This window comes from Lissotriton vulgaris, unplaced genomic scaffold (genome assembly GCF_964263255.1).
Source record: "Lissotriton vulgaris unplaced genomic scaffold, aLisVul1.2 SCAFFOLD_1035, whole genome shotgun sequence".
In the NCBI taxonomy this organism is placed as follows: Eukaryota; Metazoa; Chordata; class Amphibia; order Caudata; family Salamandridae; genus Lissotriton; species Lissotriton vulgaris.
The window spans coordinates 270,216-342,304 of NW_028254186.1; the positions used below are offsets into that span (position 1 = coordinate 270,216).

At 48.4% G+C, this 72,089-nt stretch overlaps 1 protein-coding gene across 2 annotated transcripts; it reads right to left on the bottom strand.

Moving 5' to 3' along the window:
* Positions 1–4,133: 4,133 nt before the first annotated feature.
* On the bottom strand, positions 4,134–49,583 carry LOC147659650 (uncharacterized). Of its 2 annotated transcripts, XM_086951576.1 has the most exons (5): positions 49,486–49,570; positions 45,161–45,422; positions 40,285–40,398; positions 36,399–36,431; positions 4,326–5,339 (listed from the first exon to the last, which is right to left on the bottom strand). In XM_086951576.1, exons 2-5 carry the CDS (start codon positions 45,210–45,212, stop codon positions 5,227–5,229), a joined length of 312 nt encoding a protein of 103 aa, XP_086807702.1. In that variant the 5' UTR covers positions 45,213–45,422; positions 49,486–49,570; the 3' UTR covers positions 4,326–5,226. The 2 variants fall into 2 exon arrangements, 1 of the variants encoding a protein (XP_086807702.1); XR_015307193.1 differs by lacking the exon at positions 40,285–40,398 and having other exon boundaries at positions 4,134–5,339; positions 49,486–49,583.
* Positions 49,584–72,089: the final 22,506 nt, after the last annotated feature.

The following is a 72,089-nucleotide window of genomic DNA, read 5'->3' on the forward strand; positions in this document are numbered from 1 at the left end:
TAGCCCCGCCGCTTCGAACTTACCCTTTTCTAAATATCGAGTGCTGGACATCTAGAATCCCTGTACCACAAATGGCAAATCCATTATCGTGTGTAACTGAAGGAATTTAAATACAAAGCACTAACTATCGTGATGACGCCAAAGGTGATTAGAACGTAGTTACAAGTTTGTTATAATAAGCATCAAGGACGGACTACACGTACGCGCCAACGCAATCCAGAACTGGTAGTACAAGTGCGATATATAAGTGTCAAAAATAGAGAACGGACTCAAAATGGGGGTCATATTTGAGTGGTACTGGAATATCTCAGCTACGTAGTCAATAACCACCTAATATGAAGTCGGGGAAAAACATATCAAAAAGATCATTATAAAAGGATAAGTGTGAAGGCCAACAGACTATAAATGAGCTGGGAATATCAAATAAAATAAAGAAAATGGAAAAAAAACTTGGCATATAGTATCAATATCTATATGGAAAATTCAAAGATAGGAGATGTGGTGTAAGGGGGGATAGCAAAGAATCACTTGGTCTAATCCCATCCCACTTAGAAAAAATGCACATACAGGAAATCCTCCAACAAGACATTCAGAAATGATGAAAGGAGGTAGATGTGGGTGGAAAAGATAGAAATTTCTAAGTGAGTTACCCCTTTGTAACATATCAGGCTATTTCTTCATTCAGGCCTTTTCGTACGCTGTCAAATTGAAATATCCAAAAGGTTTCACGTTTCTTGAGCATGACTTCCATGTATTGTCCCATCCTATGCTGTATCTTCTTTATAATGCACCATTTGAGATCCATATCAGTGTGATTGGACTCAAGAAAGAGTTGGACTAGTGGAGCAGTAATTTTCTTCGTCCTAATGGCAGATTTATGCTCACTAAACCGAAGGTGGAATTCCCGCCCTTTCTCACCCACATAGGCAAGACCACAGGGGAAAAATAGGATGTATATGATATTATTGCTTCTGCAGTTGGTGAGATACCTTAACTTGACTTCCACATCATTGTGGCACAGGTGATCCGTGACCAGGCCAGAGTCACAGGCATGACAGGAGCCACACCTGTGATTCCCATGGACACAGGGTAAAACAGTGATAAATCTCGGTGCATCCACTTTACTCGGTATACTGCGTGTATGAACCAACAGGTCCCTGAGGTTCCGGTTTCTCCTATAAGCAACTAGAGGGAGAGGTAACAGAATCATTCTCATCTGAATTCAAAATCCTCCAGTTCTTATTAAACACATTCTTTATCTTGTAATTCAACTTAGAATGATTGATTACACATGTGATTTGATCACATGCTTTGCGTGTGGTCCCTTGTAGCAAAGCCTCCCTGTCATAGTACTTAGCTCGTTTATAGGCGTGGCATACCAATCGATGTGGGTATCCACGAAGAATATGTCTTTCTTTTAGGGCATCACCATGTATGTGAAAAGATTTCAAATCTGTACAATTGCGCCTAATGCGGAGAAATTGCTCAAAGGGGATTGAGTCTTTTTGGCAACTAGCGTGGAAGCTTCCAAATTGTAAGATAGTATTTTTGGCGGTTGGTTTTCTATAGAGACTTACTTGTAAATATCCAAGTGTCCCATCAATGGTGATGTCCAAAAATTCAAACTTGCTTACACTCCAGTTGGCTGTGAACTTGAGATTCTCATTGATAGCATTAAGCCAAAGGATAAATTCCTGTAAGTACTCTGACTCACCCCTCCAAATAAAGAATATATTGTCGATAAAGTGCTTCCATGAGAACACATTATCGAAAAAAGGGACCGCTTCATTAAATATATTCTTAAGTTCCCATTCTCCCATGAAAGCATTGGCCACACCAGGGGCACAAGAAGCTCCCATTGATGTCCCTTTGATTTGTTTATATAAAGAGCCATCAAAGTCAAAAAAGTTATTGAGGAGTACCACTTCTAAACATCGAAGTATGAAGTTATCTGGTCTATTTGAAGGGAATCTATATAGAAATGCCGCCACTGAAAGTAACGCTTGACATTGAGGGATATTGGTGTATAACGCCTCAATGTCAAGCATTACCAAAATGTCTCTCCCAGAAACGAAAGGGACTCCCTCGACTTTGTTATTGATATCACCCGTATCACGTATATATGACTCATATTTCTGTGTCAAGGGGCAAATGACAGAGTCCACGTATTTAGATAGGAGTTCTGTACATGATCCTATAGTAGAAATAATGGGACGCATGGGGGGGTTTGTCTCACTTTTGTGTGTTTTAGGGAGGCCATAGAGTGCTGAGATGACAGGGCATGATTTGTTTAGGAACTTACATTCCTCATTACAAATGTATCCATCATGCAGAGCTTCATATGTCATTTCCTGTATAAGTGTATTCAATCTCAACTCCCTGGATTGTGCAGGTCTATAATGTTCCTTAACCGCTAACATCTCTAATATTTTGAGATTGTATTGACCTTTATTCAGGTTGGCAATCCCTCCTCCCTTATCACAGGGTTAATTGATCAAGCTGTGATCATTTCTCATTGTTTCCAATGCTGTACTCTCTGTTTTTGAAAGTTTAAAGAAAGATTTAGTAGGATGTTTTATGATACGAGCAATATCTTTCAAAACATTTTGTTTGAACATATGACCTCAGCTCCTACCATATCCAGCGTGGGGGTGAAGGTGGAAGGCAGTTTACAATGGGACATATTATTGTCCTCTTCAGTGGCAGCTCTATTCATGAAGAATTCTTTTAGTCTAACCTTTCTGAAGAAGGCAAATAAGTCTTCATGTAGTTTGAATTTGTTCAATTTAGTACAAGGAACAAAAGAAAGTCCCCGACCAAGTAGGGATGTTTCTTAAGATCTGAGAACTTTCGTAGAGAAATTATATATTGGCAAAGTATCTTCTGTCTTTTCAATATTGGTAGTATCACTTACCACCAATATTGCTGGTTGCGTGTTCCCACATACTGTTGAGGCTGAGGTTGAGGGCTCATGTGATGTTGCCCACCTCTGTCCTGTTGCCACCGGACATTCCTTCCCCTGTACTGGCCCTGTGGTAATAAACCACGACCAAGGAAGGGTTGTTGTCCACCTCTCCCCCTATGTGGTCTAGAGTTGTATTTACCCCATCCTGCTTCAAATTGATTATCATTATCAGAGTCAGAAGACCCTGTATCTGAAAAATTAGTGAAGCGTCTATTGTAGTTGTTAGTATAATTCGGGGCAAAACTATTTTGATGTCCATCCTGATAATAGTTGGGATTCAAATAGGGGTATGCTTTTTCTTTAGTGAACCATCTCATATCTTTCCTCAGTTTCTCAGATTTTTTACTGGTCAAGTAAGTTTCAAAATCTTTCATCTTAGCCACAGTCTTATCTAGTTTGATCTCCGCTTCTTCAACTGCATTAGATGATACAAGTTTCTCCTCCAAGTCAGAAATTTCCTGACTAAGCTTTGACATAATTTCTTTGGCAGTTTCAATTATTAACATCATCCAGTCCCTGGAGCAGCGATTAGATATTAATGACCACCACTCTAGGAACTTGCGAATCTCAATAAAAAGAGCCAGGGCATTCCGTACTCTCAGGCCTGAGGGGATAACTCCCACTTTCAAATATTCCAACATGTAGAAGGCATGTGATTCTATTTGTTTTAACTTCTTCTTAAGATTCAACATATTTTGCCATTCACTATTGTCTCCCTGCTGAGCAGCAGTGAGACTGCCATTATGTACTACTTGACCTAATAATGAGGAGAATTCCTCATCGGAAAACCCAAAGGTTTGTAAACCTGCCATCTCAAACAAGGTAAGGTGATAGGAGCTACGAATACGCGTCTACTCAGTGCAAAGTCAGGATCAAAATTGAACATAAATACATGGAAGCGGCAAAATATGCTCACAATAACATGCGTGAATACACACCAAGACAAACAAAACCACCAATACAAAAATTCATATGTAAACCTCTAAAGGTAAACTAATCCCACAGTTAAATAACCGTGAATGCAACAGCCATTGACAGATGTTGGATGCTTTTTGGGGGTATGAGTATGATTGATTTTGTATGTTGTAGTGTATCAGGAGGACTCTAATATTTATGTGTTATTTATTTTTATATGTGTATATCTTTTTTCATAATAATCATGGCTATAAAAGATGTATTTGGATTTATTATTGATGTAATCACCCTTTTGACTTTGAAAAATGATAGGAGTATAAATATAATAAAAAGAGGAAATTAAATGTTTTGGTAAAAAATTAAAAAAATGTTTAGTTAATTATTTCTGTCACTGGTTTACTTTTAAATGAGATTTGTTGGTCAGTGAAGGAAATTTTGATATCTATATATGTGTTGCTTTCCCCTCTTTCCCTGACCTATAAATTATCATAGAGGGGGTCCCTTTATTGCTGCTGGTGCCAGCTCAGACATCTCACGACTATAAAGGCCATATTATACATCCAAGAGTAGTTACTGCAACTGCACAAAACCCAGGGCTATTACGAAGTGTACACATAGTCTGTTGTCTTAAAAAATTGCTGAATTCTCAAATCATTGTCCCTGCCCTATCATTATCTGTCAACAACAAAAGCTGCACTTGGAATAGACATATCTGAAACTAATATTTATGGTTCCCTCACTGCTTATCAACTATTAGTATTTGTATGATAGCCGTGGAAATTCAAAACAAAGGTAAGCCCGCTTGCACGCACCAACTAAAATGCGTGCCTACTAAAATGGAAAAAACTATATGTGACGTTATCCATCACAAAACATTTACATATGACCCTAAGTTCAGGTAATAGGTTGAACAAGCCTGTGAAACGGCTGCAGCATTGATTTAAATGCTCGAATTTAACAACTGAATTTCCTGCGAAGCCTTAAGGTAGAAGTAAGGGAGCAGGAGGCATGGAAACTGGAAAGAAGATCCAGCGTCTGCGCATTGCTGAAATACACAACCTGATTCTCACAGTCTAAAAACACCCCAATAACTCAATCTCAATCACCCCTAGATACTGCTCTTTGGCGGAGACTGCGTAGTACTGCACGTTAGTGTCTTATAGCCCAGAATTTGTTTTGGGCAGAATTTACACCTATGCCTTCCCTTGCATAGGGCTCTGTTGCGATGCCCACTTTCCACTCTCCTAAGAAGGTTCCCTGTGGTCCACCACCAGGCACTTTCACTTCCCAGTACCAACGCCCGATGTGAATCCCTGGGATGCAAGGACGCATACATTGCAGTAAAATCATTTCCAGGGCTTGCTGTGGTTCTCCAAGGTGCTGATGTATCGAATGCTTTTCAGGTTGGCGGAGATGATGAGGTGAGGATTTGCTGTCTTTGGATCCAGGGTCAGTGACACTGAGGGAGAGAACAGAAAGTTGGGATGAGATGTTGTTCTGGCAGCAGCAATTGTCTCCAACTACGGATTCATGCTGTCTATTGTAGACGTGACTAGAGAGTCACCACACTGCATGTTGGTAGTGCAATCATGCACCATAGATCACCAGACATTGCAAACAAGAAGGTTATTGGGGCCAGATGTATCAAGGTACCAATTTGCGATTCTGTAATAGCGATTTTTAACATCTTGCATGCTGATGACGGTCCCCGTCCGTCATCCACCACGGTGCTTATGTGCTGATGACGGCTGGGGGCCGTCATGAACCCGCCCACTTGCGATTTTGCCGCACAGGCGCAGAATCGCGGCCGCATGCAAGGGGTTAAGAAATCGCTATTTCAGAATCGGAAAGTGGTATGTACCAAGAAAATCGCACTTTTTAGCGATTTCTTGATATCCCTTAATTGCGAATTTGCAAATTGCGAATTCGCAATTAAGGAATATTTTCCCATTCATTTCTATGGGCCAGGAGGCCCATAGGAAGGAATGGAAATGTATTCTCAATTTGCGATTCGGAATTTGCTAATCGCAAATTGAGAATAATTTCAAGGGTGCAGGGGTGTCCAAAGGACACCCTGTTGCACCCCTGAAATAAGCATGGGTGCACATGTGGTGCACATACATGCCCTAAGGGCATGTATGTGTGCCACATGGCACTTTAAAAAATGATAAAATGGGCATTTTTCCAAAAATTCGCAAATTACCACTAACTTGAAGTTGGTGGTAATTTGCGCTTCCTTAGGGACAATTAGCAATTTTTTTTAGCTTCATACATTGCATTCAAGGAATCGCAAATTTTGCAATTCCTTTAATGCAATTGCAAAATAAGGAATCGCAAATTTAGCGATTCCTTATTTTGCACCGGATTTTCCTTCATACATCCCATTTAGCAAATTTGCATTCGCAAAGGCCGAAATTCGCAGAATTTCAGCCTTTGCGAATGCGAATTTGCATGATACATATGGCCGTTAGTCCTTAAATACCAGAAATGAAGTCATATTTTGATGTCAATTTAGGCAGAAATTATAACACAAGCAAAGGATGGATGAGGAAATGAGCAGAGACATGGAGCGACCAAATGGAGAACTGTGACTAAACTTCAAGAGAGATGAGGACATAGGGTGGGACAGTGGTGAAGCAGTGAAAAGGTGATGGGTGGAAAAGCAGATGGTATGAGATTAAGAACAGAGAGAAGAGTATCAGAGCGGGCAGAGAAGGCATGGACCCAGTGTGGAGAGGCAGACTGCAACAGGAATTGGGATGAGATGAATTGAGAGAAGAAGTAAAGTGATCAATAGTGAGCGGAAGGAGAAAAGATGACAGAGTGTCAGTTTTGGGAGGGGAACAGATAAGAATTGTATCAGAGAGTTGACAGAGAAGGCATGGAGCCAGTGTAGGGAAGCAGAGTTGCAAACAGAGCTGGACTGGGGATGAGACAAACAGCCAGTGAGGAGAGACATTGTGGACAGAAGGAGAAAAGAAGATTACAGTGTCACTATGGGTGGGGAACAGATAAGAAGAGTGACTGCTGGTGCAGGTAAGTTCAGGGATAAGCAATGTGAGGACACTGGACAAAGGGAATGGAAAAAGGTAGAGAGAGAGAGAGAAGACAGAAATGAGGGACGCACTCTTAACAGGAAATTTAAAAAGGGCCTTGTGGACATAAAGGTAAAAAAACAGCACAATGGGCACCCGATGAAAGAATTGATCAAGTTGAAATGAAGAACACAAAATATCATAGAGGAAATGACGAGCAGGATCTAAGACAGATCTGCTTTCTCCAAGTTTTGTGTATTTGCATACAGTGTTGCTATCACCATCAGAAAGTAACTTGTTTTGTAAGCAAAACAACTACTCTCATGAAGCATCCTTGCTGAAAGATAGGGTGCTTAAAAATGTTGCTTACACTTTTAACAAGGTTTGAAAAGCCAGTGAGCCTGGAGATGGCAAGCTAGTGTTTTGGTTATTTTTTTGTTATTTTCAAGCATATGGCAAACAATAAATTAAACATTGCATGTAAATTTAATAAAAGAATATGGGTGCTTCATAGCAGATAGGTTTACTTTGAACCTAAATAGAAATCCTTGTATTTCATTCAATCAATCAATCAATCAAAATACTTTATTCGGCATATATACAATACCATAAAAGTACAATTTAAAAAGAACATCATGAAATGAGATTAAAACCAGGCTAAAATACATGTGCAATCAATTCACAAATAGAGCCACTTCTCCAATATCGTTCTTCATTATGGTCATATGTAAATTGTGCTGGGTTAGGGTGAGTCGGAGTAAGTTTGTAGGGGGTTACGTATAAAATCAGTCATATAAGGTGCAAAAATAATTAATTCTGTTATGCTAAAAACTGCCCTCCCCCACACAGTACAATATTAAAATTTTTGAGAAAGAAGTACTACAACCTTGTATATTCACCCCTCGCCTCTTGTGTTTCTGAGTCTCACAGCCGACCTTAAAAAGTTTACGGTGCAAAGAAGTGTTAAAACCTCTGTAGACAATTTCAGAACCAATAGGGCCATCTTTGCCTGCTTGAAGCTGGCGTTCTTTAAAACTCGTTTTAAAAATAGCTTCCTCGGGCGCGCATAATAGGGGCACAATAAAACAAAGTGAAGGGTGTCCTGCGGAGACCGGTGGTCGCATCTGCACTGGCCCTTCAACTCTGTAGATGTTGTATATCCCGCCGGAACCGCTAAGATATGATGTAATAGGTTCAGCCTAAAACGAGTCATTATAAGTCTGTCCTGGGCGTTGTGAATAAAAGACAGATAAGGTTCGATGCCGAGACAGGATTTGATCAGAAGGTATGCTCTCACAGATGGTTTGATCAGCTCTCTATCTTTCCTAAGAGATACTACATGCTTTAGAAATTCAGCCTTGACATACACCTTATCGCTGGGTAACAATTTTGTCGGATGATTAAAATAATCCGCACATCCCATACCTGTTAGGGATTCCCTCACATACTTGAGCCATGGGATGTTCCGGCCCCGGTCACGGGCAATGCAATCCATTATGATCTGCTTGCTTAGTAAGGCCTCAGAGTTTGTCCAAATTTTTATCCAACATGTTAGGGGTTTGAGTTGCGACCTATCTCTAATATAAGTAACACCCAATTCCTCATGGATAATGTGGGAAGGTGTACTCTGAGGCACTCTCAACAACCGCCGTAAGTATTTATTCTCCTCAGATTGTAGGTGTTGTAAATCAATGAAACCCCAGACCTCACTTTGGCACAGCACATGGAGCTATACAATCTCAAGATTTGCTCCGGGGACCAACGATCCAGCCTTCGTGCAAATTCATAATTGCCCCGGAACTACTAGCTAGTGTGCGGCATTTCTCTTCTGCCAGGGCTTTAAAACTAAGGCGGGTGTCAAATAGGATCCCCAAATATGAGAACGCATGCACCTTTTCCAAACAGTGAGCACCGATCCTATAATAAAATTTTCTTTTCGGTGTTTTCCCACTTCCATAATATATAATTTTGAAAGATTGGGGGACAGATCTAAACTCTCCATAAAGCGGACAAAACCATCTATCAGACACCGTAGCCCACGCGAGGTGCGCCTACAGCAGAACAGGGCTCCCTCTCGTTCCTATCCTTGGAGAGTCCACCCCTAGAGCACCAAGTGCCTGATCAAGGCCATTTATATACAAGGAGAATAAGAAAGGCGCCAAGATGCAACCCTGTCTCACCACTCTAGAACATGGAAAAGGGTCAGTGGTGCTCCCCTCCTCCTCATATCTAACTTGGGCAAAAGTGTTCCAGTGCAATGCTCTTAAAACGTTTACCAATCCCGGATCTACACCAAGGGCCCCCATTAGTTCCCACAATTTCCTGCGGTTTACCCGGTCGAAAGCTGCCTTCAAGTTCATGAAAGCCAAGTACACTATTTCCTGGCTGGCGATAGTGTACTTGGCTACCAATAGATAAAGATTAAGGTATTGATCGGCAGTTGACCGTGCAGGCCTGAATCCATACTGAGTGTCAGTGATTATGTCGAGTTCATCCGTCCAATCCATTAACCGATTGAAGATGACCCTACCTGGTACTTTCACTGTCACATCAATAAGGGAAATAGGCCGATAGCATAATGGTCTATCCTTATTTCCCTTTTTAAAAATGGGGAGAATTGTAACTGTGGACCAGGATGCTGGCATACCAGAGTTCACTGCTGCATTAATAACTCTGTTAATATGGGGGCCCAAAGTTCTACCTGACTCGTGAAAAGGTCTGATGGGATCCCATCGGGACCCGGGGTCTTATTCCGTGTCAGACCCTCGATGCCCACCTTTATCTCTCCCAAGGAGAATATTATCAGAGTGGTACTCTCGCTCCCCTCCTCTACTTCTGGAGAATCGTTGGTGCTGCCGTGATTGTAAAGGCCCTGGAAGTGCTCAAACCAAGACTCTGGTAGAATGTGGCTTACTACCTTTGGTTTATTTGCGTCTTGGAAACAAGGGTCATTTATAACTATCCAAAAGGCAAACGAGTGTGCTGGTTTCGTTCATTTCTAGCCGACCGCCGACAAACGGTCTGGGCCTCCCCTGGCTCCGCCGAGATGTCGCCACTGGGAATCGGAGTCCCTCAGGGCTCCGTGTTGAGCCCGACTCTATTTAACATCTTTATGACCCCATTGGCGACACTGGTGGAATCTTTCGGGGCCCAGATCGTATCCTATGCCGATGATACCCAGCTTCTCTTCACCTGCCGGAAGGGAGAAGATTTCGATGGAGAGAGTATCCGTGAGTGCCATGGGGCTGTTTTTAAATGGTTCCAGCTAAACAGCCTCAAGTGCAACTCAGATAAATCTGAGATACTCTTCTTCGGCTGTCCATCTGATCCGGACTGGCATGGGTGGTGGCCCGCCGATATGTTCCCCCCAGCTCATTCGTCCCAGTCAGCCAAGATTGGCTCAAGATGGGATTACTCGAACATCCTATATCTTGACCTGCCGGAGTACCTCTTGCAACGCCTGCAGGTGGCCCAGAATACGGCTGCACGAGCCATCTTCGGCCTCCACAGGCAGGCCAGTGCCTCTAGCCTATTACAATCGCTCCATTGGCTACCTATCCGGAAGCGGATAGCATTCAAGGCCATGACATTGGCCCACAAGGCTTTGCATGCCTCGGGAGCTCAATATTTGCAAAGGAGGCTCGCCTTTTACAATCCGACACGATCCTTGAGATCGGAGTCCCTCTTCCTGGCTGTGGTGCCCAGAGTAAAAAAAAGCCTGCATTGGAGGGCGCTTGTTCAGGCTGCTAGCTCCGCAGCTGTGGAACTCCCTACCTTTGACCCTGCGCTCTACATCTAATCTGCTGGCGTTCAGTAAGGGCCTAAAGACATGGCTCTTTGCCCGCTAGGGATTTCCTGTTTTAGTTTCTGAACTTCGTGAGCCTTCCTTCTTAACTTATATTGTTATGTTTGTCGGTTTCCTTTCAGGTCATGAAATATAAAGCACCGGGACACACCTTTGGAGTAGCCGTGCGCTATAAAAGACCTATTTAACATAACATAACATAACTCAGCCGCTTCCCACGCCTGCTGATGCAATGTAGTTTTACGTTATTTTGTTGCCTGTTTATACAAAGCCCTACATGAGGACACCTTTTTTTTTATCTTTAGGGACAGTTTTTAAAGCGGACTTCAGTTCCCAAAGGGCAATGGAGCATTGACGGTCAAACCACCTTGGATCATCAATTCCCCTTTTCTGCGTTCTGCTCCTAAGTAGGCCATCAATATGTTGGGCAACACCCTCCAAGGCTTTGACCAAATCTGCCCCATCCACTGTTAAATCTAAACACTTCCAAACCTGCTTTTCTTTGTCTGAAATTAACGCTCTATAAAAGGCTTCACCATTAATATGGAACCATCTGAGCCTCCATCCTTGATCAGTGGCACTTATCGTGCCACTGGCTCCCATTCACAAAGAATACTTGTTTGGGTTTAGGTCCCTGAGCGACATGACCAGAGGATTATGATCACTAAAAATGCTAACCTGTATTTTAAAACTTGAAATCCAACGCTTTTACGTGTTGGTAACAACAATAAAATCAATAAAGGCATCCCTTCCTCTACTTTTAAAAGTTGGAAGGACCATTTTATCCTCCCCCACTCTAATCAAATCCATAGTGTATGTGAGGGCATGTATGCCCAACACCTTACTTAACTCTCTTCCCTCCCTTGTATGCTCCAAGTGCAGGCCCTCTTCCAGTGGGCATGAGGACCAACCCCCCTGCTATTTTTCAAATGATGGCACAGATGGCAATTAAAATCACCAAGTAACACCAACTGGGTCATCACCGCCCATTTCTTCTGTACAATGGCATTATAAAAGTTAATAAGAATTTACTTTTGACCCTTATTATAAAATCTGATCCCTTGCATAAAATCCCAATCCCAGCCCAAGTCATCCCACCTCCCCTGTAACCTCAAGTCCACATATGTAATTAAACCTCCCCTTGCTCTACCAGAGGCTGCCTTGCAAGCTGGTACAAAGTACATTTTATATCCTTCTAAAGGTATATAAGGTAACCAGTCATAGTTTTGTGTTCCAGGAGATTATCTCAATGTCACCCCGTCTGGGGAAGACTGGGTTCTCTAACATGGGGCAGATCGTAGGACTGTGGGATACATTGGGTACTCGGGTATTCCCATCGGACCCGGACCCAATATACTCTACAGGTCCAGCGGGTTTAATGGACTTGTTAGTCTTTAGCATGGCTATCCCTCCTAAACCTATGTCAAGGGGCAAGTTCTCCCGTCTAAGACCATTCCCAGTAGACGTCCCACTGGCCAGTCAATCTCTGTAATTTAGGGCTGATACACTGATTAGTTAGAGGGACAGTCAGACCCACCCGATCAGGTCCAGCTAGGTGTCTCGTATGTTCATCACAGTTGTTTACACACGTCATGTCCCTATAAAATAATCCCAGGGAGAGCATTTTAATACTTGAGCCGCCCTCCTCCTGGTAGGGCCCCTTGCACTGATTGAGAAGATCTCCTACCAGCCCTGGATACCTTAGGTTTAGGATCACACTGTCTCCGGGAAAGCACTTCCTACTGTTTCCAATCCAGGACACCCTTCTTGCCCTTAGAATATGCCTATGGTGTGATATATTAAAACCTACATTTCTGTTCAACCAGTGGGCCGCCTTATTAATCAGCATGCGTGGGGTTTCTTCTCTGTCACTGCTGTAGGCTGGGACCCCTGTCAAGACTACTGTGTATGGGCATGATGCCGGAGGTAGATCTAAAACCGGCAGGCCCATAGTACACCGTGCGAGGTCAGTGCAGTTAACCCTTTATTTACAGCCTCCTTTGTACCATCAAGATATTCACACTCGCGGTTCCCACCCTCAATTCTCTCTCGGGTAGTAACTACCTTCGAATGTGTAGATCCCTCTGGTGCCCCCGAACTATTAACATGTTGCTCCGTCATTTGAGATGTCATCAGTGATGTCATGAGTGATGTAATATGTGACGTCATCAGCAGTGCATTGCAGCTGCGCAGGTTATAGTTAGCTGAACTAATTATAACGGGGGAATTTCAATGGTTTTGTATGAGTGAAATGTCCAGCTAACTATAACATGTGTGAAACCTATGATTTATTTTTTCAGTGAATTTCTAAGGTTATTTAAATGCTAATTCCTAACTATAACGTAGATGAAACCTATGGTTTTTTCGGTGAATTTGAAGGGTTTTTGAAATGCTAATTCCTAACTATAACATTGTAAACCTATGGTTTTGACAGTGAATTTAAAAGGTTTTGTAAATGATCATTTTTAAAGGTATTAATTATTATATTTCTTTTTTTATACTAATTCCCTACATTTTTATTATAAATATTTATATTTATTTTATTTTTAAAGTTATATTTCATATTTTGAATGTAAAATAACAAAACTAAATTCATTTTTTTTATTAATACATTTTTTTCTCAATATATTTAAATTAAATTCTATATAATTCCCTTTTCATAGTTTTTTTTGGGATAATCGTACAGTGATCGTACCATACTTTGTATGGCAAATTGTACTCTGCGTACCCGCGCATACGTTACGAAAGCGCTTTGACATTACGCGTCGTATCAACGCTTCCGTGTGACGTCATGTACGGCGCCCCGTAAGCGTACGGCGCGAAAGTTTCTAATTGTTCAAAAACATATATTTATGTATTTAATGTACATATTAAGTAAGGGAAGACGTTATCTGGCATAATCATGAAAATCGTTTTTCTAAACTTTTATTAAGTGTATATTACTTTGAAAAGCAATTACGCAAATCGCAGCGGTACGTCGTATGTACTCGCAGCGCAAGAGCACCGTAAGCACACCGTAAGCGTACGCAAAGCCATGTGACTGTAAAAGAAGAGATTTGATTGGTTCATAACACTTCCTATTCCAACTGTTGAAAGACCCCAACCATTTTGATCATTCTACTTGGAATTTCACAGGAGAAGGATCTATTCTTTGGAGCTGTTGTCCTTTAGAACCAAACTGTACAATGGCTGCTCTTTTTCAGACTTCATCAGAACATTCCTCTGAGGAAGAATTTGTTGCTGAACAGCTTCAGAAAAAGAGAAAAGAAGCTTTCATTTGGAAGTTTTTGCATATCCTGAGGGACAGAAAAAGGTCAATGCACCGAAAGTAACTTGCAAGATCTGTGAGGTTAGTCTTTCCAGGGGTGACCCCACTAAAAAGTACTCTTTCGGGACAGCCAGCATGGTTTGTCATGTCAAAAATGTGCATCCAAATAACTATGCAAGGATGGCAATACAAAGGTTGCAGGAGAATCCTCAACCTGCAGTTCCTAGTACCTCAACTGCACCACCACATCCTCCGGGCAGTCCGCATCCTAGTATTGTGCCACAGTTTGCGGATCTCACAATTCATTGTAAATTTTGCAGAGAATTACTTTGTTAAGGTGAGCAGTCTATTGACCTCATTGTGAAGAGGAAATAAGAGCACCGTTGTCCAAGACATTCATTTTTTTTTTTTTACTTTTTTGTTCCTGTTCCACAGTTTTTTTGTTTCCAGTTCCATTTTTTTGGTTAAACTCACTCCTCACAAAAAAACTAGTTGGAAAAAATAAAAAAAACATAGAAAACTAAAAAGACAAAAAAAACCTGTTCTTTTCAGAACTACCTTCACTGGTCAAAGAAAGAACTATATTTCTATGTTAGTGTGTAAAAGTTGGTCATAATGAATGTGCAGTTCATAAATGAATGAATGAATACATTAGTAGTGTATGGTGAACGTGAAAGTGCAGAACTATAAGGAAGTGCTACAGAATAAATCTATAAGGAGTTTACTTAGAGTATACTGTAGTACTTTCAAAGCACTTCAATGTGCATAAATATGTTACAAGTCTATGCTTCCCTTTGCACTGCGGGTGAAACTGTGTGGGTGAATTTGTAAGTTTTAGGGGGAGATTTACAACCTCCTTCTGCCTCTTTTACACCTCTATTGCATCACTTTTCTGATGCAGCAGTGGTGCAAAAGATGCATCATGGTGTGTGGTATTTACAATGTAATGCATGTGGGAGGTGCCTCACATTGTAAATTCTTGTACCAGAAGGAGACATTCCTACATGGTGAGATAAGGAGCGTTCCAGCACAGGAACACCTCCTAAAAGTGGGTGAGTAAAATTTACAAGATTTAATTTTCTCAGTTTTGAGCTCATGCTGTGTCAAAACCCTGCACTTGCTTGAAATAGGTGTAAGGATTGATACAGCATTCTGAGCATACGGCTCCCACAGCATTGCTGAAAATGCATTGCACTTGCAACATAACTCAAACAATGTACCACCTTCATGGCAAAGACACATCACATATCTGTTTTGTGTTTGCCCCATGGTGCACCACATTGTAAATACAGCGCATCGATGGTGGTGATGTCACAGTACACAATATCTGGTATATCCCTGGGGATATGCCAGTTATTGTAGATCTGCCCATTACTGTATTAATGTAGTAAATAGATTACTACACACTAACCAATGAGTCACTTCAAAAGTATAACAGGAGTGACAGAGTGTTTGGTGGAAGTGTAAGGATACAGACTGCGGAATTGAAGGTATAAAAGGCAAGTTTATAGGTGAATAGAAGACTGCAAGTATTGTTTATATGGGTTGGAAGTAGTCCATGGCCTAAGGCGTACTTTGCTCCATGAGTATTTAGGGAACTTACTGAATGATAACAGCTCTGTAAGGAGAATTTCGAGCTGAATATATAACTGCTTCACTTTTAGCACAGTGCATAGATGACCACTTACTGCTGAATACCTCACTACAATACTGAAACAGCAGTGTGAACATGTTTAGTGGAACTGTAAGGATAGAGAGTGGGCAATTGAAGGTTTACAAGGCAAGTTTGCAAGTACATAGAAGAGTGCATGCATAGTTTATAGGGATTTGAAGCAATGCATGCCCTAAGGCCTACTTTGCTCCATGAGTACTTGGATAGTGGCTGCATGATTACAATTCTGCAAGGAGAGTGTCTAGCTGAATGTATAGCAGCTTCACTTTTAAAACAGTGTATAGATAAGCACATAGTGCTGTATGGTTGACTACAATACTGAAACAGTAGTGTCAGAGTGTTTGGTGAAAGTGTAACGATTCAGTTTGGGGAATTGAAGGTATAAAGGGCAACTTTGTAGATGCATAAAAGACTGCAAGCATAGTCTATAGGGATTTAAAGTAGTCCATGGACTAAGGCCTACTTTGTTCCATAATTACTTGGGTACTAACTGCATGATTACAGTTCTGCTAGGAGAGTGTATGACTGAATTTATAAGAGCTTCATTTTTAGCACAGTGCATAGATAAGGACATTCTGCTGAATAGCTTAGTACAATACTGAATCAGCAATCACAGAGTGTTTGCTGGAAGTGAAGGATACAGACTGGAGGATTGAAGGTATAAAACACAAGTTTGCCGGTGCATAGAACAGTACATGCATAGTCTATAGGGGTTTGAAGCAGTCCATGCCCTAAGGCCCACTTTGGCCCATGAGTACTTGGATACTGGCTGAATGATTACAATTCTGCAAGGAGACTGTCTAGCTGAATGTATAGCAGCTTCACTTTTGGAACAGTGTATAGATAAGCACATACAGCTGTATGGTTCACTACAATACTGAAACAGTAGCGTGAGAGTGTTTGGTAAAAGTGTAAGGATACAGACTGGAGAAATGAAGGTATAAAAGACAGGTTTGCAGGCAAAATGCAATGAGTTCCATCAACATGTGGTTATGCTCAAAATACTTGGCATCACGTTTTTTCAAAAAGAACTTAATCGCTTTAAGTCTTTTCTCATGTTGGATGCTTGTGTTTAAGCTTTCGACGTCTCGCGTCACGAGGAGCATATCGGGTTCCCACTCAATGCCAGCTATTAATCGTAAAAAAAACCTTAGTGTTCTTAATGTAGGAGCTTAAGTCTCGGACCCATGGGTTCAGGAAACAGTCGATGTATATGGATGCTTTTTCCAGTAAGCTGTTCAATGAGGAGACTATGGGTCTTCCAAGTGGATTTCTGGTATATTTATGTACTTTGGGTAAGTGGTAGAGGTAGATAGTGGGTATCTCTGGTGTCTCACAACAGATATATTTATAGTTCAAATCTTTCAAGATTCCTTTGTCATGCCATTTTGCAATTATTTCATAGAAATCCTGGATACTTTTCTCATATGTTGCCCTTGTGACAATTTTGTAACCTGCTTTGTTCATTAATTGTCTCCATGCCTCTTTCTGGTATTGTTTTCTGTCCATAAGGACAATGTTCCTTCCCTTATCTGAGGGTTTAACAATTAAGTTGCCGCCATTTTTCAGGTCCATTATTGCCTTCGATTCATCCTTTGTGATGTCTTCTTTAGGGGGATCTGGGCCATTTGCTTGTAATTTCTTGAGATCATTAATGATCAATTTGTGAAAAGTATCTATGGGGTCATATGCTGTTTGTGGAATGGTTTTTGATTTAGCTTTTATATTACGGGCGGTACCGACCTGAGTTATCCCCGCTTCTTCCTAAGTTCTCGTCATGTCTGCTTTCATGTGAAGTAGTGTGGCTCACTGGTTAGAGGCGGCAGACCCGAGAGCAGAGGACAGCCCGGGACCAGGGTTCGATTCCCGGCGTGGCAGGTTTCTGGACCAGGGTCAGCGGACTCGATAATTCTCTCGCCTCGGTGCCCACTCTGATCAGCGATCACACTCGGCAACTCTGGGCATTAGCTTGCCTCATCTTCACTAACGGCCCCACCAGACCGCCGGGGATGCCTGGTCTTACCCTGGAGATACCCATTAAGGGACCATCTCTCAGGGAAGCCAGGAAGGGTTTCGCAGCGGTCGAAGCGCCTTAGGACCCTACGGGTAAGTAGTGCGCTATATAAATGCCAATACATTTACATTTACATTCATATTCTAATTCTCTGAGAAGTAGTGCTGTTTCCATGTCCGTGCCTGTGATACTTCCTCCTGCTTCTGATTGTGTACCAGGCGGTGTGCCTTGCGGTGTCTTTGGGTGCAATGTATGTAGTTTCTTCAATTTTAACTTCCTTATGTACTTATAGACATCAATTCGTACATTTGCATAGTCAAATTGGGGCGTTGGGCAAAATGAAAGTCCTAATTCTAATACTTTTTCCTCGGTTTTGGACAGTGCTCTTCCGGTCAGGTTCACAATTGTTTTTTTGTGCTCCATTAATTTCTCTTGGCCCCCCGCTTGCTTCTCGTTGTCATGTACCTTGCTGCCGGTGTTCTTGCCTTTCCTGCCCCTTCTTGTTCTCCGTCTACTTTTGCTTTTGCTGGTGGATGCGTTCTTGCTGCTGGTCTCTGCTGGGCTGGTCTCAGTGTAAGAAATGGGGGTTACCCAAATCTCCAAGGGGGTAGCATGGCATCAAGCGGGCAGGCCAAACTTCGAGGACATGTGAAGCATTCACGCAGTACCCACAGTCAACACACCAGGCACACCACAAAAGAGGCAGGACACCAGTTTGAGTTGGAAAAAGATACGTAGTTTAGTAGGGTTTTCAACCTGCAAGGCAAGAGAATGCAAAACAGTAGTGTCACACAGGACGCCAAATGGCGCCAGAGCCAAGTGAATAAAGGGGGGAAATTATTTACATAGGAAGTAGTCCATGCTGAAAGAGAAAAAAAAGGATGGAATCAAAATGTCATTAGATCTAGGGCCAATCTGGCGGGGCCAACTCAGACTCTCATTCTAAAGGGAAGGCTGTAATTGCAAAAGTTCTGCACTAGCATAGTTATACATCATGCACATGAACACCAACCCAACCCCTGTTAGGGAAAGAAAACATTAGGGCATCACGGCATAACACGGACAGGAACACCTGTAATACATCAGCCCGTCTGGCCCATTAACATGGGGCGTACCCCGACAATTCCTGACACAGGACTGGATATGCCAGTAAGGACCTAGGCAGGAATAAAATTACTTATACCAGGTTAACACCTTTCCGTCAGTAGGAATAAGCGGTTCATTGCATGAGGACATAACACTCCTTTCACTGTAAGACATCTCATTAGATGTAAACACTTTCCCAAATGAAACACCTGTCAGTAGCTGCAGCATTAAGTTGGAATTACTCTTCCCTGGATCAGGAGTAAAACATTTCAGCATTACATTCCCTTAAAGTAGAGTAAAGGGAGCAAGTCAACAATGCAACACATCTCAACAAAGAATTAGCCCTCCATTACCTTCTAATAAGTGTTTTAGTACAACAGAGACCAGCGTAGAACATTTCATCATTTACGGGTAGATACTTAACCTACATTTTACTATGGGGGGAGTAACCATCTCATTAGGCCCAGGGAATAAGGCACCCGGTAACACGTGCTACTCCTTAGGCCTATCACCCTTGGTTGATGAATGTACAACTGTTCCTTGGGGGTCACGAGGACATCTTGTATTTCCCCCTTTCGCCTTCCTGGTAAGCAGGGGTCTCTATAGGCAGTTCAAAAAGGCCTAATTGGAATCCTGGGTTTGACTAGTCCCCCAGCAGTCACTAGCGGCTTTTACCCGGGCTCTGGGCACTCAGGCCCTTACAAGTTGACAGGGAGGGGGGCGGACACCGACCCTGTGTCGGTTGCCCTCTCTACCCTCCCCACAGTTTGCTTGAGGCCTCACTCACCGGCTACTCCTGGTTTCTGGCTACGGGCTCCATCCACACTGCTGGCCCCTTTGTCAAGGGGGGGCCGATCCGGAGGCTCCACGCGGCCTTCTCCCAGGGCCCCCGAGATAAGGGGGGGCAGGCACCGACAATGTGCCTCGAGGCCCCCCTCTGGGCCCTTGCAACCAGCCGCGGGACTTGCGGCAACACTAGGGGCACTTCTTCACCGGCGGAGGCACTCGAGTTCCACCTCTGCAGGGCTTGTGACCTCTGTCTGGGCCCTCTCCCTGCTTCTTTCCCGGGCCCCTTCTCTCGCACGGGGACCCAGGACTTCACTGTGCCGGTGTGCGGGCCTCTCCTCACTGGCTGGGAGCCCCGCAGGAATACAGACTTCCTCCGGCCGGCTCCTGTGCGTGATGGCAGGGCTCCTCCACCACACGGAGCCTTGCAGGCAACGCGCTGCTCTCGTGGTGCCCTGCCCGGCGGGGCGGTCTTGCAGCAGGCTTCTCTCTTCCGCCCGGGCCCCTTCTCCCTTACGGGCCCCGAAACTTCGCGGCAGCTTCCACGAGGCTGCAGGCTCCTCGACCGAGCGGGGCTCCCTCCTCCGCTCTCAGGCCTCTCCTGCTGCTCGGCTGGCAGCCAATCGCTGCGCGGCGGCTGGGGTAGGCTCAGACCCAGGACCAATGAGGTCACGCCAGGCTCCTGTCACATGACGAGGGTGACGGAGGCCTCAGGGCCTGACGCGGCCCTCTTTCCACTACGGCGGCCCTCTCCTGGTACAGGGGGCCGACGCGCCGATGACCGTAACAGTGGGGGTCCCTCCAAGGCGGCGCCTGACCGCGGCGGTGATTCCCGGCGGCAGTAAGGGGTAGGCTCCCTTTTATTTAATTATTTATCTTGCGGGGTGACACCTTCCCAGTTCACGAGGCAAAAGCGCGCCAAAACGAGGGGTAGGCTCCCTCAGCGCTATTAAGTAAAATTACTTCCTGGGTAACCCAGCGCTTTCCAAAGGGGGCCTAGCGCCGGGGGTTCTACGGCGCTTGGATCAATCATCTGGGCACGACTGGCAGCGCTCCTCTGGGGGGCAATTACTAAAGCTTCCAGGGCCCTGGGGCCTCAGAGGGGCACAGTCCTTTTGGCATACGAAGCTCCTCGCCATCCAGCGCTCTGACAGGGGTCTCAGCTTTCCAAGGGGGGCGGACAATCCCACAGCAGGTCCCAGGGGCACACTCCTCACCTCCTGGGGGGAATCCACTCGGCTCCTTCCCTTATTGGTGCTCTTTCAGTGCAGCGCTGGCGTGGTTCCCGGTCCCAACAGCATCGGGGACCTAGGGTAGGGGCCCTTCTTCGACAGGGCCCAAGGGACCACAGAGGGGAGGGGTTTTTAGGGGTGCAGGGCCCAGCTCACAGGCCCATGTGGCGGTAGCACCTAACAGCAGGTCCCCTCTCTTCTTTGTCCCCGCTCTGACTGACTCTCTGGTGGCACTTCTTCCTACTTATACCCTCCTCCCTCACAGAGCCAGCACCTTCCGGAATGTTGGGGAAAACTGGTTCACTCTGGCTCAAGGGGAGGGGTTGAGCACCCTGGGTGCCAGGCTTCCTTCCAAAAGCTAGGGGTGGCTGGGTATTAATAACTAGACCGCCAACCTAACGCAGTCAGGTGGCACTACCCAGGGCCATGGCATCCATTTTAAAAACACAGTACATTTTAGTCAGGTACATTTTTAAAATGGGGATTGTTTTCTGCACACCATTTAATAACATTTAATTTTACAACAGGGCAACTCTTACCACACATGGTCCATACATATTTAATACCATGGGGGAGACATTCAAATTAGGGGGGCAAAAAGCGAAAAAATTTTGGGGAAAAGGCCAAGTCCAACACAACTCCCCCCCAGCCAAAAGCCAGGGTAGTCATATCAATGCTTTGATGGGCTTCCCTGCTTGGGGCGGAAAAAGGTGGACGCAGGCCTGCAACTACAGGAGCACCTGCAGTTTCTCCTCCACTCTGGAACCCAATGGTTCTCTCTCGCTACCCTCCCTTCTCCAACAAAACCACCCCAATGGTGTTCCCTAGTGGGATGTTTTTCCTTCCTAGAGTGGGAGGCTCTAGCCTTAGGTTTGTAATTCTCTTGGACCACTCTCCTCTCTCCAAATTGCCACTGGTCCACCCACTTGGGGTCTACACCCTCAGACTGACCAGCCCTTAGGGGCGAGGCTCTCCTCCCCCTACTTCTCCTTCTAGGATTCCGCCATCTCCTACGCCTGGGGACACCCTCACAACACTCTCTCCCCAACCTGGAGCCAAAACCCTCAGGTTGACTCGGTGATAGGGGCGAGTCCTCCCTCCCCCTGCACCCCTTCCCAGAGTTCCGCACCCTTCTACCCGGAGAAGTACCCCTGGGAGTCACTTCTGGGGGGACTCTGGTTATAGATGTCCCTCCCACCAGGGCAGGCAACTCCTGTCCCTGGCCACCCAACCCGGGATATGCGCCCTGTGGCTGAGCTGGTGACAGAGAAGAGACCTTCCTCCCTCTGCACCACCTCCCAGAGTTCTGCACCCTCCTGACTGGAGTAGTACCCCTGGGAGTCAATTTGGTAGGGACCCGAGTTACGGGTACCCCACCTTCCAGGTCAGGCAACCCCTGAACCTGGAACCCCAGTCCAGGATCTAAACCCTGTGACTGGTCAGACCCCCGAACCACTGGAGCTCCGATTATTGATGCTCCGGGTCCTCCTGACATGAGGGGATCCCTCCCTCTGGATGGCACCTCGGGACAGCCTAGCCTCCCAACCTGGGGTTCCCTTAAAGAACTCTTCAGGCCCGGTGACCACAGCTGGGGCACCTCGGGACACCTCCCCGTCTCACTCCCTTCAGGATCACTCCCCTCAGCCTTCCCAGACGCTCTGGCATTTACCCAGAGGTCTGCCTCCCGTGCAAGTTCCCTGGGGTCTGAGAACCCGCACTGCAACAGATGGTGACGCAGTCTTGGGAAACAACTCCTCAGCATGTGCTCCCGGATAACGGCATGGCACAGCCCTTCCCAATCCTCCACTTCTCTCCTCACCACCCAATCCTCCAGTACAGTCCAACACTCCTCCTCGAACTCTCCCCAGGACTGATGGGACAGCTTTCCCCTGCCCCTGAACACTAACCCGTCCTCCTCTTCCGGGGAATCAGGCACAGTCTCCTGGGCTTCGGGAGTGGGACTCCTTGCACTGGACCTACACTCGCTGCCACCACTGGATCCCACCCTCCTCGGTGAATCCAGACTCCTAAAACCACTCTCAGGGGACAACCTACCCACCTGAGCTGATCTCTCTCTGGCGAAGGCCCTCTCCGCCTCCGCCATCCTCTCCTGGGATAGGACTTTTTCAGTCTCTAGTTGCTGCTCTTCTACCCTCAGCTGCGCTAAGCCCTCGGCATGCCTGAGCTTTGCCAGCGCCAGCTGATACTCCCTCTCTTCCCTCCTATCTACCCACTCTTCTGGGGACAGGGAAAGGGATGGGGCAGTGCCCCCGGGACTGGACCCAGTGCGAGACTCCCTATCTTCGGTGTCCTCCACAGCTACTGGCGTCTCTGCCCTGTTAAACTCTTCCTCCTCCTCATTGGAGTAATTTCCTCCCAGGGTTCTGGATGGGGAACCCACTGACCCTTCAAAAACTCGGGAGGGTAGTCAGACAAGTCCCCACCAATCTCTAAGGGCTCTCCCCTCTTGAGGGCCTCATAGAGAAACAAATTTCTCCTGATGTTTCCTACTGGGGGTATCCCTCTCTCCAGGAGGAAGTCTATCACCTCCTGTTCGGTGTACTCCATTAGTTCCACCTCCTCATAAACCAACCCCATCGTGGCGAGGACTCTCGGGACACACCCACAGTGGACCAAGGGGACACAATTGTCAAACACTTTCAGGAGGAAGCAATTTAGCAAACAATCTTCCAAACAATAATCCCCACCACAAGGCTCTACTTGTGGTGTAACCTGTGGCCGCTGTGGTACTGCGTAAACACAAGTCCTATCCCACCGCTTGCCACCAATGTAAGAAATGGGGGTTACCCAAATCTCCAAGGGGGTAGCATGGCATCAAGAGGGCAGGCCAAACTTCGAGGACATGTGAAGCATTCACGCAGTACCCACAGTCAACACACCAGGCACACCACAAAAGAGGCAGGACACCAGTTTGAGTTGGAAAAAGATACGTAGTTTAGTAGGGTTTCCAACCTGCAAGGCAAGAGAATGCAAAACAGTAGTGTCACACAGGACGCCAAATGGCGCCAGAGCCAAGTGAATAAAGGGGGGAAATTATTTACATAGGAAGTAGTCAATGCTGAAAGAGAAAAAAAAGGATGGAATCAAAATGTCATTAGATCTAGGGCCAATCTGGCGGGGCCAACTCAGAATCTCATTCTAAAGGGAAGGCTGTAATTGCAAAAGTTCTGCACTAGCATAGTTATACATCATGCACATTAACACCAACCCAACCCCTGTTAGGGAAAGAAAACATTAGGGCATCACGGCATAACACGGACAGGAACACCTGTAATAAATCAGCCCGTCTGGCCCATTAACATGGGGCGTACTACGACAATTCCTGACACAGGACTGGATATGCCAGTAAGGACCTAGGCAGGAATAAAATTACTTATACCAGGTTAACACCTTTCCGTCAGTAGGAATAAGCGGTTCATTGCATGAGGACATAACACTCCTTTCACTGTAAGACATCTCATTAGATGTAAACACTTTCCCAAATGAAACACCTGTCAGTAGCTGCAGCATTAAGTTGGAATTACTCTTCCCTGGATCAGGAGTAAAACATTTCAGCATTACATTCCCTTAAAGTAGAGTAAAGGGAGCAAATTTTCAAATTTGTTTTATTGGAGACAAAAGCAGAAGAAGGCGTTTCAAAACAGCAAGAGCATAGCAGGTGTATAATGCGAGCGAGACAGACAGGCACGTCTTCTCTAAAAAATAGCAAGAAAGCAAAAGTGATACACCAACGGGGAGATGCATAGCCTATGCTGTAACCAAGGTGCCATGTAAAAGGACCAAACGTGCAGAACAAAAGAGCCCCCGTCCCCCTCCCCCTCCCCCATCCCAACTCCCCTTCCCTCCCTCCACCCCGACCAGTATGCCGTGTACAAGAGACGTATGGTGTGACACTGCAAACGCTGCGCATCGGTGTGTGTTCGAGCCTACCGCGGGTTACTTGGTGGCCCTGTGAGTCTCAGGAGGCGAAGATATTTGGGGCACGTGATTTCATTAAACTCTTTGGATAGCAAGGATAGAAGCGGTTGCCAGGTCTTCTGAAAGGAGTCTGCAGAATTAGTCAATGTGGCCTGGATGCGCTCCATGCCTAGTGTAAACCATAATTTGTGTAGCCAGCCTGTGTGGGTAGGGGCACTAGGTGAGCCCCAGAGTGATAGAATATGCTGTGACGCCGCCTGCATGGCAATGCCCATCTGCTTGCCGCGTAGTGACCTCAGGGGGAATGTGAGCGCGTTGGGCAATCCTAGAATTGCATTCGCGGGGAAGCGTGGAATTTCCGTCTGAAAGGTAGAGTCAATGTCATCTAAGACCCCCTTCCAGTAGTCCCGGACAAGGTGGCAGTCCCACAGCAGATGTGTTAACGTACCCCGCTCGCCGCACCCTCTCCAGCATAGCGCACTCCGAAGGGGGTTGCCTCGATTGAGTCTGGCCGGGGTGAGGTGCCAGTATATGGCCAGTTTCACCGCTGCTTCCCTAGCCGCAGTGTTACGGGTGGTATGCGCTGCTCTGTAATAAATAAACCCCCATTCCTTGGGTGACAGCGCCCGGCCAAGCTCTGATTCCCAGCGTTTCTGCCCTGCCGTTTTGCTGGGGCTGGTTGCCGGGGAGAGCATCTTGTAAATGTCCGATATAAGATGTTTGTCGGAGTCTTTTGTGATTAGCCATTTTTCGAATGGGGTTAACAGCCGATACATTAGGGGAGCACGGTCAGGGTGCGACATCCAATGACGAAGCTGGAAGTACTGGAACCTGTGAGGGTTGACCACCCCGTAATCTTGCACAATGTCGGCAAGAGAAAGGAAGCTTTCGGACCCGAAAAAGTAGCCAGCTGAGCGGCATTCTGTACCGCGCCACTGTGGAAAGGCGCGGGGCTGGTTGCCTGGTGGGAAATCCGGATTGTCCAGAATAGGGGTGAGGGGGGAGGGGAAGGTTGTTAAGTCTCTCTTGACCGCTACGGCATCCCAAGCCCTCAGGATCGTACGCATGATGGGGGAGCTAAGGAGATATCTCGGCCTATGTTGACGGACGAGAAATGGTATCTTCCATAGGGAGGTCTGGGCCATCGCTCTGTCTTGGAACAGCCACCTCTTTTCGGATTCCGGCCGGTACCATTCCACCAGGTAGCGGATTTGTGAGGCACGGAAGTATTGTAGGAGGTTGGGGACCCCCAGGCCTCCCTGGTCCACCGTCCTGTATGCAATCAGCTTGTGCAGGCGCGCGCGCTGTTTTCCCCAGATGAACTGGTGGAGAGCGGCTTGCAGGTTCGACAGTGCGCCGGCCGGCGGGGGTATCGGGAGGGTTTGGAAGATATACAGTATCTTAGGCAGGGCCGACAATTTCACCGCCGCTATACGACCCAGCAGGGAGAGAGGTTGTTTCGCCCAGCGGGCCAGGTCAGCTTGGATCTGGGAGGCGAGTGTCTTATAATTGAGGGATGCCGTCGCATCCCAGGTATGGGAGTTGGGAGGAAGTTTGGAGGTTGCAGCCAAAAGTTGGAACAGGGGTGCGAGAGTGGGCATTGCTGCCCAAAGGCAGGATCAATGACTTCCCCCGATTGATCTTGAAACCAGAGATTGCTCCAAATGCGTCCAATTCCTCTAGGAAGGCGGGTATAGAGCGGGATGGATCATTGAGGGTGGCAATGATATCATCGGCGTAAAGGCTCACCACGTGTGGTTCACGGCCAAAGGTGATACCCTGAATGTCAGGGTTGTCTCTCAATTTCTGCGCCAGTGGTTCCACATAGAGGGCGAACAGGAGGGGTGAGAGCGGACATCCTTGACGCGTCCCCCGCTGTATCTCAAAGGGGTTTGATTTGAGACTGCCCAAGCGGACCTTGGCCTGAGGGTGGAAGTAACAACTCGCTATCCACGATTGGAATCGGTCCCCCAGCTGGTAGCGCTGCAGGACTTTCTGTAGGTAGGTCCAATCGACGCGATCAAACGCTTTCTCTGCGTCTATGGCCAGCAGAGCAGAGTCCGAGTTCTGGAAATGCGTTTTGTCAATCAAGTGCAGGAGCCTTTTAGTGTTGTCGCTGCATTGGCGGTTCGGGACGAACCCCGACTGGTCCGGCTCGAGAATACCCGGGAGGCAGGGGCCCAGGCGTGCCGCCAGTATCCCAGTAAATAATTTCAAGTCCAAGTTAAGTAATGAGATGGGGCGGAAGGCCGAGCAGTTCGTGGGGTTTTTGCCCGGTTTGGGCAACACCACTATGTCCGCTGCGAGCATGTCAGGGGGTATGGAGCTCGGGCCCTCAAACGAGTTGAACAGCCTTGTGAGGATCGGCGCCAGGAGTGGGCCAAACAATTTATAGAAGCTGGAGGAAAAGCCATCAGGACCCGGAGATTTGAGCAGCCGTAGGCGGGAGATTGCGGCCAGGACTTCGTCCGGCCGGATAGGGGCGTCTAGGGTGTCTGAAATTGATTTGGACAGTGGTGTGATACGCGCCGAGGTCAAGTAAGCGTCTATGTCCGCGGGCGGTATTCGGTCTTCCTTGTACAGGGAGGCGTAGAATGAGCGGAAGGCGTCCGCAACCTGGGCCTCGTCAGTGATAGTCTCCCCGGAGACATTCAAGAGAGTGGTGATTTTAGAACGCTGGGTTTTGACCTTAAGAGCGCCAGCCAAAAGGCGTCCGGTGCGGTTGCCCCCCACGTAGTAGGAATGGCGGAGTCTGAGGGCGGCGAATTTGGCCCTGTCGGTGTCCAGACTAGCCAAGTGAGCCCTGGCGGCTTTTAACTGCCTCCAGATCCTCGGGGCACCAGTGCGGCTGTGGACCCGTTCGAGTTCAGCCACCTGAGCTGTGAGGTTGTCTCTTTTTTCCTTCCGTAGTTTGGCGTCCGCCGCTGCTATAGCGATCAATTCCCCCCTGACGACTGCCTTCAAGGCACCCCAGAGGGCCGAGGTGGAAGTGACAGAGCCATCATTAGTGGCAAGGTACTCCGAGATGCATTTACGAATTTGTGCAGCAACGGCCGGTCTCTGTAGCATAGTTTCGTTGAGCCTCCAGGAGGTCAGAGCGCGCGGTGACGGGTACGGCTAGTGTCAGTTCTACTGCGTCGTGGTCGGAGAGAGCTGCTGGGACTATGGAAACGTCATGGACGAGAGGTGCTAGGTCGGATGAGCCCAGGAAGTGGTCTAGGCGCGCGTAGGTGCGGTGGACATGGGAAAAGAATGTGAACTGTGTTGAGTTGGGGTGTGTCATTCTCCAAAGATCTAACAAGCCCCTATCTTGTAGCCAAGACCCGCCCACCTCAGATAGCGCGCCGGCGTCGCCATAGCGGTGTCCAGACCTATCTTTGTGTGTATCCATGACAAGGTTGAGATCCCCCCCAATGAGTAAGTGGGCATTGGAAGGCTGCAGCGCTTCTGAGAGTGCATTCTGAAGGAACGCTTCCTGGCCGGTGTTGGGGGCGAATATGGAACCCACTGTTATCGAGGTAGAGGCTAGCCCACCAGCAGGGTGTATGATAGGAGGCGGCCTTTGAATTCTCCCGCTTTGATCCCCACCCGGCCTCGAAAGCGTCGAGACACAAGCATCGCCACCCCTGCTCGTTTAGTGGCGAGTGATGAGAAAAATTGTTGGGGGAAGGCCCTGGAGCGCATCCTGTGCCAGTCCTTAGCTAAGAGGTGGGTTTCTTGTAATAAGCATATGTCCGCCCCTGAGTGTTCTAGATATGAAATTACAGCCCGACTCTTGATGGGGTTGTTAAGGCCCTTTACATTGAGAGACAGTACCTTAAGTGTGTCAGGCATCTTGGGGGTATGGAGGTGTAGTGTTGTGCGGTGGTAGTGCTGTCCCTGTGCGCAGCGAGCAATCTGCGGTGTGGAAAGCTTGTCCATGACCCTCGGCATACTGGTCCCCTCCCTCGATCCCACCCCAACCCCCCCCGCCCGAACGAAACGTGTCCAGGTCCCAAACCCCACCCGGAGTGCATTGTCCGCAGTCCCGCCGGGTTAGAACTGTGCCAACTCCCCCCACCCAGCAACCATGTCCTCCCGTACCCTCCCTAACCCCAACTTCCAACACCCAACCAATGGTCATAGTCCCGGGACTATCCAGAGTCAGTTCAGGCCCGTGGGGTGAAAAGTAGAAGAGGCTGTGGCAGTGGCGACCCGTGTGGCCCCCCGCCCCCTCCCTCTTCCCCCCCACTCAGAATAAGTGAGATTGTCACGGCTCCCCCGTCTTGTTGGTCTCAGGGAGGGGAAGTAGTGCCTTTAATGACTTCCTCTATGGCTGCAGCTTTGTCCTTGGCGATGGTCCCCGGATCCGGGCGGTGGCGATGCCTGGAGGTCCGGCGTCGTCGTACCTGCTGCCATTCGTCGCCCGAGGATCGTGGGCGGGTAGCTGGAGAGGATCCCATGCTCGAGTCCTTGTCAGAAGCATTATCCGGCACCTCCAGGCCCAACAGGGTGCACGTGTCCTGCAGTGAACGGAGCTGGTGCAGTTTGCCCTCCCATTTAAAGATCAGGCGGAACGGATGTCCCCAGGAGTAAGGCACGCCCTTGTCTCTCAGAAACATGGTGACAGACTTGAAGTCCTTGCGCTTCTGGAGAGTAATGGCGGAGAGGTCTTGGAAGAGCTGGATAGAGTTGTCCCGGAAGCAGATAGGCTGCGCTTGGCGCGCTTCTTTCAGTATTCTTTCCTTCAAGGGAAAGTCCGGGAGGAAGGCCAGGATGTCCGGGGGGGGGGGGGGTGCAGGGGCGCGGCGGGGCAGTCCCACTCGGTGCGCTCTGTCAATGCGGATGGGGAAGTCGGCGGGCTCGTGGAGGATCTCGTGAAAAAGGTCTTGCAGATATTCCGTGACGTTATTCCCCTCCGCTTTCGATGGCACGCCCCTGACCCGTATGTTGTTCCGTCTGGAACGATTCTCGAGGTCCTCCGTGTGTGCCTGGAGACCCACCTGCTGTTCCTGAAGACGGAGGATTTCCTGTTGGAGGAGCACCAGGTCCTCGCCACAGGTCTGACTGGTTTCCTCCATTGCCACCACTCTCTCCCCTAGCCCGTCCAGGTCCCTGCGCAGTTCTCTCTGTTCACTGACCAGTTCTTGTTTCAGGGTCTGAAAGTCAGTGCGCAGCGTGTTGAAGAGGTTTTCAAGGAATGATTTCGTTATGGGGGCGTCTTCATCTTCCTTGGTCGGGGTGACCGCCGATGTCAAAGGGGAAGTAGGAGCACGAGATTTCTCGGATTTAGAGGACGTTTTCATGAGCAGTTCGCTGATCGGTCTGCCCCCTCTGCGATTGTTGGAAGACATCGTGATGTGGGGCGAGGAGAAGTTTTGAGCCCCCGGGGCCAGGGGTACCCCGCCGGAAGAAGAGCGCCAAGAGGACAGTTCAGGGAGGGCCAAAACACCGCCACCAGGCGGGACCCGCACCGGCGCGGTGGATCCCGGCGCAGAAGGGCAAGGACCAAACGCCGTCAAGCACTAGGGCGCAGTATCAGCTCAAGGCGCTGGCGAAGCCCAGGGCGCATCCGCTCCGCACACCCGTGTAAGTCCCAAGGGGGTGAGAGGTGGGTGGTGGGTATGTATCGGCGGTCCCTACGCCGGGGGCGCGATCATCAGGCCCCCCGAGTACTCCCCCCTCCTCACCTCGGAATTCTGTAGACGTGGTCCTCCAAAGGGTCTGCTTGCAGCCGGGGTAGGGTCCGATGCACCAGAAGAGAGGTAGCCCCAGCCACTCACCGTGGGCGCTGCGTGGTAGGCCGTGGCTCACACGTGGCGTTAGCAGCGTCGCAGATGCCCTCCAGGGATGTCCAGGTCATAGATGGCACTCCGTGGAGAGGGTCCGGGGAAGCAGACGGTGTGCGAGGGGTCTCATGGCACCACCGGATTCAGGCCGCCGGAGGTATCGGCCCAGGCCGCCCCTCAGACCAGGCCTCAGCCTGGGAGCAGAGTTGTCGGTGCCCGGGCCGCAGTCCGCCCAAGTCTCTAGTGCGTCCGCCTGGCAGCCTCACAGTGTGGAAGATGTGGGCCACCACTCACCGGCACCAGCAGGGGCCCCGCGCCGGAAGGCAGCGTCGTCAGTGGGGGCCGTGCCGCCGCAGGCCGCCTCCGCCGCCAAGCAGGCCAAAGCCGGGGGCTCAAGTAGTAAGTCCGGCCCAGGAGCAGTGGGTAGGTCCCGGGCCGCGCTCCCGCCCGGCTGGCGATCAGCGGCCCAGGAGGCGTCGGCAGGCTCGGGGGGGGGCACACCGGCTGCAGGGAGTGCTGGGTCAGAAGTGAAGGCACCCGCGTCTCCCGAGCAGCGGGCGGAGTGGCGCTCAGTTCAGGCGCGGGCTGTTGCCCGCCACAGCCGGCGTCCGCGGCGGTAAAGGTGGATGGCCGCTCCGTGTGCAGGCCACGCTGCGGGACCGTCGGCCACTCCGTGATGTGGGGTGAGCAGGGGGGCCAGAAGAGGCTCAGTTAGGTGCGATTGTGGGGGGTTCGGGGATCGAGGGCGAGGAGCTCCGTAGTTAAGCTGCCGTCCCGGTCGCCATCTTGGCCACGCCCCACCCTAATAAGTGTTTTAGTACAACAGAGACCAGCGTAGAACATTTCGTCATTTACGGGTAGATACTTAACCTACATTTTACTATGGGGGGAGTAACCATCTCATTAGGCACAGGGAATAAGGCACCCGGTAACACGTGCTACTCCTTAGGCCTATCACCCTTGGTTGATGAATGTACAACTGTTCCTTGGGGGTCACGAGGACATCTTGTATTTCCCCCTTTCGCCTTCCTGGTAAGCAGGGGTCTCTATAGGCAGTTCAAAAAGGCCTAATTGGAATCCTGGGTTTGACTAGTCCCCCAGCAGTCACTAGCAGCTTTTACCCGGGCTCTGGGCACTCAGGCCCTTACAAGTTGACAGGGAGGGGGCGGACACCGACCCTGTGTCCGTTGCCCTCTCTACCCTCCCCACAGTTTGCTTGAGGCCTCACTCACCGGCTACTCCTGGTTTCTGGCTCCGGGCTCCTTCCACACTGCTGGCCCCTTTGTCAAGGGGGGGCCGATCCGGAGGCTCCACGCGGCCTTCTCCCAGGGCTCCCGAGATAAGGGGGGGGGGGGCAGGCACCGACAATGTGCCTCGAGGCCCCCCCTCTGTGCCCTTGCAACCAGCCGCGGGACTTGCGGCAACACTAGGGGCACTTCTTCACCGGCGGAGGCACTCGAGTTCCACCTCTGCAGGTGCCGACTCATGGGGCTTGTGACCTCTGTCTGGGCCCTCTCCCTGCTTCTCTCCCGGGCCCCTTCTCTCGCACGGGGACCCAGGACTTCACTGTGCGGGCCTCTCCTCACTGGCTGGGAGCCCCGCAGGAATACAGACTTCCTCCGGCCGGCTCCTGTGCGTGATGGCAGGGCTCCTCCACCACACGGAGCCTTGCAGGCGACGCGCTGCTCTCGTGGTGCCCTGCCCGGCGGGGCGGTCTTGCAGCAGGCTTCTCTCTTTCACCCGGGCCCCTTCCCCTTACGGGGCCCCGAAACTTCGCGGCAGCGACCGCGAGGCTGCAGGCTCCTCGACCGAGCGGGGCTCCCTCCTCCGCTCTCAGGCCTCTTCCTGCTGCCCGGCTGGCAGCCAATCGTTGCGCGGCGGCTGGGGTAGGCTCAGACCCAGGACCAATGAGGTCACGCCAGGCTCCTGTCACATGACGAGGGTGACGGCGGCCTCAGGGCCTGACGCGGCCCTCTTTCCACTACGGCGGCCCTCTCCTGGTACCGGGGGCCGCCGCGCCGATGACCGCAACAGTGGTGGTCCCTCCAAGGCGGCGCCTGACCGCGGCGGTGATTCCCGGCGGCAGTAAGGGGTAGGCTCCCTTTTATTTAATTATTTATCTTGCGGGGTGACACCTTCCCAGTTCACGAGGCAAAAGCGCGCCAAAACGAGGGGTAGGCTCCCTCAGCGCTATTAAGTCAATTTACTTCCTGGGTAACCCAGCGCTTTCCAAAGGGGGCCTAGCGCCGGGGGTTCTACGGCGCTTGGATCAATCAGCTGGGCACGACTGGCAGCGCTCCTCTGGGGGGCAATTACTAAAGCTTCCAGGGCCCTGGGGCCTCAGAGGGGCACAGTCCTTTCGGCATACGAAGCTCCTCGCCATCCAGCGCTCTGACAGGGGTCTCAGCTTTCCAAGGGGGGCGGACAATCCCACAGCCGGTCCCTCACCTCCTGGGGGGAATCCACTCGGCTCCTTCCCTTCTTGGTGCTCTTTCAGTGCAGCGCTGGCGTGGTTTCCGGTCCCAACAGCATCAGGGACCTAGGGTAGGGGCCCTTCTTCGACAGGGCCCAAGGGACCACAGAGGGGAGGGTTTTTAGGGGTGCAGGGCCCAGCTCACAGGCCCATGTGGCGGTAGCACCTCACAGCAGGTCCCCTCTCTTCTTTGTACCCGCTCTGACTGACTCTCTGGTGGCACTTCTTCCTACTTATACCCTCCTCCCTCACAGAGCCAGCACCTTCCGGAATGTTGGGGAAAACTGGTTCACTCTGGCTCAAGGGGAGGGGTTGAGCACCCTGGGTGCCAGGCTTCCCTCCAAAAGCTAGGGGTGGCTGGGTATTATTAACTAGACCGCCAACCTAACGCAGTCAGGTGGCACTACCCTGGGCCATGGCATCCATTTTAAAAACACAGTACATTTTAGTCAGGTACATTTTTAAAATGGGGATTGTTTTCTGCACACCATTTAATAACATTTAATTTTACAACAGGGAAACTCTTACCACACATGGTCCATACATATTTAATACCATGGGGGAGACATTCAAATTAGGGGGGCAAAAAGCGAAAAATTTTGGGGGAAAAGGCCAAGTCCAACACTCAGTAATTGATATTCCTGAAAAAAAGTTGGGATTATTATTTTTCTTTCCAAGTAACCTGGCCCCTTCAGAGACTTCCGACTCGGAAGTTTCTCTGGATGATGCTTCTTGCGGTGTCTGTTGTAGCAATAGCGTCCTTGGGCCCTCAAACTTCTTGGCGAAGGTCAGTATTTTTCCTGATTCGAAGTCTTCCTCGTCGCGAATATATTTAGTTTGTTTCCGGCGTTTGATCACACCCTCGTACTCCGTCAGGTGCTTTTTCATACGGTCATGTAATTCCTCCTTGAGCTTCTCGTCTTTTTCTTGCGCAATTTCAGCTTCAATAGTTTTAATTTCTTCTAGGAGCTCTTGCCTGTCAATCCATGCATATTTAATTCAAATTTTTACCATCCCACTCGAGCTTTCATGAGTGTATTCCGCCCATTCTTGCAGTAACTGCGGGTTGGGATTTTCATATGCGGGGGTGGTATAGATTCGAAGCACCCCAGGCACTCATTTGGCATCTAAATATCGCTGCAGAGAAGTGGCTTCCCACCACTTCCCTGTTTCTTTTTCGTAAGTCTTCTCCAATTTTGAAAACAACATTCTCAAGTTGTTTATTTTTTCTGTTCCACTCGCCCCACTTCGTGCATCATTATTATTCTTTCTTTTTTCCTTAGTGAACAGTATGCTGCCTCTTCCCTTTCACGATCCGTGAACATTCTTTATTTATCACACCCTCCTCTTTTCAAAACATGCGGAATGTTTTCTTAGACTTTCTTCGTCCCCCAAAGTGCCTGTCACTGTAAAGTTATCTGCACAATGCACCGAGTGAAAAAACTGATTCGCTTACCGGATGAGGCTTCCGACGAACACCTAAGCGTCCTCCGAACCTCGGCATTCGGCTTCCCCCTCGTCACGGTTACGCATCGCCCGCTGTCTCTCTCAACTCCGTATTTCCGGATGGAGTCTGTTTGTGCTCACTGCCCTGAATTCAGTGACGGAACCAGCAGCAACTTGCTAATCTTCCAATACGACCACCAGCTGCTTCTCCCACGGCACAGGTGCCGAAACCTCAGCGTTGGTGAAACGCGATCAATTTTGTTATAAGATGCTCCCTTTTCTGGACCATGAACGAACGACGCGCACACCAGGGGGAATTTTCTTAAGTTTTATTCCGCAACAAAAAGCCCGACAGACGCGTTTCGGCTACACGCCTTTGTCAATGTTGGGGTGGTAATGCTTTCAAACATATTTATTAACAAAACAAAGTTCATGTCGTGAAACATGTGGTTTAGTTGAAATAAATGAAGGGCAACCCATTCAAATCAATTTTAGTGTGAATGCGGGGGCCATTTTGTAGTATGTATAGAGTTCTTCACATTCCTAGTGTTTCTCCACATTGCCTCCATTTACACACTTTATGTACATATATACACAGCCTATTTACAATTGTATTGCTTAGTTGGTTATACAGGTCGAACTGTAAAATTCAATGCACAATTCATTCAAGTATTCTTAGATTGTTCCACATTAGAACATTTAGTCAGAGCAAAAAAAAAAATATATATATATATATATATATATATATACATATATATATATATATATAAAGACTAAAAGCTGCTCAAGACTGCTCCAACAAAATATCGCTTCAGCAAGCAGACACGGACCCGTCGTTGTAGTGCTTAGATTAGCATTTTATTGTCAGATATATATATATATACATATATACACACACGCACACACAAATATATAGGTATATGTACATTTATATATTCACTGAAAAAATACCAAACGTTACAGGGACAATATAGTTAGGCTCAGATTTTCCTCAAACAAAACCAGCTAAATTCAGCAGTTATAGTTACCTGAGCCAACTATAACTTACGCCCCTGCAGTGCACTATTTAGGACCTCACATATTCCATCACTCATGACATGGTCAGTGACATATCTATGACATCACTGATGACAACTCAAATGACATCACTGATGTAGGCCAAATCCCCTGATCAATGTGATCAAAGTACAAGTATACCGCTACACACCAGTGATTCATTTTAAGCACATTTTAATTGAAAATCAGCAAACACCAACACGTTTTAACCAGAATTAGCAAGCAAGAGTTGAGTAATCATCGGTATCAAATGTAGGTGAGATCTAGGAGTATGAGAATAGACTTTAGTCTTTAATGATGTGATTATGATTAACTTTGCTATAGCTGCTCGTAATCCATGTTGTGCGCCCACTTCAAACCCTAGTTGGTTTAATCTGTTCTCTAGCACTGCTTCTACCCTTTATGTATTAAGTCAACTGTAAAATTACCTCTGCTTAAAAGTACACTAAGACCCATCCATCCCATCTTTCTGTAAATGAGGTTCTCAATTCCCCTTCTTGACAGTTTTGAAACGTCTTGTCTTCGACCGATTGAGTAATTTCTCACCTTCCCAAACATATTTGACTCACAACAATCAGGTTTCCTAGTCATCTTCTCAACAGAAACTGCCCTTTATCATCAGGTATCTATACATGAAGGCCACAATGGCCAAGAATTAATTTCCTACTACCTCAAAGGGCATCAAGCCATCACAGTGTACCTACTTCATCCTTGCTAACCTCAGCATTAATACAAAGCTGAAGCAATGGATGAAACAATGTTACTATTTTCATGTCTAGGAGTATTCCTTTCAACAGCAGTAATGAAATAACAGTAAACTGTAGTTCATTTTAGCCAGGTGGTGAAAGGTGGTACAAGATATAAATAATACATTTGCTCAAACATTTAGTTTTTTTGTTAATTTATTATGCAATGTTTGATTTATCTGTTCGACTTACCTCTATAGCGTTTCATATCATGCATCCCAATCACTATGGAAAAAAGAGTAATATTTAGATGAGTGTATTGTTTCTTATTTATCTTAGAAAGATGACCCACCAAATGTACAATCCTTCTGCAGCACCCGAGTTTATACATTATATGAAATACGTTGGTAAAACTATTACAGTTTACCGTTGGAGAAGAAGCAAAAACTAGCAGAACTGTATGTATGTTTTTAGATCAAATGAGAGGGTGAAGGAAAATAGAAACAATTTTAATAGAAGCTACTAGTGCCAAATGGTTTAAAAATATTTACAATTGCTTTTTTTGTGATTTAATTTGTTATATATTTATTGAGGTTTCAGAGGAAAGCACTGAATCTGCAATAAGATATAGTAAATTAACCCAACAACCCCCACCTCGCCCTGCTCTTGCACACAGCTTCCCAGAGAGTATAACTCAGGAAATAACCCATAGAATATAACCCACATTGTTACTTAAAGATGATTCAGGCAATGGCATTTAAATATAGTATCTAAGCAGACCCATCTATCAGCCATGCTTACACACAGAAGGGGAGACATCAGTAGGAAATACTTTCAAGTCAGATAGCATGGCTACTCAGCCCTCAAGTCAACTTGCAGTTTTTCATCTGTGCGGACATATTTGAACTAGATTTGCTCTGCCGTCACCCATTTGGATATGTCCCTAAATCAATCCACATATCTAGGTGGCTCCACACTGAGCCACTTGATCGCTGTTTGACTTTTGCTAATACCAAGCCAAGTAGAACAAACTTCCTGCTAAGGGCCTGTTTGTGACTTTGGCGTTGTGGCAGTAGGCTGCCAGCTCAGCTCTCCACTGCCACACTCCCAAAGAGGTACTGACACAACCCACCAGATTAGGATTTTTCTCCTGGTTTGGTGAGCTGTGCACTGGTATTCCCAGGCGGGGAGCCTTAGAAAGGCACTGCAATGGGAACACCAAAGCAAGTTCCTGCATGGTATGGTCTATGAAGTCCACACTGTGCAGGAACTGGGCATACATGCAGAGAGGGAGGAATACCATGTGCCCCCCTGCATTCATCCTCATGGTCACGAGACCCCAGAGGGCCCTGTAGACCAACCTTAGTTTCTTCAACACCACAGTTTTCATGGTGGGCTCACCACCATGAAAACTGTGGTGGCGAGGAAACACTAAATATGTTTGGCGGTGCCACAGCAGCACCATGAGCATATTTTGGGCTTCGGACTACTACACGTCCGCCAGGTTTTGCGGATCCCTGATGAAAGTAGTAGTCTATGGTGGTCATACCGCCCAACTGAGAAGTGCCCATACTGCCACCATCTTAATGGCACTTCATTTGACTGCGGTAATCATAATCAGGCTCTATGTTTTAGCTGGAGGAGGTCCCCCTCGCCATACTAATATGGCGGGGGTCTTTAGTGCAAGGATGGCGGGCAGATTGCCCCCACCAGGCCGGCGGTGGCTACCGCCAGCCTGGCAGGGGCGATCCGCCCGCCATCCTAATGGGCCCCCATGTGTTTAAAGTCCGCTGCCAGGCTCCTGCATCAGAGGCAGGTATCCGATTGGGAGGAATTCTAGCATGTAGGGTCATTTGGATAACATTATATTGGATCAATTTAAATCTGGCATTGGAACGATCAGTGCAGACTCCTTTGTGTATGCATATTCATTCCTTCCCTAACACTGGTTTACTTGGTATACTAGCCCACTTAGTCTGAAGGATTTCTGAATTGCTGGTTGATGTCCCAATTTGTATGCGGGGTTACCTTGGGTTTTATCGACGTTGCTAGTGATGTTGATCTCCCTAAGGTGAGATGCTAAATCATATGCAAGTAAGCCCCATTCCCCTATGCCACCCTGGTCGTTATGGCCTGTCTGCCAGCCTTTCCATGTTGCTTTCCATGAGGCAAACTTATGATTTGGGAGGGGCCCCCATTTTATTCTTCTAAGGAGTCTGTATAGCTCTTCTCTCTTTGTAGCTCCAATGCAACTGAGAGTGTGACGATTTTTCCCAGTAATGGACAACTTTAATATTAGAGCTGCATGGTCGCTTTCCTTCCGAGATTGAACAACATAATTTAGCATGTATTTTTGTAGGTTCTCGCTTAATAGAATATAATCTATAGTGGTCAGGTTATTGTAAGTAGGTGCTATTAGTGCTGTTGGGTTGACTTTTATGATTAATGAGTGTGACGTTACCAGGTTATATGCTTGCATTAGGGCGATAAATCTTCCGGTGTCCAAATTGAGCTGGTTTTCCGATCTGTTAAGCCCTATGTTGTGCATATTAAAGTCGCCAAGAATGATGGAATCCATGCCTGCGTGCTGCAATAGCAGAGATTTGATTTCATTTATCAACCGAGTAAGTTTATCTTTTGAACCCGACCCATGGCGGCTGAAATAGACATTGATTAGAAGTACAGGTGTTGGGCCGCCTTCCGTATTCAAGCCTTTCAAAGTGCCAGCCAGGAGCATGTCTGATAAATTCTTTATTGCAGAGAAGTGAACTTTCAGTGCATGTTTGATGTGTATTGATATGCCACCTGACGGTCTCCCGAAAATGTTGGTTTTAGTTGCGGGTTTAAAATATTCAGCATAGCCTCCTAATGGTGTTGATGAAATGGCCCATGTTTCTTGGGCGAAGATAATGTCTGCTCCTGCAAGGAATGTTATTACCCCTGGACTTTGCAACATTCCAGGTCACTATATTTATCATTTGATGGCTCTCAGTGGGGCTGCTATGTTGGGCACTGGCAGTGTTTATAACATAGGTGGTCTTTGATGGTATTTGTTAGGTGCTAGCGTTTAGAGCCAGTGGGAGCTAGGACCAATCTTTGGTGTTGTTCCCCTTGGTTAAACATATGCGGTTCCCTCCATCAACATATTTGGTGATTAGAATTGAGTTGTTGCTCCACTGTGTTGCTTGTGGGCCACCTATGGAGCCATGTAAAATCGTTCCAGTGGTTAGTGCAGCCCGAGTGAGCTGGGTATGCTCAGACGTGAGTCCCAGGCTCTCCACATCACTGGAGTCAAGCTATCCAGGCTGAAGAAGGCTGATAGCCAGAAACCGGTCCTTGGATGCTTGATTCCGGTCTAGGAAAGACATGGCTTGGTAGTTCGGGCTGGACTGTCCCCATGAGGCACAGGGTCAAGGCTGATTTGCATATAGCCAGTGTCTGACCTAGGGTGGTGTGGAGTGCAAAAAAACGATGGATTTAGGCCAAGATCTTTGTACTGGGGTGAATGTAAGACATTGTTCTGCATTCTGCCCATCAACTGTGTTTTTTGCATATCTAAGGGATACAGCGCATTCCTATGCATTCAGCTGGCGCACAATTTGGAGCCTAGCTCCAAATCTACATTGTTGGCAGGAATGTTTTTCTGCTGTAAGGGTCACCTTCCTGCACAAAAACAAAGAAGTGTACTTAAGAGTAGGTGTCTAAGGTCCAATATTGATATCTGTTGCCTCCTTTTAAGTGGGAGAAGCTTCTAGAGGATTACTTTGAAGTGAATAGGATTCCTGCCTCCCCTGCCCTGGCTAAAGACTAACTACAGGGAGTATGCTGTCCTTTTTGTGAAGGTATGACAACATTTATTCAGGTGTTAGTGGGGCTGTGCATAACTCCTCCCTCCCATTCTTCCAGTGACAGCTCATCCAGGCACACTTAAGCTCTCTACTGTGAAAGTGGACACCTTGCAACATAAATGTTCATGCCACAGTGCAAACCTCATCACACACGTTCTGCTCTTCATTAATAGAGACACAAACTGGTGGGAAACAAAGAGATTTGCAGTATGATATCTAGGCATGAATTGAAGTAATACATAAACAAGGTTATCAAGTTCGTATTTGCACACCTCAATCATGCATTTTACTTGTGGTATGGCTGCCCAATGTAGTCCTGGAAATGTGATACTTTGTATATAAAATACTCATGTCAATCCAGTTTACACCATCTGGTGTCCCATAATTCTTAGATTTCCCCAAAGCTAAAATGTAGATTAGAGATAGCCACATTGTCAAAAAAAAAACACTTGAAACCAAAAAAGAGTAGCAAAAAAGTAACCATTGGTTGTTGTTTTCAGTTAGACAGTTGTGGAAATAGTATTACAATACTGGTCATGTTTTCCCCATGTAAATCAGGTGGTAATTTCTGCACAGTCTGCATCAGAATTGATAAAGTTAGTTTTGGCATTGGCTGTGCTTCCACTAACATAAATACTGTGTCACATGGCCACCTCAGGGGTACTTTGAGGAAAGCAAGGTACCTGGAACTGCCCTTTTGGCTTTGAGGCTTTTAACATCTGAAAATTATGCAGGGGGCACCCCCACCACACACCACGTCCGGTCCAAGGCACTATTGCAGCCTAAACTTTACCAAGTACTCCCCTTTGACATTTATCTCTCTGGGTTTTGGAGAGTCCTGACCTTAGTCAAGGAGGTGGTGTGTGCTAGACACACCAAAAACCATTAGGCAGATTTCCTGCCCCTGATGGTTCTATAGTTGGCTGTCTTCGTTCATCAGATTATTAACTCATTTTTATAGAATCTATTAACGCATCAACATTTTCCACCTACCGATAATTCTACATTTGATTGTCCCACATTATGTGGAGCAGTGTGAAAAATGTTAATTGAACCATGGCCCCAAGCTTCCTTAATTCATCCATCTTAGTTCCAAGTTCCTATTGCCTTTGTTCCGTAGATTAGCAGATATCTGATCTAATTACCAGAGAGAAACCTTTGACTTGATATGGACCATTCTTCAAGGCCCCACTAAGGATAGCCTCTTTAAAAGTGTGGCAGAGAAAGTTCATCAAGATCTTCCTGGGTTTGGTCCTGAGAGGGTTGCGGCGAAAGGGCTCTCTGTGTTCTCTTTGGATTTCTTGATTGAGATTTATATCGATATGATTCTTTAAAACTGTATCACAACGGATGTTTATGATAAAGGCCTTCATATCCAGGCCCTCTTCAGCTTCCGGAATATTCAAGAATCTTAAATTATTCAGTTGGGAATGGTTCTCCAACGTCTCAAAATCATCCCCTAAGCTTTGGTTTTGCCTACCAAAATTAGAAATTTCTGAAGCGTTTTTTGTCACATCTTGTTTAATTTCCCCCATCTCATTTTCCAATATATTGGTACGGAAGGAAACCTCATCTAATTTTTAAGTTAACTCCGAACATGAGGCTCGTATTGCAACCTGATTGGCTTCTGAAACTTCAAAACAGGTCATAATCTCATTTTTCAGACCCAATAAGATACCATCTAATGACTCGTCTGTGTTTCCTGTGGCCCCCTCCCCTGTCTCACAAGCCACATCTCTCCGGGGTGAACTTCTTTCGACTCCTCAGGCGACCTCATTGTTGCTGGAGCATCGGACCTATTACTGATAGGCACTGTCACTATGTTCGCTCGTGATATTCCTGGGTCAAATCTGGGTTTGCTTATCCCGTTCAGGGTGGGAGCCCTACTGGTATCTCCATATCAGGTACCACTACTCCAATGTTTTTGGGAATCGTTTTCACAAAGCTTCACCTCAGCACACTGAGGGTCCTATTTTAATAGGTACTGTAGGGGCCTTTTTACTCTTTTCGCCTGCGTTTTTACTGGTGATTTGCCAGCTCTCCTACCTTGATTGCCCCCCCTACATTGCCGTCTCATTTTCCTGTGGCAGAACTGTTTATCTCCTGTGTTAGTCCCTATGAGGGGTCTACTGTTAAATTGTGTCCAGCTTTACCTCCCACTAAATTCCTGATTCGTAAAGTATACCTAGAGGGTTTATCTCAAATCTTTCTAAGGAAGTTCCCTTCTCCATATGCAGGAAATGTAACTTTCTTACCTAGGCTTCTTCAGTGAAAGAAGTGAAACTTCTTGTCACTCCTGGCTCTCCCCACCTCAGATCTTCCAAGGAAGAAGACCAGCCACTGCTCTCCGTGGCGAGGGGCTCATGAGGCTGGGGGAGCCGCAGCTTGTGCTGGCTCTGCCACGGGACCTCGCGGTGGCTTCCCCGCAGCGCCGAAGCTCTCGCTCTGCCTCTCTCCACCACAACTCCGCAGGCAGAGCAGCCCCCCACCAGCAGCACCGGTGCCCAGGAGTTTCCACAAGACCAGCGCCCTCTGATCCTCCCAGTAAGTCCCACAAATATAGGGCATCTTAGGAGCCTTAGGACTTGTCAAAGTACGCAGCTCATTGTGCACGGTATCGCCTCCCCCCAATGGTGCCCGCGCCCCTTTAAGGGTATGCTTGTGACTTTATCCTGATAAGGATTGTGGTTGCTGCTTGAGTAGGGTTTCACCACCCTCAACCAGTAACCTGGTGATCTTGAGAATTTGGGCTTGTGTATGTGTTTTGCCATACAGAAATTTTGCATTACACTACCATCCCACAAAAATAATTTAGGACCAGTTCAATCTTTAAGAATTCTCCTTGATTAGCTTCTTTTGCTCTCTCTTAATATACTCTCATTGCCACTGGACTGTCTGAGACCTTATGCGCAATAATGGACTTTCAGCTGGTCAACCGAGGAAGTTAAACTGTGGATAAGCTTAAACAGTTCTATAAGGAAAGGGGACTGTAAATGACAAAGGACACCATGGCTTTGGAGCTTCAGAAAACTCTGAGGGCCTGGACAGAGGTCCACCAGTTAACGACAACCATAGAGGATGGACATTAGGAGAATGCAACAATCTGGTGGAAAAAAGGATTTTCAGAATGATATCTAAACATGCGTTGAAGTAATGTGTAAACAGAGTTATATAGTCCTGGAAATGTGATACTAAATGTGTGCAATTCTCAAGACACTCGCACTTGCAGTACCTGCTGTACCATACTTAGATTTCATAGAATCAAAAACATATTAGAGACAGCAACATTGTCAGTAAGCACATTCGAAAACAAAGCACAGTAGCAAGAAAAAGTAACCAATATTTGTTGTATTTAGAAGGGAATACATTTCATGTACTCCCAGGTAAGTCAATTGGTAATCTCTGCAAAATGTGCGTCCGAATAGATCAAAATACGTCTGGAATTTACTCTGCTCTCACCAAAATGGAAGCTCTTCATTTAGTGTGATTTCAGTGGTATTCCTTTACCATTAAAACGTAGTATTCATTTAGTATGCATGAAGACTAAGTAGAATGCCCACAAGCCGAAATATGCTAATGAGAGAATACTAGTTCTACTCAACTACCCTTCAAATACATGATGAACACTTCAATTGATTGCTAAAAGAAGACTAGTAGTATTCTAGAAGAATAGTATTTGAAGCTTAGTAGTATTATGTTAGTGTTTATCTGCAGCTCTTGTGCTATTTCAAGAGCAAAATGAAGGCTAGTCGTATTGATTGTGACCACTATTTGAAGACTATTGGTATTCTTTGTGAGCAATATCTGAACACTAACGGACCACTATTTGAAGACTAGTGGTATTCTTTATGAGCAATATATGAATACTATTGGACCACTATTTGAAGACTAGTGGTATTCTCTGTGAGCAATATCTGAATACTAACGGACCACTATTTGGAGACTAGTGGTATTCTTTGTGAGTAATATCTGAATACTACCGGCAATGATTGTGACGACTCAAGTAAGACTAGTAGAATTTAAAGACAATGTTAAATGAACACTAGTCACATTCGCTCTGATTAATTTATAGTAATGCAATTGATTTGATTGCTTGCACTGGGCTTCTCTTAATGATGCCTATGGGCCTTTCAGACTAAATTTTATGTGTTACATGTTTTTGGAGTGAATGATTATATTCTGCCTGTTACAAACTCATTAGTCATACATTCAGCAAACATTTTATGATGTGCACCTGGAACATGTGTTTGTTTTCAGACTACCCAGAAGGAACAATTGTGCAAAACTGAATTAGTCTCCAGATAAAAGCTTAACTGTTCTAACTCCTCCTGTGTTGATTTTCACACCTGCTTGGGTCTGTACTCTGCCATTAGGCAGGAATTTAATTTTGTCTTTGTGGACGCCCTTTCCAACGCCAGTTTTCCTCGGGTCCGTAGTCTGCCAATAGGCAGTTTGTTATTGCACACCAGAGGGGTCAGTAATAGGCCGTTTTGTTATATGCTCCTGGAGAGTCTGTTATGTTGGAATTTTAGAATTCCAAGGGCCCTCTTCTGTTAGGCAGACTGCCCATTAATGTTTTTCCTGCACCTGGGCTGTTGGGTCCTGGGCTGTAGCCCTATTTAAACGCAGGCCCTCTTGCCCAAAGTGTAGGCTGACACCCAGCAACCCATATCTGACCTCGGAATTACCCACTTACCTTTTGAAGGGTTTTTCTGCCTGGTGTCATCGATTCCTATCAGGAGACTTACCAGGATGACCAGTGGGAGGAGGATCCCCTAACGCCCTACCATGGAATGTTTCTTTTTATGACGCAGTGGACAATTCCATAGTCGCGGAGGCATGGGCGGCGTTAGAGGATCACCTGACACGTAAGATTGATAAGGCTTGTGAGCTATTGGCTAAAGCTGGCTATTTGTGCCAAACCCTACACCAGGGAATGCCATAACAGATGCTCAGCCACCACCTTCTAAGCAACCCAGAGACTCGGGCGTCGACACTGATGCGTTCAGTCACCTTAAGCAGGCATTCCTGGCCAGTTCTCAGGCGCCTACAACCTCTGCTGCACCATCACCTTCTACCCAGGGGGCGGATGATCAGGGTGGAGCGGATGATCAAGGGGACACTGCGCTATATAAAACTTTATAAATAAAAAAATAATAACCTTACCTCCATTAAGTCCCACACATAGCGAGATTGCTAAGAGGTCTTCGGAGGCCATGTGCCCTTTCTCCACCACTCCGCAAACGCGGCTCCTGGCACACTACTGGGTGGGGATGAAGTCCACTTTACTCCTGAGGGTCCTTTGGAGGCTAAGAAGCCCTCCTATAAGTCCTACACAGCGGGATTCCCGAGAGCTGATTGGAGGCCCATCCACCTTTCTCCACCACTCTGCAAACGCCATTACTGCTTAAAAAACTATAGACATTCGCTGAAAAAAATAAAGGTTACAGGGGCGTTATAGCTAGGAATTGGAGATTGAAAAAATGTTTGTAGTTCAATGAAAAAACTAAAAGGTCACAGGGACGTTTTAGCTAGGCTCAGGTTTCACTTGAACAAAACCCGTGAAATTCAGCTGTTATAGTTAGCTGAGCTAACTATAACTTACGCCCTCGCAATGCACCACCTATGACCTCATATATTACATCACTCATGACATGGTCAGTGACATCACTGATGATGATCCACAAAATCACTAACGCATCCACTCACATCCCCATAGAGCCTTTCATACACCCACTCCCACATGATAATTCACAAGCCCATTTACAGACCGATACCACTACTTACACAACCAGTCACAAATTCATATATCTACGCACACATCCACTCACCCATCCCATACAGCCACGCATACATCCACTCATTCATACAGTCACTAATATATTCACTCATACACCCATATTAGCCCCCACACACTGGGTTAGTCAGCTGTAGAGCTACTGACACTTACTCACTCACCATACAGTCAATCATACAGCCACTTACTCACCCATACAATTACACACACCCACTTCATATACATACAGATACTAACAGGGACTCACTCACATGCAGTTGCTGACACAAGCACACACTCACCCATACAGCCACTTACATACCCCACTGCTCAACTATACTGCCCTTTACATACCCAGGTACTCACCCATGTATCACTGGCACATCCATTCACTCACCCTCACAGCCATACACACACTCACCCATACAGCCCCTCACACATGCATTCACTAACCCATACAGCTACTGACTCACCCACTCATTCATCAATACAGGCAGTCACACACCCCCTCACCCAGACAGGTACTCAGACAACTAATCAAACGCCCATACAGCCACTCATGTACCCACTCACACCCCCATACAACCAATTAGACACCAACTGACAGACTTATACAGTCAATCACACACTCACCGAATCATCCAGACAGGCACTCATACACCCAACGATTCACCCAATACACCTTGGTATTTATATTTAACACTTAAACTCTATAAAAACAGTCAGTCACTGAGTGATGTGGTGGTGTTGTGAGGCATACAGCAGTGTGAGGCATGCAGCAGTGTGTGGCGTGCAGCAGTTTGAGTAATGCAGCAGTGTGAGTAATGCAGCAGTGTGAGGCGTGCAGCAGTGTGAGGCGTGCAGCAGGGTGAGGCGTGCAGCAGGGTGAGGCGTGCAGCAGGGTGAGGCGTGCAGCAGAGTGAGGCGTGCAGCAGAGTGAGTAATGCAGCAGAGTGAGTAATGCAGCAGAGAGTAATGCAGCAGAGAGTAATGCAGCAGTGTGCGTAATGCAGCAGTGTGTGTAATGCAGCAGTGTGCAGCAGTGTGGGTAATGCAGCAGTGTGGGTAATGCAGCGGTGTGCAGCAGTGTGAGGACTGCAGCAGTGTACCATGCTGCAATGCAGCAGTGTGGGGCGTGCAGCAGTGTGGGTAATGCAGCAGTGTGAGGCGTGCAGCAGTGTGAGGCGTGCAGCAGTGTGAGGCGTGCAGCAGTGTGCGGCGTGCAGCAGTGTGCGGCGTGCAGCAGTGTGCGTAATGCAGCAGTGTGCCATATGCAGCAGTGTGAGGCGTGCAGCAGTGTGAGGCGTGCAGCAGTGTGAGGCGTGCAGCAGTGTGTGGCCCCAGAGTGATGTGGTGGTGTCCCAGAGTGATGTGGCGGTGTCCCAGAGTGATGTGGCGGTGTCCCAGAGTGATGTGGCGGTGTCCCAGAGTGATGTGGCGGTGTTGTGAGGCGTGCAGCAGTGTGTGGTGTGCAGCTGTGTGAGTAATGCAACAGTGTGAGTAATGCAGCAGGGTGAGTAATGCAGCAGGGTGAGTAATGCAGCAGGGTGAGTAATGCAGCAGTGCGAGGCGTGCCGCATTGCGTGGCGTGCAGCAGTGTGTGGCGTGCAGCAGTGTGTGGCGTGCAGCAGTGTGTGGCGTGCAGCAGTGTGTGGCGTGCAGCAGAGTGAGGAGTGCAGCAGAGTGAGGCGTGCAGCAGAGTGAGGCGTGCAGCAGAGTGAGGCGTGCAGCAGAGTATGGCGTGCAGTATGTGGCGTGCAGCAGTGTGTGGCGTGCAGCAGTGTGTGGCGTGCAGCATGCAGCAGTGTGTGGCGTGCAGCATGCAGCAGTGTGTGGCGTGCAGCATGCAGCAGTGTGTGGCGTGCAGCATGCAGCAGTGTGTGGCGTGTGGCGTGCAGCATGCAGCAGTGTGTGGCGTGCAGCATGCAGCAGTGTGTGGCGTGCAGCATGCAGCAGTGTGTGGCGTGCAGCTAGTGTGACATGAAGCAGTGTGTGGCGTGCAGCATGGTGCAAGCCATGTGCTTGGATTCAGACTAAGAGTGATTCTTTAATATAATTTAAATTACAGAACACACAAACAGAACCCATTACATGTAACAGTGCAGAGATGTTGGTTATCAGTGACTCTTTTGATTGAACATTTTCAATCAATTAATTTTACACATGCTAATGTGTATACTTTCAACCTCGTAAATTTCAGATTACTAACAAAGTAAATCGTGTTTAACAACATGCTTTGCAGCTGGATTTAATGCCAACCTTACTCTAGTGCCTTGTTTTTGAAGGACAGAGAGCACTGTCCGTTTGGTGTTTTAGGAATTAACATCAGCAGGGCACACTGGCTGTTTCCTAGAATATTTTGAAACATCAAGTGGTAGCAGAAGTGAGATTGCCAAGGAATACTTACAGATTATTGGTCCCATGCAGCTCACGTTTAGGGCTTAATCTCGCCAACAACACCCATCTCTAGTGTTGCATATTCTTTTAAAATACAGACTAGTTTAATCTAGTCAAGTGTTTCCGTTGTTTTTAAGGATGGGTTTTAAGACTAAGCTCATAAAATGCAAAAATTTTTTTTTTTTTTTTTTAATCACTCCATAATGGAGGTGGGCTTGTTGATATGGACTCATCTGGTATGGGTGGATATGGTGGAGGGGCAAGGGTACAGCTCAGACACTGGTAGGCAGTCTGAATCAGATACCCCAGTTTTGGATGGCAGACTGGTAGAACTGCACTTTTGGGCTTTTGCTAAAACAAGTTTTTGGTGGGGTTTCTGTTCCCACAATGCTATGAGGGGTAGCTTTTATAGTGGGGCTTTACATAGCGATGTGCCTACTTCCTGCCTATGTTCTGCCATGCAGCTCACAGTACAAACAGTGCAGCACAGTTGTGTTGTTGGCTGCTTTATCCACTTCTGATTACTTTGTATGGAGGCAAGGGCAGCCATGGCATGACACTGTATCACAGTTGCTGAGCAATTTGTAGATTTGGATTTGCCACCTTTTCGAAGGACTTGCTGGTAGGCGAACGAGATTGTCATTGTATTCATTTAGGCGCGACATAAATTAACTGTGTAAACAATGAAGGGGCAAGCAATAGGATATAAAGTTATATGCCCGAGCTGGAGTCTTTGGAACTGAGGAACCAGGTTTGAATCTGCTTTGGCTCCACATCCTATGATCCTGGGCAGATCACTTTATCTCCCCGTGCCTCACAAAAAAGTTACTGTGTGTGTTGTATCTGGCGCTCATGTAAAGCGCACCAATACCTCAAACTGACTCATAACACTAAAATTGCTTCCTTATTAAGTTATGACGGCGCATTAAAATGCAAAACAGTTACGGGAAACCATGTCAGGCAATCCGTAAACATTTTACCAAGTAAATCCAAAGGGCATGAATCTTTCCTTGAAAATGCAATCCCTGTCCTTTCCTTGAAACTATGTTTTTGCGATGGATCTGTGAGAAAAACAACCATGCGACGGAGGAAACAACAATATAATAAAAATAATTTTAAAAAGTCCAAGAGCAAGCAGTGGATGGGCAACATTAAATAACAAGCATTGGCCGCGCTGAGAATCACTTTCCCTTGTCAAATGACGACGTTTCCCAATGACCCCAAAGTGCGAGAAGTGGTTTAATCAAACCCATTGCTCTCGCTGCCTCTCCCCCTTCCCAGAGATAAAATAAAGAGGAAATATCTCTTCTTTGCCTACGGTCGAAATCTGTACACTGTCCACGAAGAACTTTCTCTGCTCCAACGGTTCCTTGGAGCCTGCACCTCAACGTCCGCTTCCGTCCGACTCAGAGCAGGAACTTCTAAGTGGTGCAGGATATAGAGGAAGGACTACAACACAGTAATAATGTAGTCATCAAGCACTGGCAATGGCAAGCAATGTCCTTGTCTCACACAATTCAAAGGTAGGCGAGCCCTCAACATTGCGGCCAATGTTTCAGATTGCTGTGTGTGACATGTTCATAATTTCAGTGTAAATATGAGTGACATTTCAAAGACTACGATTGACACTTTCTCGTGACCCAAAATAAACTAATGAAGACAAGGAAAACATAATTATCAGAAATCACACCCATTTGAGAGCAACAAGACACTCTAAAAAGATTTTAAAACAACTGCAAAGCACCAGGATTGGCAGGACACTTATCTAACTGACATGGCACACAGACTCCGGTCATGTGTAGGGTTGATTTGTTGTTTTCCATTCTGCACTCTAATCCGCTTACAGTAATGCCTTTAAAAAGGATAGTGTGGGTTTCTGGTGAGTATTGTGGCTAAGAGCTGCATGAACTCACAACAGCCATAAAGCCTGTCAGTTTCTGGTCATGTTACACATGATTTCTGGGTAAGATGAGGGATAAGTGTGTTACAACTGGTCCACTTCTCCAGCTCAGAATTGATACATTCATCCATACTTACACTTGATAAAGCACAACGAAGGCTCTACCAGCTAGGCTGTGCTTACATAGTGCTTGTAAAAAAGTAAAAACGTGTCCCCATCTCCACTCAGATCATTTGACAGAATGGTTTCTCTTTAGAGAGGCCAGTTGGACCACTTGGTGTCTCTGTGTTTTTAGGTCTCGCCTTTTCCATTGGAAAATGGCGAGAATTCAAGTGCTCAAAATGCTCGTGAAACCAAGGATTTTGTTCGTGCAGTTACATGGTCAGCGACTGGCTGCCGCCCCCCTCCCAACTGACCACACCAACTCCCGGACACATGAACACGAAACATGGTTATCTTTGGAAGGCGGGGGTCGCGGAACCCCCGGCCGTATTTATTAAGATAGAAAATTAAAAATTTTAATAGCATGATAAATACTTTATACAAAAATCAGCAGGACATTAGATACAATATTGTCAACAAGCTTGAGAGACTGACCTTAACAGAGACTCTAATACAGGTTGTTTCCTAACCGAAACTAACATCCTCAGCTAGATTTTTGTATACTACATTTCTGGCCATATGGCAAGGTCGCTAACCGGTGTCAGGTCCTACTAGCTGCGCCTCACCTAAAGATGTGCGCATGCGCAGCCGGGCCTAGTAATTACCCGGTCCACGCCGTGACTCCAATTACTAGCTGCGCCTCACCCAGAGATGTGCGCATGCGCAGCCGGGCCTGGTAATTACCCGGTCCACGCCGTAAACTCCATTTACCCACTAAAGGAGGGCCCTTACTCTGCGCCATCCGGTGACGTCATGAGTATGCGCGCGCGGGGTGGCTACCAGCCTAAGGAAAGCGTGACTACTCCAACCCGCGCCCCTTTGAACAGCAATTACCTTGCCCCTGAAGTTCTATGAGGTGCCAAGGGCACCTCCCCTTGGGCGGGAACCTCCATGGGATGATGCCCGCCCCCTCAGACTTTAAAATAGCTGTTCACCGGTCATGACCTTACCGCATGCCCCAAACCTAATAAATACGACGACCTATGGAAGAAAAGAGCTAAAGGACAACTACTCTAACTAAATATCACATCAAAAATCAACATATCGCTACAAAGGAAAGAAGGTCCTAACACAAACACCACAACACAGCATATTATAGCATAATTCACTAAACGGGAAAAAAGGCCTAAAATACCAATTATCAACAAATACTTTAATCACTTAAAGCACGTTAAACCAGGCATTGTGCTAGCAATAACCCAGCAAAGTACATATACATTGGACTAATACAGCTTCAACCGAAGTAGTTCCAAGGATGGTGGGTGGGAAAACAAGAAGCCCCGAGCGCGGGGCACGACACTCTGTGGGGGAGCGTCCAGAGAACAAGAGGGTCTCCTGGGCGCTCCCCGCTTCTTTATCCCCAAGGGGCCAGGTGAGGGCGGACACACTCCCACCCAGCCCCTCCTGCAGCCCCCCCCCCGACCCGGAAGCCCTAAAATGACATCCGGGTCAAGGGGGGGCGCAAACCAATCGGTGGCGAGGCGCGCCCGGAAGGGCACGCCTCTCCACCGAGAAGCTCTGAGGAGGGGGGCGGTCGCCGCGCCGCCATGCGGGCGGGGGGGCCTAGAGCCCCCCCTTTTCACATGGTCAGCGACTGGCTGCCGCCCCCCTCCCAACTGACCACACCAACTCCCGGACACATGAACACGAAACATGGTTATCTTTGGAAGGCGGGGGTCGCGGGACCCCCGGCCGTATTTATTAAGATATAAAATTAAAAATTTTAATAGCATGATAAATACTTTATACAAAAATCAGCAGGACATTAGATACAATATTGTCAACAAGCTTGAGAGACTGACCTTAACAGAGACTCTAATACAGGTTGTTTCCTAACCGAAACTAACATCCTCAGCTAGATTTTTGCATACTACATTTCTGGCCATATGGCAAGGTCGCTAACAGGTGTCAGGTCCTACTAGCTGCGCCTCACCTAAAGATGTGCGCATGCGCAGCCGGGCCTAGTAATTACCCGGTCCACGCCGTGACTCCAATTACTAGCTGCGCCTCACCCAGAGATGTGCGCATGCGCAGCCGGGCCTGGTAATTACCCGGTCCACGCCGTAAACTCCATTTACCCACTAAAGGAGGGCCCTTACTCTGCGCCATCCGGTGACGTCATGAGTATGCGCGCGCGGGGTGGCTACCAGCCTAAGGAAAGCGTGACTACTCCAACCCGCGCCCCTTTGAACAGCAATTACCTTGCCCCTGAAGTTCTATGAGGTGCCAAGGGCACCTCCCCTTGGGCGGGAACCTCCATGGGATGATGCCCGCCCCATCAGACCTTAAAATAGCTGCTCACCGGTCATGACCTTACCGCCACAGGCCAGCATTGTTAACCGACGATCTGGCCTCCCCCCATTCAGGAATTCACCCAGGAGTGTGTTTACCCAGCAAAACCCTCCAACCAGGCCCAGAGATTATTAGACCAAAGGACATTCCCTGACTCGGTTAAATGAACCCCATCCTTCAGGTAGAATCTTTCGCCCCAGATACATCCATGTGGAATTGTCTGCAACCGGGGGGCTCGAAATAGTTTGTCCAACTGAGTGTTGATCCTCTTTACCGAGTGATTCAAAGCCCTGACCGAGTCCCCCCCTCGCCACTGCCAACGAGGAATAAGTTGAGACCACACTACAATGCAACCCGAGCAAGTCTTGGCCACCCACCCTGCAGTGGAGATGATCTCTTCAATCAGGATGCGCCTTCCCAACTTCGCCAAATCATTCTCCCCTACATGGAGTATCACCACCGACGGGGTGGAGGGCGGTTGAGCTAAAAGTCCCTGGAAAAAACCCCTAAACTGGCTGAGGCACAGGCCCCCCCTCCCAAAGAATGAGATAGCCAGCCCTTTACGCGCTGCCCTTTCCTGACGGTCACCTGAAAGAAAAACACGCTCAGCACGCCTCACGTAAGAGTGCCCCACAATCCAGATAACCTTTGTCTTGTGTTCATCCTGTTGTTCGTGCTGTGATGGTACTGTCCGCTGACGCCCGGTGGTGAGTTCCTCCCCCGCGTCACAGGTTTGAGAAACTGAAAACCAAAACATACTAAGCGTGAGCACCAAATTATTACAACATGTCAATTCGTGCATAACGTTTATAACACTCAGATGTCCATCTCCCAATGCTATTCACATCCTCAGCTGAGAGACCCCTTAATGCCGCTTCGGTTGCAGCCCCTATCCTAAAGGAGTGGGTGCCAAATTCTCTAGGATCTAACCCTGCCTGTCTGACTGTTAACTCAAGGACTCTCCTAAACTGGAATCTAGTTAATGGTGTCCCATCAGCGTGACACAACAGTGCACCTCCCGCCGTGCCCCCCCGCTGTCCGTGGAAAATCTCCACGTGGGAGACCGGGCAGCAAGGGTTGGCCCGAGCCCGTTGGAGCACTATGGTGTGACCCCGAGATTCCTGATCTGTTTTGGACCTCTGAATTGTTACCCACATAGTATCCTCTCTAATGGCAATGCTAGACCGCTGGAGGCCACCCAATTTATCCACTTTTGATCCTGCCACCAGTTCGCTAATCCTTAAGGCCCCATAAAAGGCCAAGGAAAATGCAGCTTTGAACAGGAGGACCTCCCACTGTGAGCTGCAGACCTGGTGCAATGCCTCCAGTAATGATGCCAACCGGGCCAGTCCAATGGGCCTTCTCGTATCTACAGAGTGTCCCTGCAACCGGCGCCATCCCCTCAAAGCCTTGCGAACTATAAAGGTATTCGTGGGATCTCGCATGCCCTTAGTCTGTGCAAAGAAAGAGACCGCTGCCCTATGCCTGCTTGCCGCTGTCACGGAGCGTCGTTCCTTGTGCATCCATTCTAAATAGGCCTCAAAACTGGCCTCCTGTGCCCACTTAACTGCCCATTCCTGACCCAAGAAATTACAGTAAGACAAAAACGCCCCTTCGTATGCTGTCCTGGTCCTTGGGGCTAAGCTAGCAACCATGAGGTCCTGTAATCTGGGGCACCAATCTGCCAAAGAACTGCCGGGAAGTGTGTTGGCGAGGGGTCTGCTGCAGGAAGATGTTCCCTGAAGACCTGCATTTTAAAACGAGAAAGGGAATCGGCAGCATTGTTGAGGATGCCAGGCCCATGCTTGGCTCTGAACACTACATTCCACTTTAAGCATTGCAGCACAATCTCTTTTATCAGGCGTAGTATAAACGGACAGCGAGCCCCTTGTTGGTTTATACATTCCACCACTGTCATGTTATCAGACCAGAACACCACTGATTGGTTACATAGATGTTCTGCCCAGACCTTCAATGCCACCCATATCGGAAAAAGTTCCAAGAAGCCAATGTTGGATGTCAGACCTTGTGCTCTCCATTCTTCCGGCCACCGCTGGGCGACCCATTTGTTCCCAAGGATGGCACCGAAGCCCACACTCCCAGCCGCATCAGTCCACAGGCCTAACTCTGCTGATGTAGCAGGGGGAGCTGACCACACTACCCTGCCATTAAAGCCCTCCAGGAATGCCATCCAGATATGCATGTCCTGGCGCACCTCAGATGACAGCCTAGTGCGGTGATGCTTCTCCCGCAACCTTTTCATCGCCTGAGCAATGGAGCGTGAGAACGGGCGGGCCATAGGGATGACCCGTAGAGCAAAGTTCAACTACCCCACTACTTCCTGCAGCTGCTGCAAGGAAACCTTGTTTTTACCTAGGCATTGGCGCAGAGCTGCCTTAAACTTAGACACCTTGTCCCTGGGTAACCTGGAGCATCCCTCCACGGAGTCAATTTCGATGCCAAGGAATTCGAGGCAGGTGGCTGGTCCAACCGTCTTCCCTGGTGCCAGCGGGACCCCAAAAGCACGCATGAGCACGCAAAATTCCTGCAATGCCCAAGCACACTCCTGAGAGTCCGCCGCCCCCAAGAAAAGGAAGTCATCCAAGTAATGCATGACCTGTTGGTGGCCAGTGACCTGTCTCATAGCCCATTCTAGGAATGAGCTAAATGTCTCAAAGTATGCACATGATATGGAACAGCCCATAGGCATACATTTTTCCATGTAAAACTTGCCATCAAAAGTGAAGCCTAAGAGGTGGTGATCCAGGGGATGTACAGGGAGAAGGCGGAAAGCAGATTCTATGTCAGATTTTGCCATTAATGCACCTGTACCCAGAGCACGCAGTAACTCCACCGCCTGATCAAATGAGGCATACTTGACACTACAAATCCCCTCATCAATTGCATCATTCAAGGATGTCCCCCTCGGGGCCGATAGGTTGTGGATCAGTCTAAATTGGCCCCTTTCTTTCTTGGGTACTACCCCCAACGGCGAGCACACAAAATTGGGAACTGGCACCTCTTGGAAGGGGCCTGCTATCCTGCCTAGGGACAACTCTTTGGAAATCTTAGCGGCCACCACCTCTGGATTCTGTGTTACTGAAAGTTGATTCTTGCAGTGTGGGCTACCTGTGTAACCCATTGCTGGGATCCTAAAACCTTGAGAAAAACCTTCTTGCAATAGAGTGGCAGCTGTGCGATCAGGGTATCTGTTCAACCAGGGGATCATTGCAAAAACGTCTATTGGCGTTGGAGGGGCCAGCTGGACTGAATTACTCAGGCTTCCCCCTTCCCTTGTGACCGTGGTTACCTTGCTTGTTCCTACACGTTGTCTAGGGATGGGACGGGTGACCACAAATGGAACATGCATGCATAAATCTACAGGTACCCTGAGGCCTTGAGCAGGAGCGCTTATTAAAGTCCCAACAAACCCCTTTTCTCTCTGACCCCCCCCCCCCCTTATTCTTCCCGGGGACCTCATTCCCCTGGTGTGACCGAAAGGGCTGTTGGGGCCTGGCGGAGAACACCCTTGGAGCGCTTGTAGACTGTGTAGGGGCCGTGTCCCCTGAGAACTGCTGGTGCCATGACATGGAATCCACCGTGACCCACGCTAAAGATGCATTAAACTCTTTGGCCTTCCTGAAATTAATATCATACTCCTTCCAGGCATCGCCGGTATACTGATCGCTCCACCTCACAATCCTACTCATGTAGCAAGACATAGCTGCCTGGACATTTGGGGGCCGTTCAGCTGTGATCGCGGAAAGGACAGCAAAGGCCCTGATCCAATTCTTCAATGTTTCCTCTACCTTGAATCTGGAGCATTGAGCCCTCCATTCACTTGGATGCATCCATTCCTTCATTAACTTAGCCTGTTCCATCTCCCTGTTGTCCAACAACAAGGAATAAATGTATACATACTTCCCCGCCCAAATCATTTCCTTCACTGCCTGAGACACATGTTGCCCTAAGTTTTCACTCCTAGATGGCACAACGCCGTCCCCCAAAAGGGGCAGCGCCACCTCCTTACCATTCACGGGCGCCTGTGTTGGTGGGACACTATCTCCACTTGGCTGAGCTGAACTGGAACCTGTAAGTGAAGAAGATATGGGCACCGCAATACTATCAGCCGCTGTTGCAGCCTTAATTTTCTCCACCAATTTAACTGCTTTAGCCGCATGGTCGGCTGAGGGAAGACACACACCCCCTTTTCGAAGCCAAGGCAATAATGCCGCTATCTGAGACTCCAACTCAACAGGGACTGGGTCCGGACTGCCCGCCGGCACATCTGGGACCCCAGGAGGAACATCTGGGGGTCCAGGCATATTAGGCAATGGGGCCGGTGGCGATGGCCCACCCTTGACTGGTGCCAGTCCCCCAGGTGGAGGGGGAATAGGTTCTGTAGGAGCAGCCGGAGCAGCAGGGAGCACCGGTGCCATTGGTGCTGGGATCGCTGGCAGTGGTGCCACTGGAACTGGTATCGTGGGTACTGGTACAGTGGGAACTGGTTCTAAAGGCACCGGGGTTGGGGAACTGAACCTAGGCTTCTTTGCCCTGGATTTCTTAGGTGGGGTAACAAAATCACCCCTTGGCAAAGGAGCCGTTCTCTCCCGTACTGGCCTCCCTGATGGGCCCGGGGGGTCAGCAAGTCTATCATTCTTGCGGGCCTCTTCAACCTTACCCAATCTTTTGCTAATTTGAGCCATTTCCCGCATCATGGCCTGCATCATCGCCTCCATGCTAGACCCCCTTTTACCACCCCTTTGCCCTGGCATGATTCGCACGCCTCTGCCCTACACTCCTTATGTTAACAGACCGTGTGCTTTGTACCTTCACCAGCTGGAGGATGTACAGGGGGCTGTAAGCACCATGCAACAGCAACCGCAACGCCCCGGCTTATCCGGTTTGTCAGGGGTGAGTAAACTCTAACGTAGACCCACCCGGCGGCAACTAGAAGCTATGAAATGCTAGCCCCCCGCTCTCCTCTTACCGATAAGTCCTGCGTGCACCCAGACGGTATTGGATCAGCAACGACGTCTTATGGCCCTTCCGGTAATCGAATTGCACCAATAATGTTGTTAATTGCCTGGAATAGAAGATTGTATCAATACCGTGGAATATAAAGCATGAACAGATTTATAAACACCCACATTTACCTACTATTTGCCAATTCTTGCAATCTCAAAACAGCCAATTTGATAGATCATTAATTTGTAATCACCTTCACTAAATCTGAAAAAACACACTACCATACAATTAACAATCTTTCCTTTGTACAGTCGGATGATGTACACGAAATTCCTAATTAAACTAAAGGTCTCCCATCCAGGTGCTGCCCTGGTCGACCCTGCTTCACTTCCCCCCGTGTAAGCTGCACCACCCAGCCCGAGCGCGGTGAAAGAAACAGAGCGCAAATGGGATATTCAAAAGCGGACGGTAATCCTTCCCGCGTCGCTGTGACGGCGGGAAACACTCGTAATGCCCCCAACAAAGAAAATTGCAGCTCCGCTGATACAGCCCTGGTCGCGTGTGTTACCCAGGTGCCGAAGAGGAAATAGCAGCTCCGCTGATACATCCCTGGTCGCGTGTGTTACCCAGGTGCCGGTCCCTTCTAATAAATTAGCCGGCTGGTCCACGGGTCTGCGATGCGGCGCCCCCCCGCAAAATACCTCGTGTCAGACCGCCGAACGGATTGCTCTCTGACCCGCTCCCCAACTACTCAGTTTCACGGAGGTTACAGCTCCAGCGCGATGCCCCGGTTTGAAATCCGCTCGCGATGCGTCCAACTCGGCAGCCCTGGAACCCGCTTGCCTGTAGAAAATAAAACAGAGAAAATTAATAAAACAAGAAGCCCCGAGCGCGGGGCACGACACTCTGTGGGGGAGCGTCCAGAGAACAAGAGGGTCTCCTGGGCGCTCCCCGCTTCTTTATCCCCAAGGGGCCAGGTGAGGGCGGACACGCCCCCACCCAGCCCCTCCTGCAGCCCGCCCCCCCCCCGACCCGGAAGCCCTAAAATGACATCAAGGTCAAGGGGGGGGCGCAAACCAATCGGTGGCGAGGCGCGCCCGGAAGGGCACGCCCCTCCACCGAGAAGCTCTGAGGAGGGGGACGGTCGCCGCGCCGCCATGCGGGCGGGGGGGGCCAAGAGCCCCCCTTTTCAGAAAACTGTGAATCACGTGACTAAACAAGCACGAGCATCAGCCTCCCTCCCTCCCTCCTAATTGCATTTTTTCACGGCCGCACAGCACATCAAAGGGCTTCTCTCAGCGTGTGCTGTGCGGCTTCTCCTCCCCTAATTATTCATGGCTGGCCGGTGGCCGGCAGTACTTTCAGTTTCCCTAACATCTCACGCGACAGCCTGCATCTCCCCTGCTCTAGGATATCAAACACTTCCTCCATCTAATGTTGCCTAATTCTGCCTTTTGTTTCAGGATTCAATCTCTTTTTCTGTGTCCTGTGTCACTTTATTTATTTCTTGTTATATTTCACTCCATCTAACTTTCCTTACTTTCAACCTTTCACCCATCCCTCCTTTAACTCTTTTCCCTATCTAGTCTATACCTCCTCTCCCCTCAGTTTGCCCTGAGAATCGCGGACCTCATGAAGGTGTCTACTCAGCAATCTGTCTCTTGCAGGCTCGTACTGCCCTGCACTCGACAGTCTCCATCCCGGGGGCTGGTGTCCCCTGCTGACTCAGAGAGGGCCCCCACCCCCGCCTCCCCGCTCTCGGCTGTCCTCCTCTCCCCTCAGTTTGCCCTGAATGCTTTCTTCCCCGTTGCCGCTTCTTTCCGAGCTAAGCTAGCGCTACGAAATGGAATTAGCTGATTCTGCGCTTTTTGGCACAATTGAGCCTCTTTAAACAACAAAGAATCGGGGACCCCAGTATGTGTCTACTCTGCAGTCTGTCTCTTGCAGGCTCGCACTGCCCTGCACTCGACAGTCTCTATCCCCTGCAGTCTCTGTCCATCCCGGGGGCTGGTGTCCCCTGCAGACTCAGAGAGGGCCCCCACCACCGCCTCGAGCCCTGTCGGTCTCTCCTGGAGACGGCGTCCCCGCGCCCCTCTCTCTCCAGCAGTCTCAATCCGCACAGCTCCCTAGACTTGGATTGCTTCAGAGTGCGCCTGACCCCGCCTACCCTGCAACCTGTCTCACACACCGTCAGTCTAATCTGCCGAATCTATGCTCTCTAGCCTATGGCATGACTTATGTGCAGTCTCTTCCTAGTGATCCCCTCTATACCCTCTGCCATGCCTTTGCTGCAGTCTCTTCCCACTGATACCCTCTGTGCCCTCTACAATGCCTTCGGTGCAGTCTCTTCCTTGTGCAGTCTCTTCCTACTGATCCCTTCTATACCCTCTGCCATGCCTTCGGTGCAGTCTCTTCCTTGTGTGCAGTCTCTTCGTACTGATCGTCTCTGTACCCTCTACCATGCCTTCGCTGCAGTCTCTTCCTTGTGTGCAGTCTCTTCCTTGTGTGCAGTCTCTTCGTACTGATCCTCTCTGTACCCTCTACCATGCCTTCGGTGCAGTCTCTTTCTTTGGTGCAGTCTCTTCCTAGTGATCCCCTCTGTACACTATTATACCTTCGGTGCAGTCTCTTCCTTATGTGCAGTCTCTTTCTACTGATCCCCTCTGCCATGCCTTCGGTGCAGTCTCTTCCTACTGATCCCCTCTGTACACTATTATGCCTCCAGTGAAGTCTCTTCCTTCTGTGCAGTCTCTTTCTACTGATCCCCTCTGCCATGCCTTTGGTGCAATCTCTTCCTTCAGTGCATTCCCTTCCTACGGATCCCCTCTGTACACTTTATTATGCCTTAGGTGCAGTCTCTTCCTTCTGTGCAGTCTCTTTCTACGGATCCCCTCTGCACACTCTATTATGCCTTAGGTGCAGTCTCTTCCTTCTGTGCAGTCTCTTCTACTGATCTCCTCTGTGTACTCTACAATGCCTTCGGTGCAGTCTCTTCCTTCTGAACAGTCTCTTTCTACTGATCTCCTCTGTGTACTCTACAATGCCTTCTGTGCAGTCTCTTCTACTGATCTCCTCTGTACACTCTACAATGCCTTCCGTGAAGTCTCTTCCTACTAATCCCCTCTGTACACTCTATTATGCCTTCGGTGCAGTCTCTTCCTTCTGTGCAGTCTCTTCTACTGATCTCCTCTGTGTACTCTACAATGCCTTCGGTGCAGATTGTGAGTGCAGAGTGCAGATTGTGAGTGCAGAGTGCAGAATGCAGATTGTGAGTGCAGATTGTGAGTGCAGAGTGCAGAGTGCAGATTGTGAGTGCAGAGTGCAGAGTGCAGAGTGCAGATTCTGAGTGCAGATTGTAAGTGCAGAGTGCAGATTGTGAGTGCAGAGTGCAAGTGCAGAGTGCAAGTGCAGAGTGCGAGTGCAGAGTGTGAGTGCAGAGTGTGAGTGCAGAGTGTGAGTGCAGAGTGTGAGCGCAGATTGTGAGTGGAGATTGTGAGTGCAGATTGTGAGTGCAGATTCAGAGTGCAGATTCAGAGTGCAGAGTGCAGATTCAGAGTGCAGAGTGCAGGATCAGAGTGCAGATTCAGAGTGCAGAATCAGAATTCAGATTCAGAATTCAGAGTGCAGATTCAGAGTGCAGAGTGCAGATTCAGAGTGTAGAGTGCAGATTCAGAGTGCAGAGTGCAGATTCAGAGTGCAGAGTGCAGATTCAGAGTGCAGATTCAGAGTGCAGATTCAGAGTGCAGATTCAAAGTGCAGATTCAGAGTGCTTGATATGTCGGTGTTGCAGCATGGTCCCATATTCTTGAGATTGTCACAACATACTGTGTTAGGTTTAGCATGGTGTAGTCTATACTGCCTTCGATACATTCCTGTGTGTTCCATGGAGTCACATTTGCCGTCACCTCCTCTCACTGAGTTTAAGGTGGAAATAAGAGCTGCACAATATCCTCCTCACTCTGCTGCATTTTTAGATCTTAAACTCTGATATCAGCATTCTAGGTTCCTCTCTATATAAATTCGTGATTAAAGCCTCTTCTCTCTGTAATACTCTCTGTAATACTTAAACCGGCTATCAGTATTCGAAGGATGAATATTTGTAAGAGACCCTGAAGTCCAACTTGATTGTCTCTGTTCAATTTCCTGGGCTGTTGCACGTACCAAAATGATTGTTTTGGACCCTCACGTCTCAAATTTATATTGTTCTACTGAATGTTTTTTAAAATGTGTCCTAAATAGTGGGTGAGGCAAACAATGTGATGCCAATTATGCTTGATCTCTTTATGGTGCTTTATATGTGGATGAAATGTTGCTAGGCTAGGGCTTTAAAGACACCCCAAACGTGTCACGCCTAGTATGTTTACAACTATCTTTTCTCCTAAAACATTAATATGCAGGATTGCTGAGGAGTCTCCCCTGTCAGTCCTCGTGGTTGTTTTTAGGTCTCGCAACCTATCAATGCGCATGCGCATTGAGCGGAGAGAGAATTCAAGTGCTCAAAATAATCGTGAAACCAAGGGTTTTGTTCGTGCGGTTTTCTTTCAGTTCACGTGAATCACGTGACCAAACAAGCACGCGCATCAGCCTCCCTCCCTCCTAATTGCATTTTTTTCACGCCCGCCACCACATCAAAGGGCTTCTCCCTTTGATGTGGTGGCGGCTTCTCCTCCCCTAATTATTCATGGCTGGTTTCGCTTTCAGCGCCTCCACTCTTTGCATGCCATGACCCAGGTATCCCCCCGGACGCATTCTAGTCACAGCCTCCTGCAGCGTGGCGTTATTTTGGCCAGTTTGATCACTTTAGTTTCGATACCGGCCTTGCTGGTAATTGTATGACGTTGCACTTATTGTTGAAGTTGGCTTAAACATTGTGAATGTGTTGGGGCCGCACTAATTGAAGAATCCTTCAATGCAATATTCCTTCGCTGTGACTTCCTTTGTGTTTACGTTGTTTTTACCTCATCGGGGCATCGAGCTCAAGTCCTCGCGGCATTGAAATATTATTTAGGAAAGCCTTCGTTTTTTCTAATGAAGGGTCGCATTTGCAATGCAGTAGTTGGTTCACGTTCACTCAGTTCTCATTTTGTCTATGGCCTCATCTTTACACTGAATCATTCCCGTCTTAGGGAAACTATATTCCGAGTCCCCGCTCCACGGCTGATGCTCCCCGTGCCAGATGGTGGATGCTTCTAACACTTACGTTCACCGAGTGATTCAGAGGCTCATTTTGAAACGGAGCAGTAGATTATTTTGCATGACTCCACCAAGCTGTTCCATGGTTTTTCTGCTTCTTCTATTCTACCCTGACAGAGTTAGCACTCTTTATTAATATTCTTTTTTCAAGCCAACCATATGGGCTTCCAGCTGCAGATAGGTCCATTTTTAGATTCACCTCCTTCAGATCTAGTGTTGTTAAAATATCTGATTCTTTAAATATATTACTAAGATTCAACAACATGTGTTGTTGTTTTGTAAATAATTTACATACATTCTTCTGAGACAGAAACACTCTCACAACAGAAGTTAAACTGTAGCTCCTGAGTTCCAGGGCATCATCTCGGAAGATTTAATTTGATGGTTTTTTTTTTGCCTGCAACTGACTTCTGTTTGCTGACTATCCGAACTCCATTTTAAAGCAGTACTTCCTGTTCAAACGGTACAATTCAGAAGTTGCTTATTTTTATGCACTCACAAGTGTTGAGAGTTGCTGCAGGAGTGGTTCTAGAAAAAGAATGCGCCCAGGCATTGCCCACGCAGGGCACGGTGAGGTCACCTGCGAGGAAGGTGGGGTTCCCTGATATTACCACAAACATTGCTTGGAGAAGGTACATTTGCAAGCAATCTACTTTCACTATCCCTGAACAGTGCCAACTATGACCCCTACAGAACTTTTCCGCATTAACGTGCGACAGCATTAACGGTGTGCAATGCTGAAGATTGCAAAACATTTGACAATATTAACCATTGGCCACATTAAATTTTGGCAACATTAAACTTCCCAGGACCGGTTTCTGGCATTCCAGCCACTTTGTTTGCCCTAAGTTGGCAGGGTATGCTCAGACGTGAGTCCCTTGCTCACTTTGCCACTGGATTCAACCGGTCCTCGGAAGCTTTTTTCCGGTCCAGGGAAGGCATGGCTTGGCAGTTCGGGCTGGACTGTTCCCATGAGGCACAGGGTCAGACTGATTTGCATATAGCCATGTCTGAACTGGGGTGGCAGACTGGGCTAAAGAACGGTGATGGATCAAACCCAGATCTTTTGACTGGGTGTGAGTGTTTGATTGGTTCAGATGCTCCGTCCATCACCACCAGCTTTTGTACCGCTTTGGCCGCCATAAGTGTGGCAGGGTATGCTCAGACGTGAGTCCCTTGCTCACTTTGCCACTGGATTCAAGCAGGCCGGGCTGAAGACGGCTGGAATGCCAGAAACCGGTCCTCTGAAGCTTGTTTCCGGTACAGGGAAGGCATGACTTGGCAGTTCGGGCTGGACTGTTCCCATGAGGCACAGGGTCAGACTGATTTGCATATAGTCATGTCTGAACTGGGGTGGCAGAGTGGGCTAAAGAACGGTGATGGATCAAACCCAGATCTTTTGACTGGGTGTGAGTGTTTGATTGGTTCAGATGCTCCGTCCATCACCACCCCCTTTTGTACCGCTTTGGCCACCATAAGTGTGGCAGGGTATGCTCAGATGTGAGTACCTTGCTCACTTTGCCACTGGATTCAAGCAAGCCGGGCTGAAGACGGCTGGAATGCCAGAAACCGGTCCTCGGAAGCTTGTTTCCAGTCCAGGGAAGGCATGGCTTGGCAGTTCGGGCTGAACTGTTCCCATGAGGCACAGGGTCAGACTGATTTGCATATAGCAATGTCTGAGCTGGGGTGGCAGAGTGGGCTAAAGAACTGTGATGGATCAAACCCAGATCTTTTGACTGGGCGTGAGTGTTTGATTGGTTCAGATGCTCCGTCCATCACCACCCCCTTTTGTACCGCTTTGGCCGCCATAAGTGTGGCAGGGTATGCTCAGATAAAGCGAAAATACCACACATGAAAAATCTTCATCCAATTTAGAAATTTAGAATAACTGAGATATTTTGAATAAATAAAATATCACCAAAACTAATTAAATCCAATGAGTAGACCAGGAGTTATGAATTTCTAAAGTTATTAGTGAAATCTAGCTTCTAAAAGATCAACATGCCAACCAGACCTCTGTATGTGCAAGACAGTGTCAAAGTAGAAAATATTGGGCCAACTGTGATGGAATGTGTGTCAGATACAAGAGGTGGAAAGGGCCCAGCCTCAGCCTACATTCAGACCTGGAAATATTTCTGAAGAAAAGTTGTCGATGCCCGGGAGCCACTGTATGAAGCCATTGATGATGACGAGAAGAAGCTTCAAGTGGGAAAAGTTGGATGTATAGCCCGAAGAGATCATTGTCGTCGCTGGGTAGTCATCGAGCCCGGTGTCAATTTTTTACTTCCAACGTATGCAATTTTTTGCAAACCGAAAATCTTCAGGGCGACAAAGCTGCAGACTGTGGCTACAGAGGGCTTCAGGAGGACAGATACCTTCTCCTAGAGGGCTGGCTGCACAAGATTTGCGGGAGTGGAGATGAACTTAGCAAGAGCTACTGACCGGCGATCCATCTTGGGCAGATCAGGTGGCAATTGCCTCGGTCCTCTGTTGGATCTCCAGGAAGTTTTTGTAGAAAATATTCTAAGTCCCAGCTTTTGTGAAGAAATACCACCAACACTATTACTAAGGGTCCAGAACCTGGGGAGCACCACAGCAGAGGCCAGCAGCAGGGTTCAAGGCCTCAGGAGCTCGTCATGTCCCTGCAGCTCACACAGGAGGCCACCCACATATCCCTTGCAGGAACTTATGGTGGTCCTGGCTTCATGGAGATGGTCCAGCTCTCCTTCATGCAGCAAGGCTGTCCGTCAAGCTGCAGCACAATCCTCTGGTAGCAGAAGGGTGGTCCTCCGGTGGCAGGACAGTCCTTCTGAAGTCTTTTACAGGTCCAGGAGTGAACTGAAGAGTTGTTATGAGGGTCCAATATTAGTACCTGGTGCCAGTCCTCATGTATGGGGGAACACCCCATCCTATGAATGAATGAATATGACTTTTAAAGCACTAACTTAGCCCATGGGCATCAAGTTGCTAAGTACAGAACAATATGCAGGCGGACGAGGTCACATTCAAACCTGCCTCTCAGGAAACAACCAGGTTTTTAAAGTTTTTCGTAAGAGTGCGTGTGATCGTTGCCCCGAAAGTTCATCAGGGAGAGAATTTCACAAATTAGCAGCAGAAGTAGAAAAAGCTCTAACGCCCATCTCATCTTTTTAAACCTAGGGACAATGAGGCGATTTCTGCTTGCTGACCTGAGATTTCTCGTGGGAGCATAATGTTGGCGTTGTGAGGAAGGCAGAGGGTTTTAGTCATAATTCTGCGATCCATAGGAAGCCAATGCAGCGAAGGAAGGGAAGACGAGACTGGAAAGGGGCGACCACTCGGTCCCCCCGAACGTATGGTCGGGTGCCCCGATCCCCCCGGGAAGCCATTTTGGGCGGGAGGCGTGTCACGGCTGGTATGCCCGAAGCGGCGTAGCCGGGGTGCGCCTTTTCCCGCCCAAGAGGAGGCTGTCCTAGACACCTACACCGTTGGCCACGCCCTGTAGGCGGTCGGAGGAGGGTCCACGCCCTCCCGGAGAAGAATAAATGGAGCAGCAATCCAAGGAAGCATCCTCTTGTTCCTGTGCTTGGAAGCTGCACCTCCTCGTTGCATGTGAGCCCTTGACGGAACAAGAGCCAATTTTGAGAACTTTTAATTTTGTGTTTCTTCTTTCAGCAATTTCGAAGCTTCTTGACCTAGGACCTCGAGGAATATCCGTGAACGATGCCTGGCAAGAAGGTCGGAAAGAAGGTTGGAACCGACCAGATGCTTCGTATGCTGGTGAAGGACATGGCGGACATGAAGAAGCAAATGGCAGCAATGAATGGTGCGGGTGGACCAAAGAGAGTCATCGGACCAGCATTGCCGGGGGTAATCCCTAACGGGAGAGGTAGAAGGGCCAGAAAGGGGGCATCAGGAGGGCAGGCTCCGGTTCCCGAATCACCTCCAGCGAGCCCGGTCACTCCGATCGAGGCCCCAGTTCCGGTCCCGAACGCGGGACAACCGATCCCTGTGGTGGTCACTCCTGTGAACGAGGGGGATATGCCTCCTGAGCTGGCTGCCCAGTTGGCGGCGTGGTTGGGCAGAGAGAACGAGGGGGCCACGGCTGATGAAGCCAGGTCGATAATGAAGCAGTTGCGGCAATCGAAAGATGCTGCGAAGGCACCTTGTCCTCTTGTTTCCCCGCAGGTTCCCGTGGAGCAACCAGTATCGGGCGTTGGTTCGGCAGCGACAACGGTCACAGCTACTGGTTCGGGTAAGCAGTCATTGCCGATGGCGGGGGAGGGGTCGTTACGCTGAAGGAGGGAAAAAGTTGTGCAACATATCCCGATGGATGTGAAAGAAAGGATTTGGGCAGATAAATATGTAAACATGTTTTCCTTGTTGACCGATCACTATGAGATTGAGCATGTGAAAAATCAGAAAGAGTTGTTGCATCCTAGTGTATGGCGTGCAAAGATGGCGGGTTTCAGAGTAGATGAAACGATCGCCAATTGGGCCAGGGCGTTTGAAATGTTCACTGCAATTATGGGGGAACGTAGGCCTGAATTATTGTTGGAACTAGCCGTTTATCAGACACGTATCATGGAATTCTATGAATCGTACGGGGGCAATAAATGGTGTTGTTATGATAGCACATTTCGTAAGTCCAAGGAGCACGACTCATCCCTGACGTGGGATTGTTTAGACTCCATTTCCTGGCAGAAACTTGAGAGGTCAAACACGGCGAAGTCGCCTTCTTTGGGCGGGAACGGGGTCGAGCCTTCCCGCCATTCTTTGGGGGCGCCCTTTCGAGCGGGCACAAGCAGTGATGAGACCGCGAAGAATAATGGGAACTCGGGTTCGAAAGGGGTCTGTTGGAACTTTAACAGAGGCAAGTGCACTAGGCCACAGGGGACATGCAAGTTCAGGCATGAGTGTGCAGGGTGCGGACAGTCCTCACACCCCGAAAGTTCATGCAGAGCCAAGAATGGTGATACGGGAGGTAGAGGAGGCGCCAAACAGGTCTAAAATCGACCGAGGGGCACCATTATCTACTCCTGTTGATATCATGGCACTGATCCCTTGGCTGAACGAATACCCTGATCATATCTCCGCCGGGGTGTTGCGAGACGGTTTCTCATATGGTTTCCGCATCCCGGCGGGGGATTTTCGGGGGGAGGCACAATGTAAGAACCAACTATCGGTTCAACAAAATACGGCGGTGGTGCAGGCAAAGATTGGGAAGGAAGTGGCCCGAGGTCGGGTTGCTGGACCATATGGCATGCCACCAGTTGGCGATTTTGTTTGTTCACCGTTGGGAGTGGTCCCCAAGAAGGACCCAGGTGAGTTCAGGTTAATACACAATTTGTCTGCTCCTAGGGGTCTTTCGGTGAACAATGCGATTGACCCGGGAGTTTGTTCGGTGCGGTACGCTTCCTTTGATGAGGCCGTCGCCATTTTGAATCGCCTGGGGCCCGGAGCGCTGATGGCTAAATCAGACATCGAGTCAGCGTTCCGGTTGCTCCCGGTACACCCAGATGATCAGCGACTCCTAGGTTTTATGTTTCAAGGACGCTATTACATGGATAAATGTATGCCAATGGGTTGCTCCATCTCTTGTGCGTATTTTGAAAAATTCAGTAGTTTTTTGCAATGGGCGTTCACAAGGGCCACGGGCTTTACACAGGTTATGCATTACCTTGATGATTTTCTGTTCCTGGGGGCAGCCGGGGACACGGAATGTGCACAGGCTTTGAGGGAATTCTGTACTCTTATGAAGGAATTTGGCGTGCCACTGGCACCAGGTAAGACGGTAGGGCCATCTACTACACTCAAGTTTCTGGGAATTGAGCTCGATTCTGTAGAGGGGTGCTTCCGCTTGCCCAAAGGGAAGATAATGAAATTCAGGGCCTCGCTCGAAATGTGTCTCAGCGAGAGAAAAGTAACTCTACATCAGTTACAACAGGCTGTGGGTCAGCTTAACTTTGCCCTGAGGGTAATGCCGATGGCTCGCCCCTTTTCCCGTTCTATCGCACAAGCCATGGTGGGCCTCAAGGAAGGGCACCACCGCACAAGACTGTCAGCAGAGGTTCGCCAGGATATGCTCATATGGCTGGCATTCCTGGCGGATTTCAACGGTCGTGTTGTGTGGACCGAGCCACCAGTTTCCTCGGAGGAACTGGGGTTGTGGACCGACTCGGCAGGGAGTGTAGGTTTTGGCGCCATATTTGGCAATCAATGGTCGGCACGAACCTGGCCTGTGTGGTGGCACGATAATGGACATTCTGGTGGCCTTGAAAACTTGGCCAGAGGGGTTTCGTGATCGCTCTGTGGTGTTCTGGTCTGATAACATGACCGTGGTTGAGTGTATCAATAATCAGGCAGCACGCTGCAAATGGATTTTGAGATTGCTGAAGGAAATCGTCCTGCAATGTATGAGACTAAACGTCCACTTTAGGGCAAGACACGTGCCAGGGGTACTAAACCAGGCAGCTGATGCACTCTCTCGTTCCCATATGCAGGCCTTCCGGGGTTTTCTGCCCTCAGCGGACTCGGTGGCGGCACCATTTCTCGAAGCTCTCTGGTCTCTCGGTGCCCCGGATTACAAAACCTCGTGGGAGAGAGTCTAGCACCCAGGACAAGGAAGGCATATAAAGGGGCGTTCCGTTCCTATTGGTCCTTTTTGGGTTCAGCTATGGGGGAGCACTGGGGGCAAGAGGAGTATGTCCTGAAATTTCTGGTATCACTACATCAGGCAGGCAGATCAGTGGCTACGGCCAATAGGCACCGGGCCGCCATTTCCTTCATGGCGCGGGCTCATGGCATCCAGGACCCCACGTCGTCCTTTCTGGTACAGAAGGCGCTGCGTGGGTGGCAACGCCTTGAGGGTCGTAGAGGGGATGAGAGGCACCCGATAGGTTTGGAAAGATTGTCCCTTTTAATGTCCGAACTTCCTGCGACATGTTCATCTCAATCCGAGACGGTGCTGTTCCGGGCCGCTTTTGCATTAGCATTCCATGGGGCTATGCGGGTAAGCGAACTGGTAGCGAGGAACAAGCAGGACACGGGGGGAGGACTGTGTCGAGAACACATTCAAATTAAGGGCGAGACAATGGTGATCTCGATAGCCAGGTCCAAGACCGATCAGGGAGCAATCGGGGACAGTGTGGTAGTCCAGCGGATTCCGGGATCTCCCATGTGCCCGGTTAAATGTGTTGAAAAGTACTTAGCGCTGAGGGCGGCGGAATGGGGGGGAAGCTTGCTGAGGCACACCGATGCCACCCCACTGACGAGGTTTCAGTTTCAGCGGGTGTTAACAATGGCAATCGCGGCGGCGGGCTTGAACCCGAGCGATTTTGGGACCCATTCCTTCCGGATAGGGGCTGCTACTGAGGCTACAGCCAGGGGTCTGAGTGTTGAAAAAGTGAAGCGGTTGGGGCGTTGGTCCTCAAACTGTTATAAAAGGTATGTGCGTTTGCACATGTTGTGAAGCTAATGTCATGCACTCATGCTTCTTGTTTTCTGTTTGGTTTGCAGTTTCGCGAGCAGGCTTTGCGGGGCGGACTGTGCAGTTGACCCGACACCTGGGGACCAGCGGTCAAAGATCACCGGCTGAGGAAAGAGTGGTTTGGGTCGTTGGCCACTCATACGTGCGGCGCGCCGCAGACGTATTCAAAGCAGGTGACATGATTCACGTGGCTGGGGAATACGGGTACAGGGTGACCTTCCACGGAAGGGGCGGGCTCTGTATTGACCAGTTTCAAAGTTTCATTGAGGGACTGTTAGGGCGGACGAGGTTACCGCCATCTGTAATCATAGTGCATCTTGGGGGCAATGATTTGGTGACCATTGGTCGACGAGTGCTTCTCGAGTTAATTTTGTCCACAGTAAGTTGGTTGGCAAGAAGGGTTTCGGGGTGCACAATCGCATGGTCACACATGATTCCTCGGAAGATGTGGCGGGGGGCCCTCTCTGTGCCAGCTTTGAACCAGTCAGTAAAGAAGGTTAATAACAAATTGAGTAGGTTGTTCCGTACAGGTAAATTGCAGTGTATTCCACACGGGTGTATCCGGGGGGACCATATGTATTTGGCGGATGGGGTCCATTTGTCCCGGGAGGGAAATGTCTTACTCATAGGAGACTTCTTAGCTTGGTTAAAGAGTTTACGTAACCATGACCTTTAGTAGGAGCTTTTGTGGGGGGTCCGGATAGCCGGTCAACTATCCGGCCTGTGGCGGTAAGGTCATGATCGGTGAGCAGAAATTGGAAGATCCCTAGAGGTGGGGCGCCACCCATTATGGATGGGAGCGCCCGGGGGGAGGCGGCCATTGGCCCCTCACACGGGGAGGCGGTACCCTTCTAAGGATGGGACCGCCGAAAGGGAAGGCGGTCAAGACCCCTCCCTGGGGAGGAGGGGCTACGGGTCCCCTCCTTGGAATTTCCCGGGGCCAGGACATCCGCGACGGCGGATGTGGTAAGCAGTGTGGGGTGGGAGGGGGGTCTACGCTACCTTCTAGACACCTCACACGAGTCCTCGGACGACCACCAAGATGGCGTCGAGTAAGTATGGGCCCCCGTTAAGACAAGGGAAATTGGAAGTTGGCACAGAGGTACAGTCCTCTGTGCGCCCGCCCCTCACAAGTAAGGGGGGGAGTCTGGTATTAGGGATCTGACACCGGTTACGACCTTGCCGTTGGCCCGTAATGTTAGGATGTACAATTTGAATTTTGAGAAATGCATTTACAGGATGTTTTAGAATCGGCTAGGAGAACCTTTGTATTAGAGATATGTTAAGGTTAGCCAATAAACATCGTAATGTATAAATGAAATTGTACATGATATGAAACTGTTATTTTAATGTTTTAATTTTGTTTCATATTTTAATAAATACGGCTGGGAGGGTAACTCCCTCCTGCCTTCCAAAAGCTCAAGAACTGTATCCGTCTTCCCATTCTTGGGGATTGTGTTGGGAGGGGGTGACGGGTATCCAGGCCATATGGAAAGGGGCGACCACTCGGTCCCCCCGAACGTATGGTCGGGTGCCCCGATCCCCCTGGGAAGCCATTTTGGGCGGGAGGCGTGTCACGGCTGGTATGCCCGAAGCGGCGTAGCCGGGGCGCGCCTTTTCCCGCCCAAGAGGGGTTGTCCTAGACACCTACACCGTTGGCCACGCCCTGTAGGCGGTCGGAGGAGGGTCCACGCCCTCCCGGAGAACAATAAATGGAGCAGCAATCCAAGGAAGCATCCTCTTGTTCCTGTGCTTGGAAGCTGCACCTCCTCGTTGCACGTGAGCCCTTGACGGAACAAGAGCCAATTTTGACCCACCCACCAGCCCCTGATGACAGCGTTTTGTATTGCAATAAAGTCGATTGATGATGATATTATCTCTTTTCAGGTTGTTTCTAATAAAGTTTGATGTCTCTTTTTCAGGTTGTTTCTAATAAAGT

Coding starts and splice junctions, on each gene's coding strand:
- LOC147659650 (XM_086951576.1), bottom strand. CDS start 45,212: ATGGCCTCCGAAGACCTCTTAGCAATCTCGCTATGTGTGGGACTTAAT. Junction 40,399..45,160: donor ATGTGTGGGACTTAATGGAG/GTAAGGTTATTA, acceptor TCTACATTTTAG/CTTTGGGGAAATCTAAGAAT. Junction 36,432..40,284: donor ATTGGGCAGCCATACCACAA/GTAAAATGCATG, acceptor TTTTTTCCATAG/TGATTGGGATGCATGATATG.